This window comes from Copadichromis virginalis, linkage group LG4 (assembly GCF_057382275.1).
Source record: "Copadichromis virginalis isolate Kocher_CV1m ecotype Utaka linkage group LG4, C_Virginalis_male_GT1.1, whole genome shotgun sequence".
NCBI lineage: Eukaryota > Metazoa > Chordata > Actinopteri > Cichliformes > Cichlidae > Copadichromis > Copadichromis virginalis.
In genome coordinates, this window is record NC_140621.1 from 17,585,163 (window position 1) to 17,657,251 (window position 72,089).

The following is a 72,089-nucleotide window of genomic DNA, read 5'->3' on the forward strand; positions in this document are numbered from 1 at the left end:
AGACTCCAGCAGAAGTCAGTATCTTGAGATTAAGAGCCTGACAGCAGAAGATTCTGCTGTTTACTTCTGTGCTCGAATAAGCACAGTGACACAAAACAGAAGAACAGCTGTACAAAAATATCAACTAGTAAAGTAACCTCGAAGACTTTTGGGTTTCTCTTCACTGGAAAACTAATTTCAATATTCTGAATGCGAAGTGTAAACAGAAAATATTTATTAATCATATAAATGATTTCCATATTAAGATCTTGGAACAAACAACTGGCCCATAATGTACTTTTTCCAATTCAAAAGAGGACTGAGAGCTGAGATGCTTGGGTTGGAAGGAGCCTTCAGTGGATTCACACTCATAAACACAAAAGAAATACTGAGTAGTTGAAGGTCTGTAAAGTCCAGCAGTATGACTCTATTGTATATTACTACGCCAAATACCCTTTCAAAGAAAGTAAATACTAAAAAACCTCCAGGTGGCAGTAAAACATGCAAAATGAGGAGAAAGGAAAGCACGACATGCATGTAAATATGCAGAAATGTTCATGTGTGCAGCTGCTCTTGTGTTTTTTCTTTCACTTCCTCTTCTTAAGGCTATAAATAAGTTGTTGCTTTTCATACAACTTTTTTTTATTACTAAAACTGGCCCTCTATCTTTAGAAGCAGAACTTTGATGTGTTATTTCTATGAAATATACCTTTTTGTTTTCAGGTGTAAAGTGTGAACAGTTGGCACAGTCAGCCTCTGAGACTCCAGAGCTTTGTTAACATCTGACCATCAACTGTCAGGTCACTTATTTTGTTAGCATCTACTGGACAGCTCGGATCAGACAGCTTGCAGGGAAAGAACTGGAGTGGATTGGAAGTGCAGGTGTTGGATGGACCACATACTACAAAGATTCATTAAAGAACAAGTTCAGTATCGGCTTAGACTCTTCCGGCAATACAGTCTTAATGTACAAAATGTGCAACCTGATGACACCTCTGTGTATTACTTTGCCAGAGAAACACAATAACACCAAACAGCTGTAGACCAACCAAAGAATGAGTTGTCAGACCCATAAGGATATTAAAGAGGTTTCTTGATATAATAACAAAGATAAGTACAAAGACAGCAGATTTATTCACTCTGAAAATATTTTTCTAAATTTCATAATTACAATGACAAGAAATGTGTCTTTGTTGGCCAATAATACTCATTTACTGCTACAAGTATTTATCATTTTACAAAAAAGTGCTTCGAGATTTAAGATTAGTGCATACATTTTGGAAACTTGTAAAAGAGAGTAAAATAATTAAGAGATCATATCTTAAAACCATGTGTGAATAAATAAATCAGTTAAAAGCGTCTGTAGAAACTGTCTTTTGTATCTTAAACAAAGTGAATCTCTTCAGTTAAAAAAAAATAGCACAATAATAATAATTCTTGGGAGTTTCTGAAAACCAAATGGTTGATGAAGAAGGAGGTTTAAGGTTTAACTTTTGCTCCTAGATAAACCTAGCATTAATAGTTCTCATTTTATTTGTCAAATAAATCCTGGTCTTGGACCAGACAGGTTACAATATTCGCTGGATACAATAAAGACCTATGGAGCAGACAGAACATAAACTCTCCCATCTATGGCAGTTGTTTTCAAAGTCATTTAATCATGATTAAAGAAAACTCCAGAGGACAGTAACTTAAAATTGATTGCAGGACAGCAGAAGATTCTGCTCTTTACTTCTGTCCCCGGCATGATATAACATTCATGATGTAAAATTACTATAAACTATGACTAGTGTTGTCTTCATTAACATTAAAGAATAAATATTTATACTTGTGTGTCAGTGAGATGATAGAAGACTTCTTAATGGTTTAGCTTTAAAAATGTTGAATTCTGTGAGAAGATTAGCAGCTTCCTTTGAAAAAAAAAAATCAAAAATCTGATGTTGATTATAATGAGAGTGCCACATGTCTGGTTATTCTTTGTCTTGATTTGTGAAATCAGAGGTTTAGAAAAACTATGCTCCAGAGAACATACTCAGCCACAATATACCCCATCAAGCTTGACTGCTATTTAAAGTTAAAGGCTCAGGACAAACCACCGTCACTTGAATGTGTTAATTCTGGTTAAAGTGCAACAGTATTTCTTCATTAGAAAACATTTGTTTGAGAAGAGAAGCTGCAATAAATCCCAGTGAAAACAGTTAAACAATACAAAAAGTGGACTGACTTTTTTTCTATTGATGATTTTGTAAACCATTGCCTTCTCCAAAAATACCAAATGGCTCCTGCAGAGGGAGGTCTATGCAAAGTTCTGCTCAGATATAAACACATCTTCATCAATTCTCATTTAGTTTCTTTACACAACAGCTTGGGACACTTTCTAACCACACATACGTGCTGATTATAAAGTGGTCTAAATTATGGAATGTATAAATTCCTGGAGTTTATTATTCATTATATGTTTCCACGGTAAGAAAACAGTGTATTATTTAAAACATAAAGACAATACTCTGATTTATGTTGGTTACTGTTTTTTTCTTGTGTTTGCAGGAGTTTGGAGTGAGATCAAACTAGAGCAGTCTACCTCTGAGGTGAAGAGACCTGGAGAGAGAGTGAAGATGTCATGCATCATATCTGGCTATACCCTGACAGAGCACTATTTGCACTGGATACGACAGAGGCCGGGGAGAGCTCTGGAGTGGATCGGTAGAATGGATACAGGAGAAAACTCAGCTATCTATGGCAGTACTTTCCAAAGCCGTTTCGTCATGACTGAAGAAGACTCCAGCAGCAGACAGTATCTTGAGATCAAGAGTTTGACAGCAGAAGATTCTGCTGTTTACTTCTGTGCCCGTGAAAGCACAGTGACTGGAAACAGAGGAAGAGCTGTACAAAAACACCAACTACTAAAGGGATCTCACTGACTTATGGTTTTTCTCTTCACCTGAAAAATGACTTTGTTGTCTACATGTCACAGAAATTTTACTGTAAAACCGATGAGAAAATGTCTATTACTCATCATTTCAATATTATGTAATGATGCTAAACTGACACTGTAAAAAGCACACTTGAATTCACACTTGAATTCTGACTGTGTTACTCCTACATATTGTGACAAATCAGGACTGGACTGGAGATCCACTGTGGCTGTTGAATTGTTTGAGTTGGTCTACAAACTCAACTACAAACTGCTACAATAAAATTATACTCTACACTTCTTGTCAGACACTCTACAGTTCTTATTAGACCCCACTAAATAATTGATAGTATCAGTTTCAATGCCAGTTACACCCATTAATATGCAAAATAAAAGTAAAACTGATTTTTTTTAGCTTAGACATGGTGTTGTTATTTCTCCTACCTCACTTATGTTGGGTGGCATGGTTCTGAACCTGCAGTTCAACAGAACAAGGAACAAGGTTACAAATGGATTCAGTTTATTCAATCAATCACATACAGCTCTATCAAACTTAATACTTAAAAGTAATAATTCCAAATTGGCATGCTTAAATTTAGTCTTGAATCTCTGAAAATGCAATGGATCAGGGAAGATCTTGGAAGTTTTAAGAACAAAATATAGTTTCTAAGTTCAGTACAAGACTGAAAACTCACGGTGACCATTGCTGACTTTTAGTTTCTGTACAGGCTCCACACCATAGTGAAACTAAATGATGTCCTTGCTTTGAGTAGTAAAAATGTGACACAATACAATTATACTAAACACCTTGGGAAAAAAACTTTTCCCAATCAAAAAGACAGCTTCCAAGGATTTGAGTGGATTAGTAGTGACTCAAACTTACTTAACTTAACTGAAGAACAAGTTCGGTGTCTCTACCAGCAAGACAGCGTCATTAAATGGGCAGATTGGTTCAATATCTTATCTTACAAGTCAGTTTTCAACAGAGGCTTTGTGTCAGCTGAGCAGAATATCAAAGAATACCAACATAATCTTTGTTCAGCACCTGCACTATTAACCTGATTTGTCCCTCTGTGACTTGAATCAGCTGTTTTTACACAATGGAGGAGATTTGGAAGCATTACAAAGGCTACAGGTACAATAAGACATAATGGAAGTTGTAACAAGACATTTAGAAATAGCACCTGGGCTGAAAATGCCACAGAAGAGCAAGAGAAGATGATCCTGATCAACCAAAGCTAATTTCAAAAGGTTTTGGATTATTAGGGGCTGGTTTCCAGTTTTTGATTATGCTTTGTTCAGACCAGGTTCAGAGTTTATCAGACAGAGAACTCTGTTGATCCTGTTTAAGCAAAAACCTGTTGCAGGTAATGAAGAAGAGGAAGAGATCTCCAGGCAGAACCAAACTCACCAGCTGTTTGCAGTGACAGAGGGCTGGTGAAGTGGAGGGAAAAATAACCACAAAAGGTGAACTGCAGTTTATAGTTCAGTCAGTTTATATTCAAATGGTCCTGGCAAAACATGTCCCAAATAGAGTGCATTAAAAAAGGTTCAGGTTACACAGAAAAATTTTTGGATCATGTTGGATGTTCAATAATCTCTGAACAAACACAACCACATATGCTGAATATTTTAGTCAGGCTCTCAGTAAAATTCATCCGAACAGAAATTGTCCTGCTGCTGTGTCTTATATCCTATTAAAAGTGTATAAAGAAAGAAAACACAATTCTCAAAAAAGAAAAAAAAGCTTTATACTTATTGCATAGAGTGCTGATAAGTATGTTACTATATAAACATTATTTACAAACAATATCAACAAATTATTTCAGCATTTCCACATGTACAGTTTTATTGATGGCATTCACAAATTTCTGTACTTGTACTTGAGATTCCATTTGTCAGTGTGTACAGTATTAAAGGAAAGTTTGCTAAAACTAATTTACCTAATCATCATTAATAACTGTAATACTTTTGAAAGGAAAGTAAAATAGGATTGACTTGAGTACTTTTTTAAAGTTAGTATTCGTGGTAAGAAAAGAAAATCTGCAGCTATAAAGAAAAAAGGAAACAAAACAATAATAATAATTGCGTTACCTTATTAAGATGTGTGGAGTAAGATTAAAATTGACCAGCCTCCCTCAGTGATTTAAAATAAACTGCTGGAAGGTCTACTATACCACATCTAGTTATAATATGACAAGTTACAGCATTCATCATAAGCCAGAGAAAGAACCGGAGTAGAACTGGTAAATATCACTATCACTGTATTGTAGCTCATTACAAAATCATTTCAGGTTTTCTCTTAATGTGTCCTGAAGTCAAATCAACAGGCATAAAATTAAAGATTCTGTTTATTATTATTATCACTGAAGATTCTATTTATTTCTTTGTTTATCTCTTTTGTTTGACGTATGCATTTGCTGAAGCACAGAAACACCTGGCGTCATCATAATTATGTTGGAAAAGTTTTCTAATTAGCATTATGCGATATTTAATTTGTTTGTTTTTGGTTTCAGTTACAGCAATGGCCTGGCCTCCCTAAGACTGAATCTGCTTAGTCATCCCCCCCCCCCCCCCTCCTTGCCTCTGATTCATGAAAAGAAAAAAAAAACATGCAGTGCTACTCTACTCTTTTCCAGCTAATATAAAGCAACATTAGCTGTGCAAATCATTGTCTCTCTCCGAGAAGTCAAGCACACATTTTGGGAAATTAATTAAAGGAATTTTAGAGAAACATAAACAACTTATTTGTTTTTCCTTCTTTCACTTATTGTAAAACCATCAATCGATAGCATGTTAGTCATGATGACGTGTTTGGATTTCAGCGCTCGTCTGCTCACAGTTTCTCCGTGCCCACCTGCCTGCCTCCCTGCCCAGCGTTCAGTTCATCCTCGGATTACCGTCTCCTCTCACCCAGACCACCTCCCCTCTAAGCTTCGCCTCCGCCTGCGCATGATGACTACACCTTTACCTCTCTCCCCCTCCCCGGGAGTTCCTGCACTGGCTGATTACCAAGTGTCGGGTTCTCCATCCCGTCCACAACAGCCCCACGGCTTCCCCATGGACACTTCTAGTGCTCTTAATAGCTTTTTGTTTCATAGAAATGGCAAGTCGGCCATGTGTGTTTCAAAGTAAAGAGTTATGAATCACTGAGTTAAACAAGTGTGTCTTTAAGTGTAGGATTATGAATCATAGTGTGCCTCAAAGTTAATGTTAGTGCCAATCATGTTCTAAGTTCATGTTCCAGAGTAGAGTTTCTAGTGTGCTTTAAGATTATATTAGTTTGCTGGCAGCCTTCAGTTCCACAAGAGTGTTTTGAACTATTCCGTGATTACTTTGAGCTATTCTAAGTTATGGTACGCACTTTAAGCACCTCTCACCTTCATTCGCTTTTGCATCTATTGCACCACTGTAAATAAAGCTTTGTCACCCTTGGTCCCTGCGTCTCCAAGTGCTGTCTGCCTTAGAGTCTGTTTCCCACACTGGCCTCTGGCCGTGGCAGAAAGCACTACTTGATATGCCAAACTAGGCAAATATATGTATGCATATTACGCCTGGCTGGTCACATTTTTAAAAATTATTCCAAGAAACCAGTATTGTCAGTATTAATCAGGTGCATAATTGTACAAATGAATATTTTCTTTCACTATGATTACTAGATTGCTGTATTTGTTGCTTACTTGTGTAACTGAGGAGTGAAAGGATAGTATTCATTGAGTCATTTTCTAATATTTGATGCCATTATAAACACACAGTATGGACATTTTTTTACCGGTTTCACATTAGTTATGTCCTTCCTTCAAGGAGGAGCGAATGCAAAACAAAGGTGCCCTTCACCTTTACTTCTCTGACTGCAATGGGCCACAGAGAGCAGTGGACATTAAGTTTAACATGATGGACTGTAGAATAGGGCTGCTGTTTCTAACTCTATGTTGTGAAGGTGAAGGTCTTTGGGTAATTGTTCTTAGTTTTTACTGATAGTGTAAATTGACTATCCCTTTTTCATCTTCTTTTGTTTTCTTTTCACAGGTGTTGTTGGTCAGACTTTGACTGAGTCTGAACCAGCAGTAAAAAGCCTGGAGAATCTCACAGATTGACCTGTAAAGCCTCTGGATTCACATTCAGCAGCCATTGAATGGCCTGGATCAGACAGGCTCCTGGAAAAGGGCTGGAGTGGGTCTCCACTGTCAGGAATGACAATGGCAACAGTTACTATGCTCAGTCAGTTCAAGGCCGGTTCACCATCTCCAGAGACGACAGCAGGCAGCAGGTGTATCTGCAAATGAACAGTCTGAAGACTGAAGATTCTGCTGTTTATCATTGTGCTCGAGACTCACAGTGATTAAAGTTGGCTTAGCAGCTGTACAAAATCTTACTGAATTCATCCTAACTCATATGCACATATGCATTTACAGACTTTACAGTGATGGTGTCAAGGTGCAGTGCAAACAACATACAATAGACCAATTCAAATTATTTTTTTAATAATGTCAAATCTATTAAGCATTATTACGGTATTAGTAAGTTATTAGCAAGTGTTTAAATTATTATTTATATAGAATTACTCCTCCTATGAAACTTATAAATACAGATATGTTATTATGATTATTATTATTACTAGCAATAATTAAGTAGCAGTGTACAGCAGTGATAGTGATGGTGTAACAGTAATAGATGGATAAACATATATGTATTTATAAATGACAATTTTTAAATACAGATGCTAATAGTGTGACATTATTAGAAAGCGTTACCCAAATTCGTACTTCTATCTGATTTTGTCACAAAAACTGAAGTGGACTCAAGAGTAGGACAGAATAAATGCACAATGTGTTTAAAGTGATCACCAACTATGTGCTACATGCAAAGTGCAGGCGGGGATTGGCTGCAGGGGTCAGCGAGAACAGGCATCCAAAACCACACTCCAGTAAGGGATTCCAGGGAAGGTCTGTACAAAGGGAAACACACAGTGAGCAAAAACACAAGCAAAGGAGCAAACAGCCATTTCTGGTGCTTAGACAGATCTGAAAAATTGAAACTATCCAGTGAGTGACAGTTCTCTAGGAGAAAATGCCTGGTTGATGCTGGATGTTAGAGCCCATCACCAAGTGGAGCTGATAGAAGTGCAACATACCTTGGTTGTAATCACTCATCACCGCATCTCTGAAGGAACAAGATATCAACCTGTAAGCAGATGTGTAATAGTAGAAGGCCACACCAAGTGCCACTCCAGCTAAGAACAGGAAGCTGAGGCTACACACAGGACACAGGCTCACCAAACTGGACAACAGTTCAAATCAATGAAATGTTATTTATATACTTTATATAATCCGTTTATGAATCAGTGGTTACAAGACCTGGAGGGCTGCATGCACTGAACTGTACAGCTTTGAATTCACCATCAGTTGCTTCTTACAGTAAGTCAAACATAAAAAATAAACAAATAAATAAATAATATTACATATTTATTTATCTCTGCTCACATGCATATTCATTAGCTCATAAGGCTACCGTGCTTTCACACACAGTTTCAGTTCCTCAGAAGTTTTTCCCTATAGTATTATGTTAGATCTTCGTTCTCACACATCTGCAGAAACTGAAAACATCAAGGGTACTTTATGCAAACCAGAAACAACAAACCAAAGTTTACATACTACAGAATCTTGTATGTTAGCAGTACAACTGCACAAATACATTTAAAAGTATCCCAAGCAAAAAATAATAATTTTTCCAGTATGTTGTTTTGATTTTTGAATTTTTATCATGACTGCATTAAAGGAGGGCATATAGTGAGTTTATTATCTCCAGTAAAAACATTAAAATAAATGTAGACAATAACCTTAGTCTATATGGAGGCCCATTGAATTGTTTATCTTTTAATAAACATATTTCATTAGGATTTATATTATTTGTTAATGCACAAGAAAATATCAATTGTTTTAAAAATAAATCTTTTAATTTTGACGTTATTAGTTTCGAGCAAGAACAGAGTAAATTCAGTCGTTCAGTTATTGTAAATGCTGCCTTTTCAAAAAGAATACAGTTGGGTGAATGATGACAATAATGAAGGTGATGTGATTTCCAGGTACGTGATCCCTTTTCTAGACAGAATAATAGAATCTATCCAAACTCAATACTCGAGTTACCAATCTTCTCGTGACAACATGTTGTCATCACCTGTCAAGTCTCTTATTTTTTGGCAGATTTCACATAGCCTGGATCAGCCAGCATGCATGGAAAGGACTATTAGTTATATAGGCTGTTGTATATTTGTTAGATTGGTTGAACTTATACCTAATTGCTTGAAAGTAATCCGATGGGAAGCAGGGAATCTGCTTTCAGTTTTATCTGACAGAGATTATGTCTCTCACCAGGCCTTGGAAAAACTGTGACCCTCAGAAAAACTGGAGGAGGTGTCTAGGGAGAGGGAGGTTCGGGTTTCCCTGCTGAGGGTCTTGCCCCTGTGACCCATTTCCAGATAAGTTGAGGCAAATGGATAGATGGAAAGAAGAGAGATTCAACATAAATATCAGAGAAAGCAACAAATAATTTGCATGCAAAAACCTGTAATACATTTGCTGAGGTAAAGTACATTTTTATGAACAAAGAACAAATAATTTGCAAAACATCATTTCAAAGTGTGGCGAAGGACAGTATCATAATGTACTAACGGCACTCCTATTTATCATCTATATTAGCAATATTAACTATCTATAGAAAAAACACCAATATTTGTTATTTGTTTTTCTATTATTATTAAAATGTTTGCACAGGAGTATGTTATCTGAAAAATGTGCATTTCCAAGCAAGTTACTAAAACAATCAAAAAAATGAATAGAAGGCGATTATCAAAGTTTTCAGTGAAACTGATTTGCACCCAAGCCTTAGCTTTTATGTTTTTAAATACCATCTTTCAAAGATCCTAATCAGCTTTACACAGCACAGAACCAGCGACCATTTGGCGGGCGACAGAGAAGGGAGTGTGAGTTTAATTAATTTAGATCCAAATGCAGCATTTCAAAAAGAGAGTCAGTGTGTCATTATCTTCGGTTCATATTTACTATAGTATGTTGCGGTTAGACTGTGATGTTATCTGTTGGATGGCACATACTTTTCTCAAATTAAATACCAAAAAAATAAAGTAAAATTGAACACATTGTCCAGTCATACAAATCTAATAGTTACTATAATCCTTTTCTTTCTGCTATGGATAAACAGTCATTGTCACATCCAACTGCAATCCTCCAGATTAGCGTGTCACTGCATTAATTTCATTTGTTGTGATGTTACCTGAAATAGTGCCTGAGTAAAAGGAATCATTTGCTTGCCTTAATTCTTGTTTGACGACAGCTGTGCCCTGTTGTCTCATCTAAAAAACAAAAAATATTTTCCAAGCATCTTTACAATGAGATGCATCAGCTACTATCCATGTCTTTCCTTTTCTGTTGCACTCATTGTTATCCTTCTTCTTGCAGTTATTTCACAAGGCCAGTGGGGTGATTGCAGGTTTAACCATCATCCTTTCAACAGCAGAACTGCAATACTGAAGCATTATTCAAACCACAAAGATAAACTTACATCACTTTATACCCAACTTCACTTCCAGATGTTTTTAGCTCAGTGTGTTAATGATGGTCGAACAACATAGTGTTGAACAAGCTTATTTGGAGTTTCAGAGATGAGTTTAACCTTTGCCAAAGTAATCATTTGAAAAATTGTGAAAACTCCTCACTTAAGTAAGGCGGAGTCTATGCAAAACATCTTCCACCACTACTTATCCATCTGTTGGAAAAGATAACAGACAACTCACTTTGTAGTACTGCATCATGGATTACAAGACAAGACTGCTCCTTTCAGTTATTTGGTGGGTGGGTGAGGATTTCCCCTGATGTAACATTCTCTTATTTTTGGAGAATAATTCATTATTCATTTATTTATTTATTTGTCTTACCAGGTGTTAATGGTCAGACTCTGACACAATCTGAACCAGTGGTTAAAAGACCTGGAGAATCTCACGGATTGACCTGCACAGCCTCTGGATTCACATTCAGAGACTACTGGATGGTTTGGTTTAGACAGGCTCCTGGAAAAGGACCAGAGTCGATTGCTTTTATCAGCACTTCAACTTATAGTTATGCTACCTCTTATCCCCAGTCAGTCCAGGGTAGATTCACCATCTCCAGAGATGACTCCAGCAGTAAACTCTATCTACAGAGGAACAGCATGAAGACTGAGGACTCAGCAGTTTATATAAGTTTTTTGAAAGTTGTATTTCACAGGAGAGAACCTGTGCTGTAAGATTGAACAAAAACTATTCAAATTCTCTTTGAATTTAAGCATACAGTCTTTGTGTTTATTCTACATTTACCTCATTATATTGCATATAATCAGTTAGAAGCTTAAACATAAAGTTGAAAAAATGTAATTGAAACCAGGCTATTGATCAAGTAATTGTGATTAATCACGATTAATTACAGAAAACTGTGAAAATAATTAGTTAATTTTTTTGATCTATTGACAGCACTATTTTTTTTTCTTAATTAACAGGTGTTAATATGTAGACAGGTTAGACTAGGAAAGACAAGGACTGAAATAGAGTAAATTACTAGCAAATACTATACTTTCTCAGTTCAGAACAGAAGTGAAAACTCACAGTGGACTTTCCCAAAAACAATAAAAATAAAACAAATCAGTTAACACATTAACAGTTTGTATATTTGCAGCGACATAACAATCTGGTTGTGAAGTAGCAGGAGACAAAACAAACAAACAAACAAACAAACACCCAAAAAATAAATAAAGAAAAATCTCTTCATTGTGTCTTTTACTCATTCCAATGCTCAGAAAGACGGCAAACAAAAGAAAAAATGTCTCATAATTCAACTGTTAAAAAAAGAGATGTGGGCATGAACACAGAACTGCACAGCCTCTGGATTCACATTCAGCAGATATGCTATTCTGTGAGGACAAAAAGACCTAGCAGGAGAGTCATGTATCCTATCTGGCAATAGTCCAGCGAGTTCCAATATTGGCTGAATATGACTGAGACCAGGAAGAGCTGTGGAGTGGATTGGGTATATGGGCACAGGCAGTCCTCAAATACTTGATTTTGTAATTTGAATTCAAAGTATTAATATTCATTTTTTAATATTAATTAATATTAATGTTTTGTTGAAAGATTCAAAAGCCCTTTACTGACAAAGCACTGATTGCAAGGACCAATTGACAACATACACACACACTGCAATATAAACAGGTCTGTGAGACACAACATACAGTATGTTCACACTCACGCATGTGTTTGAACCTGAAAACTATACAAAAAATGCAAAAGACCATCATTTTAATACTAAGCTTTTCTTACTGTCTGTATTGTGATTAATATTTCTTTTTTAAATTTTACAGAGGAAAATGGAAATGCAATTTTATCTGAGTGTTATTATAGTAATTAATCTCAATTATAAAGAGCAATAATAGAATACAATAATGAAATGTTTACAGTGAGCACCTGCATTAAAAAATAAACCATTTGTAGCTGGTACCTGTAACCTAGTAAAGCTGTTGTGTTTGTAGAACAAGAGCATGGCTTAAAAACCTGTGAGGAGGAGTCAATGCAAAACCTGGATGTCTTAAACCTACTTTAGCTGCAGAGGGCTTGACAGAGACAACTGCTCACACAGTTTAACATGATGGCCATAAAAACAGGAATGCTTCTTTTTATTGCTTTATGGGCAGGTGAGACCTTTCACTGATGTTGAATCAAATTTGTCTTTCAAGGATAAACAATTTACAACATGTAACTATTGTCTTGTTCTGACAGGTGTTGATGGTCAGACTCTGACAGAATCTGAACCCGTGGTTAAAAGACCAGGAGAATCCCACAGACTGACCTGTACAGGCTCTGGATTCACATTCAGCAGCTACTTAATGGGATGGGTCAGACAGGCTCCTGGAAAAGGACTAGAGTGGGTTGCCACTATCGATGTTACTAGCAAATACTACGCACAGTCAGTTCAAGGCCGGTTCACCATCTCCAGAGACAACAACAGACAGCAGGTGTATCTGGACATGAACACTCTGAAGACTGAAGATTCTGCTGTTTATTACTGTGCTCGACACCCACAGTGTCTGATGCTGGCTGAGCAGCTGTACAAAATCCTGCTCCACATATTTTTATTATTTTGATCAATCCCAAGGAAGAAGTGTGTCTTTATGTTTAGTTCCTCCTGCTTTACTTAAACCTTTAAAAGCAGTGAAACAATTAAACATTGTGCACCAACCCTAAAACACATAAATTACTCACATTACCTTGCTGTTTGCAGTTGAAAGCAACATGTCAGTGTGGTTATCGCAGTGGCATGACCTACCTACAGGAAAAAAAAAAATCAACAGCACATCTCAAAGTTACAAACAATTGATAAACACAGAGACAAAACATACATAAATATCATTTCAAGGAAGTCAAATAAATGTTTTGAGTGTCTTCACTAAATGGTGCTGAATGCCGGTCTCATTTCATGTCAGCTCAGGTTTTTGTTTTTTAAAGGCCAATTACCAGTTTGTGCAGAGCCAGTTCAATGAAGCAGTCATTTTAAGGTGCCCTTTAATTTAAGGTAAATAATGTAAGGAAAGAGTGAGAGACTCTTTTATTCTCTCTGAGTAACCACTTGTTGCAGGTAAGGAGGAAGAACTCCATTTTAAGAAAACGAGACTTACAGACAGAACCAGACTCATCAACCATTTGCTTTGTCCAGCTGAACTAAGCAGCGGGAAAAAAAGAATCATTTTGTACGACTCAAAATATTTTTGTTTACTGTTAAGGCCGTATGATGGCATGATTTTAGCTAACAAAGAAAGGTCCCAACTCCATCTTACCTATGAGAGCAAATTTACTACAAAACAAAGTAAGATGACGTTTGCTTTACTGCACTGCAGAAACAAACAATTTTGTTAAATGCAGTGTAACAATTTTAGGTTCTCACCAAGCGAAAGCAAAGTGAGTTCGTTGTTGTCAGTGTTTCCTGTTAGGAGGAGTCTATGCAAAACTTAGACATTTCTCTCTTTTTAATGAGCACAGAGGATGGTAGAGAACAAAAAACAACATGTTGGACTACAGGACAGGACTGCTGCTTCTAGCTCTCTGCTGGGCAGGTGAAGATTTTCACTGATCTCAGTATTTATATGCATTGTTTCTGTTTGTGACACAATTTAGGTGATTTTTAAAAAAAAATATTTTACCAGGTGTTGATGGGTCAAACAGGCTACTGGAAAAGGACCGGAGTGGATTGCTTTCATACACACTTCAAGTTTTAGGTATTCTACGTATTATTCCCAGTCAGTCCAGGGTAGATTCACCATCTCCAGAAATGATTCCAGCAGTAAACTCTATCTGCAGATGGACAGCTTGAAGACTCAGGACACAGCAGTTTATTACTGTGCCCGAGAGAGACACAGTGAGAGGGAGCAATAGAAATGCCCTCTTTTTACGATCAGCAGGGAATATTTGGTAAACTCAGGCCTTTTTCCTACATTTTAAACATTCATTGTAAAAATTTCATAATAAATTAGTAATACAATGTGTCTTGCCCAGTGTCACCTTGTTTGAATTTAGGGTCCAAATATACAGCAATAATTTTGTTGTATCATTAAGTTAGGAAAAGTCAGTGAACAAATTAAACCAGATATGTTGACCAGTTTAGAGAAGCTCGCATTAAACTCACACTAGTTTCATCACCAAAACAGGGAGAGTTTGGCATGCCCATTAAAAGACAATATAAACACAATTTCCAACACATTAAAAAAGAAAAACATAAATGCTTTTAAAAATAAATAAAACATACACTGTCATTACAACCTACAGTATAGATTACTGATAAACACTTATAAGCAATCAATCAATAAATTATTACAGCATTTCATCAGAAGTGTGCTGTTTAAATATTAAACAATAATCTGCAGGCTGAGGAGAAGCCATCACCTCATGAGTAACAAAATCAAAAACATGAATCTAAATAAAATAAGCTACATTTTTCTTTTCGAAATAAAATATATCACTGTTACTTGGTTTGCAAGAACTGGTTTGAGATTAAAAGGTTAAATAAACAGTAAATCCCACTGAGAACAGTTACACATGAGTAACATGGCGGCACAGTTAGCCAGCAGAAATGTTGTTTCACTATCGCGAAGGTCAGAGCTGCTTCGGATAAGCGGAATTTAACAGCGAGGACACGGCCAAAAGTGTTAAATCAGGAGCAAGACTACTCCACTACTTGGCCCAGGATCCTCCAGCAGCCACCAGGCCCAGGCTCTTCCAGCAGCCACCAGGCCCAGGCTCTTCCAGCAGCCACCAGGCCCAGGATCCTCCTGCTCCACCAGGCCCAGGATCCTGCAGCAGCCACCAGGCCCAGGCTCTTCCAGCAGCCACCAGGCCCAGGCTCTTCCAGCAGCCACTAGGCCCAGGATCCTCCTGCTCCACCAGGCCCAGGATCCTCCAGCAGCCACCAGGCCCAGGCTCTTCCAGCAGCCACCAGGCCCAGGATCCTCCAGCAGCCACCAGGCCCAGGATCCTGCAGCAGCCACCAGGCCCAGGCTCTTCCAGCAGCCACCAGGCCCAGGCTCTTCCAGCAGCCACTAGGCCCAGGATCCTCCTGCTCCACCAGGCCCAGGATCCTCCAGCAGCCACCAGGCCCAGGCTCTTCCAGCAGCCACTAGGCCCAGGATCCTCCTGCTCCACCAGGCCCAGGATCCTCCAGCAGCCACCAGGCCCAGGCTCTTCCAGCAGCCACTAGGCCCAGGATCCTCCTGCTCCACCAGGCCCAGGAGCGTTAAGATGCCGCCTAAGAGGAGCAACGTTAATGAGGAGGAACTGGAGGACATAAAGAAATCCCTAAACTTTATGTCTGAAGAAATAACAACAATTTCAAAACAACAAAAACTGATACTCAATTTAACGGATGATATTAAAGAACTAAGAAGGCAGAGCGAGGAAAAGGACAAGAAGATTGCTATGCTGGAAGGACGGGTGTCAGATCTGGAACAATATTCAAGAGTAAATGATGTGATAGTGACAGGACTGGAAACCAAGCATCAGACATACGCACGGGTAGCAGCAGCAGAGAGAGGGGAGCCACCCGAGCAAGAGCTACGCTCTTTGGAAGAGCAGGTAATGGCCTTCTTTAAAAGCAAAGGTATAGAAATGGACAGTAAAAATATTGAGGGATGCCATCCTCTTCCGAGAAAAAATCAAATACCTGCCATTATCATTCGTTTTGTTAATAGAAAACAGAAAAAAGAACTGCTCAAGCAAGGAAGAAAGCTAAAAGGTACAAATGTTTATTTAAATGAATACCTAATCAAGAAAAATGCAGACATTGCAAGACAAGCAAGAATATTAAGAAAACAGAAGAAAATACAGTCAACTTGGACGTCAGACTGTAAAATATTCATTAAGTTAAATGGAACACCAGAGCAGGCTAAGGTTCTAGTCATCAAAGAGATGACTGAACTAGAAAAATATAACTGATAAATGCAAAGCAGTGCTAAATATGATGTGACCGTCCAAGTGCACAACCAACGCAGATGTCTGACAATTTTCAACTAACAACTCATATAGATATTGAAAATAAGACATTGATGTATGACAGCAACATAGATCCTGATTGTAATTTCTTTAACAATAAGACAAATGAATGCAATTATTATACAAATGAGCAACTTAAAAAGGAATTCAAGGTAGAACAGGGTATAACAATGGTTCACTTTAATAGTCGAAGCTTATATGCAAACTTTCAATCCATCAAAGACTACATAACACAGTTTGAACAGCCATTCAATGTGATAGCCATATCGGAGACCTGGATAACTCCTGGAAAAGAAGAAGACTTTAAAATAAATGGATATGAATTCCTTCATGTAGACAGGATCAACAAGAAAGGAGGTGGGGTGGCACTTTACATTGATAAAAACCTAAAGTACAAAAGAATGGGAAGAATGACAACTGTTATTGATGGAGTGATGGAATGTTTATCAGTGGAAATAAGTATAGAAAAAAGGAAAAACCTAATTGTCAGTTGTATATATAGAACACCAGGATCTAAGATTGAGATATTTAAGGATAATATGGAGGACTTATTTACAAATATAAATCAGAAAAGAATGTTTATTTGTGGGGACTTTAATATTGACTTATTGAATCCAAATCATAATAAGAGTACAGAAGAATTTATTGATTCCATGTACAGCATAGGTTTATTTCCACTGATAACAAGACTGACCAGAATAACATCTCATTGTGCAACTCTATTAGATAATATATTTACAAATATAATAGAAGGAAAGATAAAAAGTGGGCTGTTAATCAATGATATAAGTGACCATTTACCAGTCTTTGCATCGTATAATTGCCATTATAAAGTGAACAACGATGGACATAAGATTATTTACAAAAGAATAAGAACAGAGAAGACCTTAAATTGTCTTAGAAATGAACTTTTAAAGCAAGATTGGAATATTGTATATGAACAAACAGAAGTTAATAAAGCTTACGAAGGATTTTTAAGAACATTTAACACATTACTTGATAAAAACTGCCCAGTAATTGAAATCAATAGGAAACACAACTATGCAGGAAGACCATGGATGACAAAAGGACTACAAAATGCCAGCAAAAAAAAGAATACCCTATATCGAGAATTCATAAAAAAGAGAACAATAGAAACTGAAATGAAGTATAAAACTTACAAAAATAAATTAACTAATATAATGAGATCCTGTAAAAGAGAGTATTACATTAAAAGGTTAGAACACAATAAAGATAACACAAGAGATATATGGAATGTATTAAACAGAATAATCAAAAATGAATCAAGGAATAATGATTACCCTGGGTACTTTATAGAAGGGACAAGAAGTATTAATAACATGGAGGAGATAGTAAATGGCTTTAATGAATTCTTCGTAAACATAGGGCCAAAACTGGCAGAAGAAATAAAGGTTGATGGAATAGAAAGGGACACTGGTGAAAATACTGAAAGGAATAGTAGCTCAATGTTTTTAAGAGCAGTGGAAGAGAAAGAGATTTATGACATGGTTAGAGGACTTAAGAACAAAACCAGTACAGACTGGAATGATATTGATATGGTAACGGTAAAGACAGTTATTGATGGTATCGTAAAACCATTAAAATATATATTCAACTTGTCGTTTCAAAAAGGAGTTTTTCCACAAAAAATGAAAGTTGCTAAAGTTATTCCCATTTACAAAACCGGTGAAAGACATCATTTTACAAACTATAGACCAGTGTCAATACTCTCCCAGTTCTCTAAGATACTGGAAAAACTCTTCATAAAAAGATTTGACAGTTTTGTGGAAAAATATGAATTAATGACAGATAGTCAGTATGGGTTCAGAAACAACAGATCAACAGCTTTGGCACTGATAGATTTAATGGAAAAGATAACGGAATGTATGGATAATAAGAGGTATGCGCTCGGAGTTTTCTTAGATCTAAAGAAGGCGTTTGATACTGTTAATCATGAAATTCTATTAAAAAAACTGGAAAAGTACGGGTTTAGGGGAGTGGTTTTGGAATGGTTAAAAAGCTATGTAGGGAATAGGCAACAATATGTACAAATAAATGAATATAAATCTAATTTGATGGATATAGCTTGTGGAGTACCTCAAGGTTCAGTACTGGGTCCAAAAATGTTTATTATGTACTTAAATGATATCTGCAGAGTATCGGAGATTTTAAAGTTTGTAATATTTGCAGATGACACAAATATACTGTGTTCAGGTGGGGAATTGCCACAGGTTTTGGAAATGATCACACAGGAATTAACGATATTAAAGAAGTGGTTTGATATAAATAAATTATCATTGAATCTCGATAAAACCAAATTTATGTTGTTTGGAAACCAAAAGAAAAACATCGAAGTAGAAATATGTGTTGACAATGTATATTTAGAAAGAGTAAATTAAATAAAATTTATTGGGGTGATCATTGACCACAAGCTCTGTTGGAAGCCACACATTACTTATGTTCGGGGGAAATTGGCACGGGGCATTGCCATCCTGGGAAAAGCAAAGCATATGTTGGATCAGAAAGCACTGCACATTTTATACTGTACTTTACTACTGCCATATATGAGCTACTGTGTAGAGGTCTGGGGAAACACATACAAAAGTAACACACAAACAATAACTATAATACAGAAAAGGGCCATTAGATTAATAAATAATGTAGGGTACAGGGACCATACAAATGCACTCTTTGTCAAAATGCAAGCTATTAAATTCCAAGACTTGGTGAAGCTTAAAACAGCGCAAATAATGTATAAAGTCAGAAATAAATTGCTTCCCAAAGAAATCTGTAAATTGTTCATAGAAAGAGAAGGTGGGTATAACTTAAGAGGGAAATGGAATTTAAAAATACAAAGTGCTAGAACAACTTTAAGAACTATGTCAATCTCAATTGCAGGAGTTAAATTATGGAACAGTCTAACAGAAGAAATAAAAGACAGTCAAAACATAAAACAGTTTAAAGTAAAATATAAAAACCTAATTTTAAATAAGTATAAGAATGAAGAAAACGGGGTTAACCCAGGATGGTAATGTTGCTGGTAATGGTGTTGCGGTTCTTTTTTGTTTTTTTTGTTTTGTTTTGGTTTGTTGTTTTTCCATAACTTGTGTATCTGCAAATATACACATTCTGTATTTTTCATATGAAAGAAACTATACTGTGGTGGGGCTTGCTAATTTCTTGTTTTTGATTTATGTATGTTATGTTTTGTTTTACTTCATATGTTTATATGTTTCATATGTTGTTTGTTTAATTTAAGACAAAAAAAAAATTTAAATGAATGAGAGGTAAAACTTGAGGGGGTAGGGACAAATAAGTAAATACTTCAGCCTACTCCTTTTCAAACAAATAATGGAATGATATTTTGTAATGATTGTGAAGGCACATGTTTGAAATGTTTGAAATAAAAATGAACTGAACTGAACTGAAAAACTGAACAATACAAAAATATTGAGGAAAATAAATCAACAACTCCACAAACATTTTTTTAGAAATACTGCACATAAGAGACACAGCAAGAGAGAGCAATAAAAACATACGTCCTCTATTCATCCTCACCAGGGAATATTTCGTAAATTGAAGGATTCTTTCCCATAATAAGACATTTTATTTTTAAATGTTCTCTTCCAACACATCATCAAAGAAGAAATAGTATTTGTTAAACAATGGATAAAACATACAGATCCCGAGATTCGTGGTGAAGAGCTCTTGAACAATTATTTTTAATAATTAAACATGAAACAACTATAAAAACTAAAAAAAACCTTTACGTACCAATCGATTTGGGACAGTTCCCACTTAGGAAAAGTGAACGGTCAAAACCTGCTCTGTAAAAATGCAGACATAATGTAGGGGAAAAAGTCAGACATGTGACAATGTGAAAATTATTTTTAAACTTTAGTAAGTGTATGAAACTATATGTACCAGTGTGAGAACATAGAACCAACTACTGCAGCTTAAACTGAGTATTATAATAGGGACGATAGATGATGATTGAACATGCATGGTTGTTGATGTTAGATTGTTTGTGTGAGTGTTTCAGATACTTTTGATGTGCTATGTTTTTCCACAAAGCCATCTTTAGGGCTTAAAGGACATGGTCTGAAAAAGAAAAAAAAATCAAGTAGGCGGATTTTTTACAACAGTATTACTTCTTTTAAAAGGATTGTTTCAGAAGATAATGTGAAGTAAATCCCAGAGAGAACACAAAAAAGTGGGAATGAGACTAGAAATACTGTTTATGTCTTATGTGAAGATTATTAAACAAAGCTAAAAGAGAGTGTTCACAACATTGTATGCCATTGGGTAACTGAGTTTCTTTGAATAACAAATGGCTCCTGTAGAGGGAGGTCTATGCAAAGTCTAGCTTCTTTATCAACATGTTGCAACCAACTCTCATTTAGTTTGTTACAGAACATCTGCAGGACATTTTTTAACCATACAAATAATCAAGTGTTCTAAATTATGGGATATATGATTCTTTGGAGTTTATTATTCATTTATTTTCTCCAAGGTAGGAAAAATATTTATTCTTTATAATATGAAGACAAGTCTGATTCACAACAAGCAAACTTTCTCTTTTTGTTTGTTTTTTGTTTTTTTGTTTGTTTTTTGATATTTACAGGAGTTTGGAGTGAGATCAAACTGGAGCAGTCTGCCTCTGAGGTGAAGAGACCTGGAGAGAGAGTGAAGATGTTATGTACCCTTTCTGGTTATAGACTGACAAGCTACAATATATTTTGGATACGGCAGAGGCCGGGCAGAGCTCTGGAGTGGATTGGGTATATGAGCACTGGCAATAATTCTCCTGGCTATGCCAGTTCTTTTCAAAGTCGTTTCATCATCACTGAAGAAGACTCCAGCAGCAGACAGTATCTTGAGATCACAAGTCTGACAGCTGAAGATTCTGCTGTTTACTTCTGTGCCCGAGAAAGCACAGTGACAGAAAACAGAAGAACAGCTGTACAAAAACACTTAAATAGCCATGTGACTTAGATGACTTTGAAGTTTCCCTTCATATGCAGTAAATAAATAAATAAAATAACAAATTAACAAATTGAAAAAAAACCCCTCTCTACATATATCCTTTTACTGTAAGAAAATGAGATTGTATTAATTATCCAATTAATGCTAAATTGACAGGGTAAAAGGGACAGTTAAATTTAAGCAATAGCCTGAAAAAAGACAGGATAATTTTGAGAAGTAAAATGATTAACTGATGTATTATTGGAAGGTGTGTGGATGACCCTCTTTGTTCAATTAAGATGTATTCCTTATTTTATTTGCCTATATTTTCTATTTTTGCATCTGTTAACGGGACCCAAATACTTTTGTAGACTGACATAAATCATTAATTAACTAACAGTAACCTGTTAAATGTGTAACTTATATAAAGCAGAAAATGCCAGCCCAGTTATCCCAGAGAAACGTGAACACTAACCTGTTCAGTTTCTGGATTGTTGTTTAATTGTTGTTTCATTGATTTCATTGATGTGTTGTATATGAATGAGTTATAAAATCAAAATATCATATGTACATGTTCCACTCAGCCTCAATGATTGGTGCCAATTAAAAACAATGATTTTTCATATGTTTGACTTTGTGCAAACACACTGGCCTCTGTTATTATACAGCTTATAAAATCTGTGGAGTTCACAGCACGTACGAAAACCATGTTTTTGGATCTCTTACTGCTGTTGGCAGTTGGAAATATGTGATTAAGTGTGAACAGCTGACACATCCAGCCTCTGTGACTGTGCAGCCACATGATCGCCTGACTATCATCTATCAGGCCTCTTATTCTGTTAGTGACTACTACACAGCTTGGACCAGAAAGGCAAGATGAGATAGTCTAGAGACAAGGTTTCATCTTAAACTGTAATTAACAACAAAAAATCACAGAGTCCTCCATCATTGTTCATTGTTTTGCTGTGATGATGTTGCATTTTTATTTTTTGCAAACAATAATTACTGGGTAATGTTAATGCTAAATATTCTGACAATGATGATAAAATTATAAATATCAATGAAAAAACTGTATTTTAAAGAACATTTGCTTTGCGCAGAATCCAAGGACACCAAAACAATCAAATGAAATTAGCCAGTTTGAATGACAAAATACCACATAAACTGAGCTACAGCTGTCAGCGAAGTTTGTTTGCATTTTTGTCATTTTGGCTCTTGTCCCAGCAGCTGTTTTATCCTGCTGTATTTTATCCAAACTTGCCAATCAGTGCAGGCAGACTTGACATTTTATAAAAATTAAATGATCCTCTTTAAGCCACAATTTTAGGTTGCAATAAATAAGTAGAGAAGTATGATAATATCTAGATGAATTAATTAATACTCTTAACAATGGTAAAATAAATTTAAAAAAAATTTAAAAATCATTTTGAAGCCTTGTCTAAAGAATGTGTTATTGGAAGTAGAAAGTGGGTTTTAATATGCCAAAATATGTTGAAAATGTTCTTTAAAGGTAAGCAGTAATCCTGGAAGAAGGTCTCCATTTGTTCTTTTTATTGTTATTGCAATGTCATTTTTTTTTAATTTTTTTTTCTTATTTCTGATGAATTCTTTATAAGCGAACACAACAAATGAATGCTGAGGATATCCTCTGATACCTTTTCTTTAAACTTTGTTAATGCTAAAATTAAATCGTTCGTGTTAAAATCAGTAACTTGTTTTACTGCTATTACAATTGTATGATCAATCAAGTTAAAGTATTTTTCATGCTTGGTTCGCTGTAGTTAGAGTTAAAGTTTCCAGTTATGAGTTATGTATTTGATTCCATGCGAACTTGTTGTCTTCTTGTATCATTCAGCTATAAAAACTTGACAGACTGCAGAGGAGAGTTTATGTGAAAGAACATGTATCAAAAAATGTTTTCATTAGCTCTGTTATTGCTCTTAGCAGCTGGAAATAAGAATATTTTTTGTTTCTTTGTTTCTTTGTTTGTCTTTTGTTTGTTATATAATTATATAAATGTTCACACCAGCCCAGGACCTCCACATCCAGCAGGTTCACCTCCAAGATCGTCTGAGACCAGCCACCCAGACAGCTGCTGGAACAATTGGTTTGCACAACCAAACAATTTCTGCACAAACTGTCAGAAACCGTCTCAGGGATGCTCAACTGCATGCCCGTCGTCCTCATCGGGGTCTTGACCTGACTCCAGCTCGTCGCCGTAACAGACTTGTGTGGGCAAATGCTCACATTCGATGGCGTCTGGCACGTTGGAGAGGTGTGCGCTTCACGGATGAATCATGGTTCACATTGTTCAGGGCAGATGGCAGCTGAGAATGTCCCAGTTCTTGCATGGCCAGCATACTCACCGGACATGTCACCCATTGAGCATGTTCGGGATGTGCTTGACCGGCGTATACGACAGCGTGTACCAGTTCCCACGAATATCCAACAACCTCGCACAGCCATTGAAGTGGAGTGGACCAACATTCCACAGGCCACAATTGACAATCTGATAGACTCCATGCGACGATGTGTTGCACTGCATGAGGCAAATGGTGGTCACACCAGATACTGACCGGTTCTGGGTCCCCAGACCCCCAATAGCGCAAAAAACTGCACATTCCAGGGTGGCCTTTTGTTGTGGGCAGTCTGAGGTACACCTGTGCACTACTCATGATGTCAGATCAGCATCCTGATGTGGCACACCTGTGAGGTGGGATGGATTATCTCAATATGGCAGATGTAGGGATGGGTATCGTTTAGGTTTTATCCGATACCGGTGCCAAATCGGTACTTTTGAAACGGTGCCGGTGCTCAAACGGTGCTCGAACCGGTGCTTAAAGAATGGAGAACACAAAATTGGTCCAAAAACCTCTCATATTCAGCTGGTTTTTTGTAAAAAGATAAGAATGTTAGCCTTTTCTGCAGCTATGGGGCATATATGGTATCACTCTTAGCTGGAAGCAGTGCTTAAACAATGGAAAAAATACAAACTTTGTCCAAAAACCTCTCATGTTTAGCTGTTTTCCACTTTTTCTTTGGTCATTTTAGCCTTTTTGGCCAGGGTGAAGGGAGCATCTGCCATCAAACAAGAAGACAGCCACATGTAGCTATGATGATGTTTGTCATAGCTACATGCTTGATGTTTGCTAGTTCACCTTACATGCATTAATGTAATAACGTGGTTAGCCTACTCAACGTAAATTACACACGAACAACATTAAGCTACTCACGCAGAGAAGAACGGCTGCTGCTGCCATCCAATACGGCGCATTTCTCGGCTTTTAAAAAAAAAAACGCTATGCGTCGCCAGGTGTTTCATCTGATTCGAGGTGTTACTTCCGTTGACAGTATCACAGTATCAGCTTAAAGCACTTGTTGCAGGCTGCTGAGTTTGCATATTTTGCTGTGAAGTACAGCCAGACTTCTGACCGCTTCGCCTTGGGCATTTTTAATCTGTAGCTCTGCATAAGAGAACGTACGTACCTGGACCCGCCTACTATCCTCGGAAACGTAAAATGATTGGCTAGAAGTGTATCACAGCTCAGGAAAAAAAAGCACCGAAATAAAGCACCGAAATGTGCACTGCTTTTCGGTCTGGTTACTACCGTTTATGTCAGAACCGGTGCCATCATGGCACCGGACACCGGTACCCATCCCTAGGCAGATGTGCCCACTACCACACATTTGGACTGATTTGTGACCACTGTTTGGGAGGGATGGTTATATTGTGTATCTGGAATGAATTTTAGGTCTCTACGTCCATCCCATGGGGAATGGGAGCAGTAACAAAGGTGTTGCGTTTATATTTTTGTTGAGTGTATTATTAAAAATAATAATATTGGCTCCCACTTAATAATTGTTCTCTTTCAGGTGGATGCCTGTGTGGTAACAGCTTTTCACTTTTACTTAATCACTAGACACATAACACTGTTTGTTCTGAAAAATATCAATCTTGTGCCATAATGCAGCCCACCAAAACATTAATTCACATACTAAGAAATGTCTTTATTATAAGGACCTGAACACATAACACTATTTCAGTCATGAGTGATGACTTGGAAAAATTGAACATGATTTATTGAATTAGAGAAGTTAATGTATTTGGCGATTAGACTCAAATGACCCCTCATGGCAGAATGGAATCCCAGCAATGATAGGATTTAGGACAGGACCCCCAGAGTCGAGACACTATTGATGGTGGTGACGATGAAGACTGAGGCTTGAACGGAGCTCTGGCTGAGGTCTCTGAGGTGTAGTTGGTGAGAAGGTGGGTTGCAGGCAAGAGAATCTGAAATGGAGAATGATGAAGAGCACAGATTTGAACCATGCGAAGATTGAGGCTGATTGTCTCTGAGAAGGTGGTTGAGAAGATGATTGGACTAGACAGCATGGGAAAGCAGTAGTCATGTAAGGCTGATAAGTGATTACAGATCTTCCTTATTGAACTTGTGCACAAGCTTCATGCAGAAGAGTATAACCCACAATCCAAATATTTAAGCTAAGACAGGTAACAATCATGAACAGACTATCAGTGCAGCGAATAATCAAAAAAGCAGGGAACAGGTTAAAGACAAAGCTGATGAAACCGTCCAAACTATAATACAAAAGAGGATAATCTGGAAGACTGTACTGCGCTGTACATGATTATACAACAAACAAGAAAACAAGGAATATTAAGAAATGCATAAAAAGCTTGAATGGAAGGAGACAAGTTTGTATGACACATTTGAGGTGAACATCGTTTCTTAGGCGGCATCACTTTATTATTAGATAATGTGACATGAAGCACAGATACTCCATTTAAATTTGAATCCAGCAGCTGGCTGAATCTTTCTGGTGTGAGAGTTTGGATATTCTCTGTGAACTCCCAGTACTTTGGCTTCCCCTCTTAGTCCAAAGACACTCTTATTAGGTTAACAGACAGGGTGTCATATTGTAGAGTATTTAAAGTGAGGACACAAAATGCAGGACGCTAACCCTAAGTCAAAAAAGGTGAGCCTTTTATTTTGGCTGAAAAAAAGTCCAGCCCAAAATATAACAGATTGTAACACAATGCGACAAATCCAGGCAACACAGAGAAACACATATGAAAACAGACAGGGTAGGAAAACAGTACAACTGTCGCGGTGTTTGGTTTTGATCCAGTGTTTTGAGTTAGTGGATTTTCTGGTTTTGTTCATCATGAATTTTACGGTCAGTTAACGTTTATATTGTTTGTTGCTGTCATTATATTTAATCTTGTTCTGTTTTACATTGTGTCAGACTAATTCCTCCCTGTGTGTTCCCCGTCCTCTTGTGTCTAGTTTCCTGTGTTAGTTATTGGTGTCTCCCTGTAAAGTCAGCCTTGTCTCCATGTTTTAGCTCTTTTGCACATAAATCTATTTAATACTTCAATGTTTTGTGTCCATTTATTTATTCATGCTATTTTTATTTAATCTATTTGTACATATTAACCAGCATCTGCGTGTGCAAAGCAGAGAGACATGCTTTTTTCTTTGCACACATGACAATAAACGCTTTGAAACCTTGAATCTTGAATGCTAGTTGGTCTGTTTCCCCAGTCGGGTCTCTGTGAGGTCTATCATGTCTGTTTATGAATGTCAAGCTTGGTCTCGCTCTCTCTGTCTTTCGCCCTCTTGCTCTCTCTCTGCCTCTGTCTCTCTCTTGTCCCTCACTCTCTAGCTATCTCACTTTCATGTCTCTACCTCCCTGGCTCTCTCTGTCGTTCCACTCTGCCATATCTATTTGCTTGTTATGTTTGTTATACTCTTCCCACATCAAGTTGTGTGCCCTAGTCTGTGTATCCGTGTGTCTTATTTTGCCTCTTGTGCTTTGTGTTCAATTTGGCTTCCCCTGTCTCATCAGTCACATTTATGTTAGCTGTGTTTTCACCTGTGGCCTGTTCCCTAATTAACCCTTCAGTGTTTATATTATCTGCATCTCCCTCATCCTTCTGTTCTGTGGATTCTGCCTGCCTAGTGTCTTCCCAGTTTTAGTTTTGTTATCTGTGAATTTGCAATAAAGCTGCTTTAAGTTTAGTTTTGCCTGTGAGTCCTGTACTTTTGGGTCCAATCGTGCCTGCCTCACACAGCAACAAACAAAAATTATAAACAAAAAAGTAAACAAAAAAGACAAAACTTTACAAGGAATAACTTATGTAAAAGAAATACAATTAATAATTTTCATAACTGATCTGGCTTTGATATTTAAATTATACACAAACTACATATTCAGAGTATCTGTGATACTGTACAGTTATCACCTTCCTATGAGGAGGAGTCAATGCAAAATTTAAAAACTCATCAGGTCTACTTAACTGACTGCAGGGAGAACAGAAGCAATCAAGCAATTCAACACGATGGACTACAGGACAGGCCTGCTTCTCTTTACTCTCTACTGGGCAGGTGAAGATTCTCTTTTCAACTTCAATATGCATAAATAATGTTTTTTGACACAAATTAATTCACATAATTTTTGAAAACTCTTCCCAGGTGTCAATGGTCAGACTCTGACAGAATCTGAACCAGTTACTAAAAGGCCTGGAGAGTCCCACAGATTGACCTGCACAGTCTCTGGATTCACACTCGGCAGCTACGCTATGGCCTGGGTTAGACAGGCTCCTGGAAGAGCACTGGAGTGGATTGCTTATATAGGCACTTCTAGTTCTCCTATCAGATACTCCCAGTCAGTCCAGGGTAGATTCATCATCTCCAGAGATGACTCCAGCAGTAAAATATATTTACAGATGAACAGCTTGAAGACTGAAGACACAGCAGTTTATTACTGTGCCCGACGAAGCACAGTGCGAGACAGCAATAGAAATGCCATACAAAAACTACTTCCTCTATTTACTTTCACCACTGGGAACATTTAACGTTTCACTATCCTGCATTTCAGCTTCTTTGAGTAGTGCAGCAGATTACTGCAATTTTAGCCAATGTTTAACGTTTCAATACAGGTAGATTTTTCTACCTTTGTGTTTTCTCATTTAAAGATAACCATTCATCTTGAGCACTGAGATTTAAACCACATTAAGCAGAGGCTGATTTGCTCAAAGGAGGAGGACAAGAAGATGATTGGACTAGAAAAATTACATCTTTGAGATTGACAGCATTTTAAAATAAAGCTAATTTTCTTCATAAAGGACCTAACCTCCAACAGCTTCACCTGAATAGAAGCTATTTAAAAAGACCAATTGTCACTGTAGTGGCAGACTATGTGTTTTTATGAGGACCCAAATGCAGACCACAAGAGTTTCTCATTTGTTAGAAACAGTTTCAAAACCCTAATAAAGTTGTTAAAAAGGACAAAATGACAAAAGGAGTTAAAAGTAGGGCAGCCATGCTGGTTAATAGCATCAATAGCTTAAGATGAATATGACTAGTATTATTTTCACTCTTTAGTATAATAATCAGATATGATTATCTGATGAAGTCAGAAGAAAGAGCAAGAGAGATCAGTTTAGTTCAGCTTTAATCATTTTCTCTGTAGGTGTTATGCTGGACAGTTGGATATTGTAAAGACCTTTAAGTGGATTTATTTTAGTAACGTGTGTGTTTCTGAATAAACACAGAATAATCAGATAAGTGATCCATGGAGATAACAATGATTTTTTTTTTAACATGATGGACTGTAAGACAGGACAACAATGTCTTCAAGTCTCTTTTTGGCAGGTGAAGCTTTCTTTGACATTTATTTAACATCTGGTCTGTCCTGTTACGTTTGCATGTGTTCATTGTCAGACAGAATCTCAACCAACAGTTTCAAAACTCTAACAAAATTGTTAAAATGAATTGACTTGAAAGCAGGACAGCTGTACTGACAGCAGTCTCTAAATCTGTTTGCTTCATCACTGGTTTTCTTTAGGTGGGCACCACTTTTTGCACAATTTTAGTAGTAAAGAATTTGGAGAGATTAAAAAAACAAAAAAGAAAACTAAATAAACACATTTAAAAAAGATTTTTTTAGGTTAATAGTATCAATAGCTCAATATGAATATGACTGTAGTATTATTTTCACTCCTTAGTATAATACTCAAATATGATTGTCTGATAAAGTCAGATAAACAGAGAGATCAATTCAGTTCAACTTTAACCATTTTCCCTGTAGCTGTTATGCTGGATAGTTGCATATTGATAAGACCTTCAGGTGGATATATTTGAGTAATATGTGTGTTTCTGAATAATCAGATCAGTGATCCATGGAGATAACAATGATTTTTGCTTCCACTAGTGTGTTTAGTATCTGTCTCATCAGGCTAGATTAAATATTTGCAGTATGGACACTCAATGGATGTCACCTGTCTGAGCTCAGATTCTTCTGTTATAACAGCAACTGATTAAAAAGAGATTATTTACTTCTTTCTTGTAAGATAAGAATAAATATATACATAAAAAAACATTTCCTAGATCCTATACAAACACTATTCATTAATACAACTCTCAGTATTGTTATGAAAATGAAATTTGGATATTAGAGATTTTAGGACTGGTTGTGTGTTCTTCACCAGAGGTTCTGTATTGACAGTATCTTAGCTTTCCCCAGGACTGCACTCTTCTGGATAAATGGTAAACCGTTACCATACAAATGACCTGTATTTGTATAGCACTTTACACTAAATTAAGTCATCCACCCATTCACACACACATTCACACTGGATAGACACCTCTGATGCTGTGCCTGTAATCTACTGAGGCCCGATCTTCCAGTTTTGGGGTTCATGTTCCTATTACATTCAGATAACTTTATTAATCCAAAAAAAGGCAATTTCTTCTTCTACTTACCCACACAAACTACTCACACAATCAAACTCCAAGGTTCAAAATAAACCATTAACAGTTAACAGTAAATTTCAGAACCCATTCTGAAATATTACTGTAAATATACTGAGAAGGCAGAAAAATCCATGTGTTGTTTAAAATATTGAAGAGTTGCCTGAAGATCCTGTGATGAGATTGTTTTACTGTAGCAAACACAACAGAACTATTAATTCTTATATAATAATAAACAGATAGTATAATGATGAGAAATTTTTCACCACCACTTATCCATATATCCACACATATCCACACAAATCCGGTATTCAGTACAATAAGTTGTGAGAGAAAGCAAATGGCAACACTATTCTTTTAAGATTTACAAATACTGTTTATGTCTTATGCACAGATTACCACACAGCTCATAATCTTATATGATTTTATCTGCTTTCCAAAATAGTTAAGTTGTGTAACTGAGTTTTTCAATAACAAATTCCTCCTGCAGAGGGACGTCTATGCACGTTTTGCCTGCTTATAAACACATCAGAGCCATTTCTCATTTAATTTGTGACAACATATGACTTCTTGGAGTTTATTCTTTATTTTTTGTACAGTTCCACATTCAGCTCGCATCTCCAGGTTCCGGCGTGCTACTCAACGCATGATTAGATGAATGTCGCCAGCCTCCCACTGACCCTGCCCCCTGAAACCACTGCCTCTGCAGCTGACTGACAGCCCACACCCCACCACATATATTTTATCAGTCTGTTATGTTCTGTTGTATGTTTATTTCAGTGAGAGACACTATAAAAAAGTGGAGCTGTTTCTCAGGATATGTGAGAATTTTCAGTCAGCTCAAGGCTGTTTAAACATCTCCAGAGACAACAGCAAAAAAGCATGTGAATCTGGAGATAAGCAGTTTGAAAAATGAAGATTCTATTTGTTACTGTGCTCGAGGGTCACAGTGGCTGGACTGAACACAGTGACTCTGATCATGGACTCTTTTAAAGGGTGATTCAAACATCCGGCACATACTTAGAACATTCTTACTTTGTCTTCCACAAAAATACACTTGTTATAACTGTTCTTACAGGCAATCTTACATATTACTATTTACTATTAACTTAATAATTTACAGTATTTAGATGATACCAATTGAGTCACAATTTTATATTTATTTGAGAAGCACTTAGAGTACAGCAGGTATCTGGGAGTGTGTGTGTAACAGCAGTCTAATATAAGATATAGTCCCTTTTCATCTCATTGCTTGAACTTAAAATACATTGCAAAGTAACAACAGTAAAACGAAGTCACCTTTCATAATGTATGTCTTACATCTGAGTGAGTAATGAAATTAGAATCTAATAGAATAATTTTCCATGCATGTTTTCATGTTGTTTGTATAGGCAGTTTTTTCAGCAGGCTTCAGTTAGACCCTAATGAATGCTTCATGCATTTGTATGCAAATTCATTGACTTCTTCTGTATAAAAGCTTGACATCAGACTGTGTTGTGGAGTTCACATCATGACACGTTCATCAAAAAACATGTTTTCTGTAGCTCTGTTATTGCTCTTAGCCACTTCACGTGAGTGTCTTTAACATTCACAGTATTTGTTTTGTAATATAAACAATTTGTCACAAATCTTTTTTTTTTTTTTAAACAGGTGTGAAGTGTGAACAGCTGACACAGCGAGCCTCAGAGACTGTGCAGCCAGGTCAACGTCTGACCATCACCTGTCAGGTCTCTTATTCTGTGAGCAGCTGGCACACAGCTTGGATCAGACAGCCTGCAGGGAAAGGTCTGGAGTGGATTGGGATGGCACGTACTGGATCTACAACATACTACAAAGATTCACTTAAGAGCAAGTTCAGCATTTCCACATATTCCTCCGACAACAGAGTGACATTAAGTGGACAGAATATGCAGCCTGAAGACACAGCTGTGTATTACTGTGCCAGACTCCCACATTAACACACACAATCAGCAGCTCTGTACACAAACCAGTGAGAGCCTCAATACTTAAACTCACCAGAGGAGGAGCCCCCAGGCCACTTATTATGTTTTGACATAGATGCTTATTAGAGGAAGAGACAGTCGATGAGAAAAAGAAAATCACTTGTAAAAATATACATTAAAAACACAAAAACTAAAAATATCTTTTTAGGTCTTAACTTCAGAATGCAACAAATAAATAAACAAGGTAAGGTTATAAGGAGTTAAATAAATCAGTGGCACAATTCTGGTGGAGGGTCTTTAGTTTCCATTTGTTGTCATTTTGCCTCATAACATTTAGTTGTTGTGAGAAAGACAAAAAAGTTGTTGTGTACAAAGACAAAAATAAAAATTCTTAATAATATGTAAAGTGTGAAGTTACATATTAGAAACAGTGAGATGCTTGACATGCGTTTTGTTTAAATCAATCAATGGAATTTTTTACAGATTTCTATAAAATTATTTTGTTCTTATTTTCTCTTTTTCTTTGTGTGTAATGTGAGCCTTAAAGCTGGTTATGTAATCAATTTTTTACCAGTTGTTACTTGAAAAATGAGAGCTAAGAACTAACTGTAAGTAGTAAAAGTCTGTACATGTCTTAATATTCTACTATACCTCATATGGTCATTTCTCTATACTAAGTTTAGGTTTAGACAAAATATTTCATTGGAAAAAGGCAGGTTTACATTTTGCACTTCTGTTTCCTGCCTATTACTCAGAAACTACCACAGGTAATTGAGTGGTAATGGTTTGAAAATTACTCCATTATTACGTTCTTGTTCCTGCCTTGTTACCCTACTTTCCCCATTATTACGCAGCTATAATACAAAGTGCAACACAAATCTTGTCAGAATCAGTTGATTCCTGTCTGTGAGGAGGAGTCAAAAATTCAAATGCAAAAACTCAACTTCTACTTAACTGAGGGTTGAAGGGAACATTTAACACTCAGATCACACAATGGCCTATAGGGCAGGGCTGCTGAGTCTGCTGGGCAGGTGAAAATTGTATATGTATATGGTGTATATGTATCTCTCTCTCTCTCTCTCTCTCTCTCTTTAATACATTTCTTTTTCATTTGGACAGGTGTTGACAGCCAGACTCTGACACAGTCTGAACCAGTGGTCAAAAACCCTGGTAATTCACACAGACTGACATGTACAGCATCTGGATTCACATTCAGCAACTACTGGATGCACTGGATCAGACAGGCTCCAGGAAAAGGACTGGAATGGATTGCTATTATACGCACTTCAAGTTATAGTTATTCTACGTATTATTCCCAGTCAGTCCAGGGTAGATTCACCATCTCCAGAGATGATTCCAGCAGTAAACTCTACCTACAGATGAACAGCTTGAAGACTGAGGACACAGCAGTTTATTACTGTGCCCGACACAACACAGTGAGAGACAGCAATAGAAATACCATACAAAAACTACTTCCTCTATTTCCCAACACCAGGGAATGTTTGGTTGACTCAGGGCTTTTTTCCTAAAAAACAGAGATAGTTTTGGCATGCCCTTACAACCCATTAAAAGACACACATTAAAAAAGAATAACATATACTCTTTTAAAAATCAATAAAGCATACAGTGTCATTATCACTTACAGTAGAGATTATTGATAAGTATGTCACTATCTAAACATATATAAACGACATCAACAGTCAAAACCAGTCAAAAGTCTGGCTGTACTTCACAGCAAAAGATGCAAACTCAGCAGCCTGCAACAAGTGCTTTAAGCTGATACTTTGCAAAGGAGGTAACACCTCGGATCTGATGAAACACCTGGCGACGCATAGCGTTTTTTTTTTTAAAGCCGAGAAATGCACCGTATTTGATAGCTTGCTGCGAGATCTCACACCGAGCACATCTACTGCGGGTGGGTTGCCTGTTATCGACCCGGAGTTAGCAACATCCCCCAAGAACCCGAAGAGGAGAGTCCTGGCCCCTAGCCCTGCCAGTGTAGCAGAAATGATGACGGATGATGATGGCAGCAGCAGCCGTTCTTCTCTGGGTCAGTAACTTAATGTTGTTCGTGTAATTTACGTTCAGTAGGTTAACCACGTTATTACATTAGTGCAGGTAAGGCGAATTAGCAAACACCATCATAGTTACATGCGGCTGTCTTCTTGTTTGATGGCAGATACTCCCTTCACCCTGGCCTAAAAGGCTAAAATGACCAAAGAAAAAGTGGGAAACAGCTAAACATGAGAGGTTTTTGGATAAAGTTTGTATTTTTTTCCCCCATTGTTTAAGCACTGCTTCCAGCCAAGAGTGATACCATAAATCCCCTATAGCTGTAGAAAAGGCTAACATTGTTATCTTTTTACAAAAAAACAGCTGAACATGAGAGGTTTTTGGACAAAGTTTGTGTTCTTCATTCTTTAAGCACCGGTTTGAGCACCGTTTAATAGGGGTGCAACGATACACAAAATTCACGGTTCGGTTCGGTTCGATACTTTGGTGTCACGGTTCGATATTTTTTCGATACAAAAAAAATGTTCATGCCTTTTTAATTTGTCATTTATTAAAATTATATATTTTAACTCAAAAGTACAGTTTTTAAATTTAACCCTAACCCTTGTGCGTGTTTTTTATTTTGACAGCGAATGCGCACCTGCGGACCACTTATGTGCAGCCCTGGTTATTTAGCTCGTCATATTGCAGCCACAGAAATTCTTTTGTCCATGAAACCATAAAGCTGCACTTTCTTTTTGCTGCGGGAGATTTCACTTGTCATGTTTGCATAGTAAGCTAACGATTGATAAGACGATGTCAGAGGAATTGGTGCACAAATTATCATCACTCACAGATCAGTGCTGTCGCTCTCTATACACAGTTCACGCGATTGCAAAGTGAAAGCAAAAAAACAAGCGCAAATTCAAACGCGATTTCAATATGTCACATATTGACAGTGGCTCACCGATGCCAATGACATAATTACCCAGCTACATTTCTGAAAGAATGCAAAAGCATTGGCATATATTTTTCCTTCCTACAATAGCCCGACGGGCAGGGAAGAGATAGATTTTGGTAGCCCGACTGTTATTGCGAGCCCTGTATCTGATTGAGGAATCACTCATCTTTGGAAAAGAGAGTTTATTACAGAGAAATGTCTCTTTCCAAAATAAAAGCTATACTATACGCTTCTTCTGGGCTATATTCTCAGCAGCATATTAAACATATCAGGTCCCCATAAGCAGAATCATGTGCTAACAGCTGTCTAAATGACTCGGCTAAAGTTAGTAGCATGCTTGCTTGTTTTTGTCTGCTTCCACTTGTCTTTGCACTAGGATGATGTCGGCGTAAATGTGCAGTCATATTCGTTGTGTTCCCACTAGTGCTGTCAGGTTAATCTCGTTGAAATGAACGCCACAACACGGCAAATCTCCGTTAATGAGCTACCGCCGATCGCCCCGTGCATGGGGCTAGACGGCCAACACGTTAACGAGCTAACTGCGCTAACACACTAGTTCCCACCCATGTAATTGAGCATTGCATGGCACATCCAACATACTGTTTTACTTTAGTCCATGACTCGCTTACCTTCAGGGTCATACGTCACATGAAAACCAAAATAATTCCAAACGCCAGATCTGAATGAGGGTGGGGGAGGTTCAATTTGCCATGTTGCAAGGAGAGCTTAACTTCTGTCTCGCTAGCTTGCCCTGCGCTCTTCCTTCTGACGATGCTGTCTGTGTTGAGCGCTCAGTGGATCTGCGCTCGACAGTGCAGCCTAGGCGGAGTAGTCGAACGCAGATTCACTGAGCGCTCAACACAGACAGCATCGTCAGAAGGAAAGTTGATAAAATAAATTACAAATTTTGTATTGTTCGATACATATGCGTACCGAACCGAAAGCACTGTATCAAACGGTTCAATATCGATACGAATATCGTTGCACCCCTACCGTTTAAGCACCAGCACCGTTTCAAAAGTACCGGTTTGGTACTGGTATCGGATAAAACCTAAACGATACCCATCCGGTACTTAAGAGTTTTTAAAAATTAAAAGAACTTTAGGAGGCAACAAATAAATCGGTGAAATATGATAATAATTATAAGAAAATGGATCAATTATTGCACAGTTCTGTGCAGGGGGTCTTTATTTTTCGATCTTTTCTTTCTAAGGTATGAAAACGTATCTATGTTTGTTTTCCACTTATACTTTAATTAAAAGCAGTGTAACAATCAGTAACTTGTTTTTATTGCTATTACAATTCAACGATCAATCAAAAAAATATGCTTTGTGCATTTTCCAAGCATGTTGACAGTGATGCTTCACGTGACTGACTCTATGCAAACTCTTTGACTTCATCTGAATCAGAATCAGAATGGGTTTATTGCCAGATGTTGAGGTTTACAACATTAGGAAATTGCTGCGGTGCTTCAGTGCAGACAATAAGAATTAAAGTGCTATGTAGAAAGAAAGATATGTGCATGAGATATACATGTGATATATACATGAGAATAAGAATTATGAGTGCTACGTAGAAAGATATATACATGAGTGCAGGTGGTGATCAGTGCCAGACATGAAATGATGCAGTGACACAGCGTAGGGTCATGTGTTAGTGGCGGGGACAGTCATGTGGTTATTGTTCATGTGTCCAACAGCAGAGGGGAAGAAACTGTTCTTGTGGCGAGAGGTTCTGGTGCGAATGGACCGGAGCCTCCTGCCTGAGGGGAGCAGGTCAAACAGACTGTGTCCAGGGTGAGAAGGGTCAGCTGAGATCCGGGCTGCACGCCGCAGAGTCCTGGAGGTGTACAGGTCCTGCAGAGATGGGAGTCTGCAGCCAATCACCTTCTCAGCAGAGCGCACAACACGCTGCAGTCTCTGTTTGTCCCTGATAGTGGCTCCAGCATACCACACGGTGATGGAGGAGGTGAGGATGGACTCGATGATTGCAGTGTAGAATTGCATCATCGTCCGTGTTGGCAGGTTGAATTTCTTCAGCTGCCTCAGGAAGTACATCCTCTGCTGGGCTTTCTTGATGACGGAGGTGATGGTGGGCTCCCACTTCAGGTCCTGGGTGATGGTGGTACCCAGGAAGCGGAATGAGTCCACAGAGGTGATGGGGGTGTCAGTCAGGATGATGGGGGGGAGTGGGGCTGTGTGCTTCCTGAAGTCCACAATAATCTCCACTGTCTTCTGGGCATTCAGCACCAGGTTGTTGTGGCTGCACCAAGACACCAGACGTTCAACCTCCCTCCTGTAGGCAGACTCATCCCCGTCAGAGATGAGCCCAATGACGGTGGTGTCATCTGCGAACTTGATTAGCTTGACAGACTGGTGGGTGGAGGTGCAGCAGTTGGTGTACAGGGAGAAGAGCAGAGGAGAAAGAACACAGCCCTGAGGGGAGCCGGTGCTGATGGTCTGGGAGTCCGAGACATTCTTTCCCAGCCTCACGTGCTGCTTCCTGTCCGTCAGGAAGTCAGTGATCCACCGGCAGATGGGATCAGGCACATTCATCTGGGAAAGCTTGCCTCGGAGATGGTCTGGAAGGATGGTGTTGAAGGCAGAGCTGAAGTCCACAAACAGGATCCTGGCGTAGGTTCCTGGGGAGTCCAGATGCTGCAGGATGAAGTGTAGGGCCATGTTGATGGCGTCGTCTACAGACCTGTTGGCTCTATATGCAAACTGCAGGGGGTCCAGGAGGGGGGCCGTGAGGGTCTTGAGATGGGAGAGAACTAGGCGCTCAAATGACTTCATGACCACAGATGTCAGAGCCACGGGTCTGTAGTCATTTAGTCCAGTGATCCTAGGTTTCTTGGGGACAGGGATTATGGTAGAGGACTTGAAGCAGGCAGGCACATGACATGCCTGCAGTGAGGAGTTGAAGATGCCAGAAAACACTGGGGCCAGCTCGTTTGCACAGTGTCTGAGGGTGGCAGGAGACACACCGTCTGGGCCGGGAGCTTTCCGAGCATTCAGACTCCTAAACTGCTTCCTCACATCTGCTTCATGAATATGAAGAGTTGTGGTCGGAGGAGGTGGTGTGAAATCCTCTTTTGTGTGGGGTGAGGGGGCGGGTGTTGCAGGTAAACAGTTTGAAGGTGGTGATGGCTCTATGGAGGGGGGAGAGGTGGGGGAATGAGTGTCCAAAGTGCCTCTATTGTTGGGGTCGTTGGAGGTGTGAAGGCTGCCTGATGGCTCGTCAAAACGACAGTAGAAGTCGTTGAGGGTGTTGGCTAAGAGCAAGTCATCAGTGGAGTGGGGGGTTTTAGGCTTGTAGTTTGTAATATTCCTAAAACCTTTCCACACAGAGGCCGAGTCATTCTCTGAGATCTGCTGCTGCATCTTCTCAGAGTGCTGATGTTTGGCAATGTCCACTTCCTTAGTGAACCTGTACTTGGCCTCTCTGTAGCAGTCCCTGTCTCCGCTTCTGAACGCCTTACTCTTTTCCAGCCACAGCTTTTTGAGTTTAGGAGTAAACCAGGGTTTGTCATTGTTATAACTCACCCTGGTGCGTGATGGCACAATGCTGTCCTCACAGAAGTGGATATAGGAGGTGACAGTGTCCGTAAACTCGTCCAAGCTGTTAGAAGCAGCCTTCATTGTGTCCCAGTCTGTGGTCTCCAAACACGTGCGAAGCTCCTCCACAGCCTCGTTGCTCCACAGTTTTTTGGTCCTCACGACAGGTTTGGAGAGCTTCAGCCTCTGTCTGTACGCGGGGATTAGGTGGATCATGACGTGGTCAGAAAGTCAGAGTGAAGCGCGCGGCACCGCGCGATAGGCCCCGCTGATCGTGCTGTAGCAGTGATCCAATGTCCTCTCCTCTCTGGTCGGGCATTTAATATACTGTTTGTATTTCGGAAGCTCATGGCTCAGATTGGCTTTGTTAAAGTCCCCAAGAGCAATGATGAGAGAGTCCGGGTATGTCCGCTCCGTGTGGAGAATCTGCTCTGCGAGTGCGCACTGAGCTGCTTGCGCATCCGCGTCTGGCGGGATGTAAACAGCGGCCAGGATGAATGAAGCAAACTCCCGCGGAGAATAAAACGGTTTGCAGTGAATAAAAAGATATTCCAGAGAGGGAGAGCAGTGCTGGGCAATCACTGTTACATCTGTGCACCAGCCACTATTGATGTAGAAGCAGACACCTCCACCTTTGGTTTTACCGGAGAGAGCGGCCTGCCGGTCCGCGCGCAGCAGATGAAAGCCCTCCAGCTTGAGCGCGCAGTCCGGGATGTCCTCACTGAGCCACGACTCCGTAAAACATAAGACACAGGAGGAGGCAAAGTCTCTGTTCATGCTTCTCATCAGGGCCAGTTCGTCTATCTTATTCCAGAGTGAGCGTACATTAGAAAGGAAGATCCCAGGAAGGGCCGTTCTCAGTCCGCGTTTACTCATCTGTTACTCATCTATAAAAACTTGACTGCACACCACACAGTAGAGTGCATGAATGCCACTTTAATCAAAAATAATGTTTTCTTTAGCTTTGTTAATTGTCTTAGCAGCTGAATGTGAGTGTAAATCTGTCAGAATCAGCTGTTTTATTGTTGTATTTTATTTTATGTTTTTTATCTTGTAATTTGCTAAATGTTCGCAAAATATTTTATTTTCCAACAGGTGTGAAGTGTGAGCAGCTGACACAGCCAGCCTCTTTGACTGTGCGGCCAGGTCAATCTCTGATCATCACCTGTCAGGTCTCTTATTCTATGAGCAGCTATTGGACTCACTGGATCAGACAGCCTGCAGGAAAACGGCTGGAGTGGATTGGAAGAGCATGTGATGGATGCACATCAGAATACAAAGATTCACTCAAAACCAAGTTCAGCATTTCCACAGAATCTTCCAGAGTAGTAATACGATGGCACCTGTCCAATATGGCGGCCGGTTTCGTGCGTGTGCGCATGCGCGTTCAGTAATTCGATGGCACTAGTCCAAGATGGCGGCCAACCAAACCGGTTTGAGAACCGGTTTGACCGGTTTCGTGCGTGTGCGCATGCGCGTTCAGTAATTCGATGGCACTAGTCCAAGATGGCGGCCAGCCAAACCGATTTGACCAGTTTCGTGTGTGTGTGCGCATGCGTGTTCAGGTGTTCTTACCCTCTGGGCGGGAACGACTCCTCCTAGTGGGATGTGCTAGGTTGTATGGGTATAAAAGCGATCCTTTCACATTCTAAGAGCATCACCGCCACGGTCTGAGGAGCACCGACACATCGCGCTAAGGATCCCCGACGCATCGACCTAGAGCACCGACACATTGCGCTAAGGATCCCCGACGCATCGACCTAGAGCACCGACACATTGCGCTAAGGATCCCCGACGCATCGACCTAGAGCACCGACACATTGCGCTAAGGATACCCGACGCATCGACCTAGAGCACCGACACATCGCGCTCGCTAAGGATCCCCGACGCATCGACCTATGGAGCTCGGAATGACACCCAGCCAGGACATCACCCATGCCATAGGCACTCTAGGTATGTCTTCAGGAGTATGCAGTCGGGGTCCTCAACGTAAAAAGCAACGCTGTGGAAATGACGCAGATGGAACTGTATTCAAGTTAGAATATCGAGGCGTCGAAGGGTATGTGTATGCCATTAAATATACCGAAGGGACAGTTGTGCTTAGTGTAGATTGTGGTGAGGGATTGTTTTGGGGGGAAGCCCAAGTCATGTCTACTAAAAACTGGAAGCTCTTCCGCACCGTAGTGTGTGCGGACCTGGACAATGTGGGTTTCCCAGAGCTGCTGTATGTTTCCCAGTGGAACAGTGCATCAGGCCCTGAGCTTTACAGGGTTGAGGCTGATCGTTTCAATCGCAACCCCGACGACTTTATTTTTCTCAGTGTATGTGATGACAGGGATAGTCTTATTGCTTCCAGAGGGCTTGAAAACTGGAGGTTAAATCCATACCCTCTAAACCTCGAAGAGCGCACAAGATGGTTTAAGGACTTGTTTTTTATACAGTGGTGCGACTGGAGAGGTTTGTCGCGTCTGTTTAGCCAGATTGATGACGCGATCAAGAAGGACAGACTCAACACTGCGTACGAGAGTATTAGAAAGCGCCTTGTTTTTGACGATCTGGCGAGTTGTCCGAAGACTGGTTTGCCTGGTACCCTGTGTAAACCTAAAATCATAAGACCTTCCGACAGCTAAACAATAAACTGGTAGGTTTAATGTGCGGGTGTGTGGGGTTGAGTGTGTATCTATGTGACAAATTAAGAGCTTGTGGTTTTCATTTTACAGAGAATGACACGCCCTCGTGGGACCTGTTGGAGTCACCATCAACAGAGCTGCTAATCCCGACCCCCCAGACTCCACCACCCTCACCACAATGCTCGCAGGACCCCCTCATATCAGACCTGTGGGATGAAACTGTAATCGACATCAAACTCGCAACTCTCCACCTGTTAATGTTGGCTTTGAATGAGTTTATACAAGAGACATGTTACGGATGCCAAACAGGCCACCCCAGTCAGGTGCAACACAGCTGCTTGCAGGAATTGTCTGAGTATTTCTTCGACACCTACTATGATGATGTGATGATAAGGCTCCAGACTGAGCGATTCATCCCTGCCATCCGGCTGTTTGTACGCTCATCCACTGCAGATGGGTCTGGAACACAAATCCGCAGAGTTGCAGAACACATCATGTGTGAACTGAGATCAGAGCGATATATAGTATGCGCCATTAATGACAACATTGGGCACCTGCTAGATGCAAGTACTTGCGCCCGCCGTGTTAAACCAGCCATGCTCCGCATGATTGGAAACTACTGGGCTGGGTTACATCTGGTTTAATGTGGGGTGTCCAAGTATCCATTGTCTGTGATTGTGTCTTTGTGAAAATTAAATAAAAAGACTTGTTAACATCAACATCATAGTCATTTGTGGTTTGTAAATCATGGAAAGCACATTGCATAAAATATATCATGATCCAGCCCATCCTGCGGGGTTAGCCAGTTTAAATAAGCTACGTATAGCAGCAGGGGAGGCATCAGGTGTAACACCTCCACTATCTCAGGTCAAACATTATTTAGAACAAGACGACACCTACACACTCCATAAACCTGCGAGGATCCATTTCCCCAGAAATAGAGTATTGGTGACAGGGGTCGACAAACAGTTTCAAGCCGATCTGGTTGACATGTGTGAATATGTGACAGATAATGATAATGTGAGATATCTGCTAACATGTATAGATGTATTCTCAAAATACGCATGGGTTAGATGCCTAACAAACAAGACAGGGTCTGTTGTATCAGCTGCTTTTGAGGATATACTTAGTGAGGGTAGGATCCCTGTGAAACTACAAACAGATGAAGGCAAAGAGTTTTATAATGCAACCTTTAAACAGCTAATGAAGCGATATAATATCAAGCATTTCTCAACAGCTAGCGAGGTTAAATGCAGTATTGTCGAGAGATTCAATCGTAGCTTCAAGGGTAGAATGTGGAAGTACTTAACATCAGCCAACTCCCGGAGATATGTAGATATCATACCAGATCTCACACAAGCATATAACAATGCTTATCACAGATCTATCCAAATGGCTCCGGCAGAGGTGAATAAGGATAATGAGAAGTCGGTCTTCAACGCGCTGTACAAAACGAGGCCTCAGAGGGAACTGCGCTTTAAATTTAATATCGGTGACACTGTACGAATATCAAAACTGAGAGGAAAGTTTCGAAAAGGATACGAGCAGACCTACACCGATGAGATTTTCACAGTCAAGGAACGTATAGGGAGACAGCCCCCAGTGTACAGACTAGTGGATCTAGCAGGAGAGGTATTGAAAGGGTCATTTTATGAGCCTGAGATACAACGTGTGGTTGTTGATGAAAACAAAACATTTAAAATTGAAAACATATTGGCTAGAAAAAAAGTGGGTCGGAAAAAGCAGGTGCTAGTGAAATGGCTAGGATGGCCCAACAGCTTTAATTCGTGGATTCCAGAAAAAGACATCGTTGAGGCGTAATTAACTCAGATGACGCAGCTCTACACACATTCATTCAACACTGAGCATAGACTGAGAAAGCATGAATAAAAAGAACAACAATGCAGGCTTCTATGTAAGCCTCTTCTCGAATGCTTCATCACATGTTTACCCGGGTAATAAGATATCTAATTTTAGAACAAAGCTAGCAAAACCTATTGTTTTGGATCAGCCATATGAGGTCGCTGTTATAGAGATACAGTACCCACGCATATGGCGGACTTTTCCACAATCAGATTCGGAAGTGGAAATTCATGACCCCGTCAAAGACGGAACCATAGCCATAACCATGATCGAACTGTCTGTGGGCCATTATGCATCTGTGGAACAGATAATAAAAGAATTTAATTTTAAATGTCAACAGCACCAAGCCACTGGAGACATTAAAATGCAGTACAACGCCGTTAGTAACCATGCCTGTGTTATGGGGCCTAGGGGGACTATTCTCACATTTAGAGGGAGACTGGCGGAAATCCTAGGATTCAAAACAGGAGAACCGTTTGCACTTCATTATAAAAACACATATGCCCCGCACCCCGCAGACATATACGGGGGAAAATATAACATCTTTATTTATGCAGATATCGTTGATTACCAGCTTGTGGGTGACGCCCACGCGAGGCTATTAAGAGCTATAAATATTACAGACGATGACCGCCGGTTGCCTATTCTACAATTTGACAGCCCACACTACACACCTGTGTCAAAGACATTAATCGACGACATAGAAATTGATTTGAAAGACGATCGAAATCAACACATACCCTTTTTATACGGCAAAGTGTTTGTCAAGTTACACTTCCGACCGATAACACAGCATTTTTGAAAAAAAAGGATGGCCGTCTACAACTCTGATGACTCAAAATATGTAAAATACTACTTATCACAGGCTGGTGGAGAGCTCGGAGGGTATGTTGGGACCAGTACACAATATGGGACAGGTCTGGGTGGGTTGTTCCGTAGCTTGTTTAGATTTGCAGTACCGCTGTTTAAAAAAGGAGTCAGCATAGTCAAACCACACCTAAAAACAGCCGCATCGGGCATAGTGTCTGATGTCATAACCAACATAACCAGACCCTCAACCACTAAGCAGGACGGTAACGGCTTGTATGTGTATACGCCCAAACCATCTAAGACCCCACCCCCAGGGCAGCCGTTGTCTAAAAAGCGTAAAACCACAAAACCTAGCAGGAGAGCCACCAAACGGACACCGTCACGCAGAGTGAAGAGACCCAGAACCACTCGTTCAAAAACTGCAGCGCTTGACATATTCTAAATGGCACTGTTACACAGTCATTCTGGAGAATGTGTAAAAACAGAGCTCGATCTTTTTACTGTCCCATACACACAGACTAGCATTGAGAAAAGTACATTTATTGAAATCCCACCTGTATCTGCAATCACTGATGGAGGGCCGATCGAGTTTTACATCTCATCGTCGGGTGAAGATTACCTGGATCTAAATGACTCATATATCTACACACGGGTGAGAATCACAAACGCTGATGGCTCAAACCTGGCTAGGGACGCTAATGTAGGATTTATTAATTATCCTGGATGCAGCATATTTAGTCAAGTCGATATTAATTTGGGAGACCGGCTCATTAGTCAATCATCCAATACATATCCATACAGAGGTGTGATAGAATGTCTTATCAATTATAATAAGGACACTTTAGACACACAGTTCAGCACCGGGTTATTCTGTAAGGATACAGCATCACACATGAATGACACATCTATAGAAGGAGAGAACCAGGGTCTGATGACCAGAGGTGGCTACACAGCAAATAGTAGTATTGTTGAATTGATTGCACCAGTACATGCAGACCTGTTTTTTCAAGAAAAACTGTTACTTAATGGAATCGACCTGTCGCTGAAATTTGTACGCTCTAAAGACGAATTTGCTCTCATGACAGCGGATGCCAATGCATACAGAGTTAAAATTGTCTCAGCCAGTCTCTTTGTCAAGAAAGTTAGTGTGTCACCTAGCGTCAGACTTGCACACAGCAAGGCATTGCACCATGCAAACGCAAAATACACGGTAGACAGAGTATCTTTAAAGACCTTCTCCATACCTGCAGGGGCTAGAATATCAACAAATGACAATTTATTTATGGGTAGGATACCTAAATTTGTCATCATTGCATTCATAGACAATGAAGCATACACAGGCTCCTACCAGCGTAATCCATTTCATTTTGAAAACTGCGATATAGAATTTATGTCTTTATATGCTGATAGTCAGGCTTATCCTGCTAAACCATTCCAACCAAATTTCCAGAGAAAACACTATATCAGAGAATTTTACCAGCTGATACAAACCACAGGAAGACATTTAAAGGACAGATCGTTGGCCATAACACGTGACGACTTTGGTAACGGCTACACTTTATTCTGTTTCAATCTGGAAGCTGACGAAGGACATTCAGGGAATGTGTCGTTAATTAAAACTGGGAACGTGAGATTGGAAACCCGTTTCAGAAATCCACTACCCCGTACAGTGAACCTCTTGTGTTATTCTGTATTTGATTCAGTCATTGAAATATCTAACATGAGACAGGTGCTCTTGGACTACTATTGAGACAAAAACGGTCATGAACACTATAGAACTATCAGCCGTGGTCGGCGGCATTATCAATAAAAACACACATTTCCTAGGCGTGTTAGCCTATGATCAACTAACCACTGAACGGCTTCAAAGACTCCCTGCTATGTGTATTGTAAACACCCACCCTTCTACGATGCCAGGGGAACATTGGCTTGCTGTTTATATTTCGAGAGACAGACGCGGTTATTTTTTTGATAGTTTTGGTCACTCGTTAGACAGTTTTCCCCCAGCAATAAAGATGTTTCTTCTAAAAAACGGCTCCACTGTTTTATATTCAGGAAAACAAGTGCAGAACGACTTCTCCATCACATGCGGTCAACATTGTGTATTTTTTTTATATCATATGCAAAATGGTGTATCTTATGCCCGCCTGCTTAACATGTATGGGTCTGATTTAATTTGTAATGATGCTATGGTGTGTCGATTTGTCAACAACATACAACCTGTTGCTGTATGCAGTGATTATGTGTGTGTGCAATGTGGATACTGATATGTACTAATGAGAATAATAATAAAAACAACATGAGAGCATGATTTAATCGAGTCAATGGTATTTATTATCAAATCTCGTATATATATATATATATATATAGATTCATAACATACTTTGTTTAAACATAAAAGAAATCAAACATTAACCAGTAATAAAAGACATAAAATATTTAACAGTAATAAAAGAAAATAAAACAAAACAATTTAGCAGCAATAAGTGAAAAAAAAACACAACAGTAGAAAAACACCAAACAGCAAATATTTTTAGCAGAAAAACAATTTCTGCAATAAGAAAAAAAACCTGAATTCAAAAATCCAACCACTCTACAGGACCCCCCTTTATTTTGTTTTTTTTATTCTTTATTTTTTTTAGTGTACTATGTCGCAGCGGTCCACCGGGGGTGTTCTTTTTTGGTGTGTGTTTTAAAAAACCACGGTCTTCAGACAGTGTGTGATCGGTTTTATACAAGGCGACGGTCTTACGTATGCCTGTGTTAGATATGGCTGATAACGGTATGTTTAAATCTGAGAAAGCTTTTAAAAACTCTGTCCAACCGATAGGTCTCAAACCCTCAGAAGGTGTGTGTGTGGTTGTGACGGCTTTAATTAGATCATAAATGTGTGAACCAGGGATGGTTTGTTTATCAACAACAATTTCGCCTTTGTCATTGTAAGAGATCAAGTGTGGCGAACGGTTCACCGCTGATAGAATAAGTTCTGCATTCCTCCTACTCCTTTTAGGTATGTGTGTTAAAACATTCTCCGCAACAAGATCCCTCACCCCGGCATCACCATGAACAGGCAATGTGTCCGCCGACTGGGGTTGCACATCCCTGTTAAATTGTTCAGGTAATGATAAAGACAGTACATTCTTTTCACGGGCACCTTGTCTCACAAGGGTGAGGTATCTTTGGAGAATATCGCTGTATTTTTTAGCCTTCTCATACACATCTATGTCAGAATCTTGTAACACTTGTAACATCTCCTTGTCCAACTCGTTCTGAGACTGTTGTCTGATGGTGCCTGTTTGCTGCTGCTGCTGCTGTTGCTTTATTAAGTCCAACTGGTGTTGGGGTACCAAAAACATCTTTTGCACATGTTCCATTTTCACCTGTTTGCTATCAGACTGGTTATGAAAGGGATTGCAGCCCCTAATAACGGCAGTAAAAACCCTCCAGATTGGTTGATTGTCTTTCTCTTTTTCAAAGATTTTATTTTTTTGTCTGCAATCAGTCTGATTATTGTTTTTTTCTTTTTTAGCTGTTTGTACTGCTGATTGGTCAGTGGAATGTTACCATGCAATACATTAAAGGCTATCTCACACAATGCATTGATAAAATCTAAGTTTGAATTACTAATAATAACTCTGCGTAGAGTAGGAGGAGCCCTGTATATCATCTCCAACAGAGACAGATTCCTCCGCATGCGTGATGACATCCTCTCACCTCTTTGCTGATTTTTGTTTTGGAATGTAAACAACCGGACGGTCTGACAGTAAATTTGTTCTGAGTCTTAAATAGTCCGGGGTCTTGGCTTTATAGTCTATTAAAAGATACCCGTATGTTGTCGATGTGGCATCATTAAACGCTTCTATAAAATATTTAGTATTACCCGGAAACATTTGCCTGGCTAAAAGCATAACCTGATATTTATCTCTCGGATTTTTAAACAATATTAGGTAATTAGTGTTCAAGGAAATGGTTCTACTGGATTTTCCCTGAATAAACAAATTCTGAACTAGATATATACAACTCAAATTCCTATGATGCACATACTTTGTGAACACATTTTGTACTTCTAAATTGTTAGCTGCATCGTTCATCACATCGTCTATAATTAACAAATTGTTCTTTTCTGCAGGCAGAAGGGTGTCATCAGCAAGAGATTCGGGTATACCGTTAACAAAGTTTATGTTTCTTATCTTAAGAAGCTGGTCATATAGTGTCTGCCAGCATGAGTATATATACACAATGTTATCAATGCTGCATGATATAATCCTGGAAGAGTTTTCAATTATGTTTTTAACAAAAAAAGTCTTGCCACAGTTACTGGGACCGCTGACCACCATGCTGAACGGATGCTGCAACCGGGCGTCAAACCCCTGTTCTAATTTAAAATCCATAAGGAAGGGTTGTGAAGTCTGGGAGCACACGGCGCTTATTGTAAACAACTTTAACTTTTTTCACAATGGTTTCATTCTTCAAATGAAGCTTCTTTTTATCGCGTCTGATGCTATCAGACACGGCAACTAGGTGTGCGTCTGATGTCTGATTGGCTACAAACTTGCGGACTAAACCTTTCAAGGAGTCGTGGGTGACAACTTTCGAGTTTAATGCATTCAGTGTGACGCCTTTACATTTGACCTGGGTCTTGCCCAGCGATGTGTGATACGCATAACATTTTGGCCCACCGGAAACAAATTCCGCTATGTAATCCTCCACACCATCCTCTCCACAATCTAATTCACTTGTGAGATCCCCCAGAAACGGACCTAGAGGAGGCATCCACTCGCCAGGGCGTGCCGTGAAAATGACACTGTCCGTGTCACAATACAGCACGCGCTGCTGCAAGTTGTCTAGCAAATCATACAGCATGAGTCTGGCGTGTGCAGTGGTCATGGCCCCGACAAAGACATTAACGTCCTTCACACGGGAAGCTCTACCATCAGCGTGGCGCCACTGCACCATTGCGACGTCGTCAGAGATGAAACAAAACTGACGCACGTCGTACTGGTCGCTAAACATTAGCTGGCTAAATCTGGAAGGGTCTGTAATGAGCTCAGATGATGCCATGTTTGACCTCATGCTGAAACGACCCCATAACGAGTTTAACAACAGCTTGTTACAGTTACGAACAGCTTTATTTACACAAATCTTGGATGGGTCTAGCATTATTCCCTCCTTCTCATAATACTCGTCTATGTACTTCTGCTGTTCGTCAGGTGTGTTCACATGTTCAGGATACCCCGAGGCCTCCTGTTTGAGTTTTAGGAAGGCTTTCACATAGTCTTTAAACAATGTGTCGGTCTTATTGGGGAAATGCCACACCTCATCAACAGCAAGAACCCTGTATCCCTTCTCAACAGCTTTTTCAAGCTCAAATGAGACCCATGTGCCTTTCAACACCCGCTCACTGTCACTGTGCCCGCATGCAGTATGCTGGTTCTGGTCTTCAGCACACATGCTGCAGAGTGGAAACATCAGTTTTCCATGGCATCTGTAGGGTAGGACGGGGTGAAAAAGACCCTTAGGTGGGAGCACTGTGCATTTAACAAAGCCGAAATAATTTTCTAGCTTGTCAAAGTTGGTGTAAATGACTTGAGGGTGTCCTACAGGATAGTCTTTTTTAGACTGCACTGTGGGATAGAGACTGGTGAAGTCGTAGTAAAATATTTTTTCATCACAAGCAGTCTTGTGGTACAGCTTTAGAGCATTTGTGCGACCGCCAAAAAGGGCGTCTCGGGGATTCAGGCGTTCTGGCTTTCTGTACGTATGCATGAAAGCCACAACTGCAGGGTCTGTCTGCTTCAAGGCAGCCCATTCACACTCCCACATCACTATTACGCTCACACTGTGTTGTGATCTCAGTGCATCAACTTTGTCACAAAACATGCGATGCAGCAGTCCATAGGATGCTTTGCTGACAGGATTAACTTCACTCTCGGGGTAGCATTTAACACAACCGTGGTGAAAACATCCTGCAAATTCATAAGCTGTATTACTTGTGGGGTCAAAACCGTCCACAAAATACGGTCCAACCCTCTGTTCGCCTCCTCTGAGAGCATGTTTTACCACTTTGTTGGTGGTGTGGGACACATATTGAAGCCATTCAATAGAGACGTTAGAAAACGTCTTGTTCTGCTCAACGTATGCCCCTTCATACGTGAGAGCGAGCGCGTCTCTAGGCAGAAACAGCGTTTTATACACACCCATACTAAATGCAGCCAGGGTGGTATACATGAATGGATCAACTTGAGTACAACCCAGTAGCGTGTCACGATAAATGATGCATGCTTTACGCAGGACATCAACATCGTTAACACAGTAACGCCTGAGTTCAGCCTGAAAATCAAAGGGATTCTGTGAGGCAACCTGGTACCATTCCATGAATCGCACCTTATCGCTTTCAGACATGTGCTCATAGCCGTAGAAGGAGGGGTCTGGGTACGGGCCCACATAACGCTCATTATCCCTCGTATTAAACCTGTGTGGGAAATGGCCCTTCTGCAGGTCTTGAAAACCTAAAGCAGAGGGTATTTTGGCAAGGCCCATGGGCAAAAAGCTGAACGAATCAATCCACCGCTGGTCATAGTCCCTGTCATGCATTAAAATCACACGGCTGCCGCTCATTATGACACTAGGTGTTATGCTCTGTCTGACAAAGTACTCGAGGAGTATGTAGTTATCAAAGCCAGATGCATTATGTGCTATGAAAGTGTACCCACGAAACCTTGGGCGTCTGTAATGCTGCACAAACGCCTCCACACACTTTAATGTATTAAATGTGAACTTATTGCCCTTCAGATCAGACGCACACACAAAGTTAGCCTCGTGTTTACCGTTGTGGTACCGCGTCTCAAAATCATATAAAATGTATTTATCGTTAGGCTTCTGTTTTTCAACAGGCTGTATGAAACACTGATGGTCGGAGTCTCCTGCTAATTTAGGTTCGCGGCAGTGCTCGCATCTAGGCTGCGCACATTTGTGTGGCAATTTCTTGGATTCTCTATATGTGGTGCCACAGTGCATGCAATGTTTCATATTATCACAGGGGATCATGTTGTGTTTTAATTCAGGTAATTTGTGTTGTTGGTAACAGTGTTGTGATTTGCAGATGCGGTTACAGTCGCTGCATTTCACTGTGGGTCCCCTGTGATGTTGACAGAGTGTGTAACATGTGTTACATCTATGTTTACAGCTGTGCTGTAATGGTGTATTATATATACTGTAACAGAAATTACACACATAGGATCCCCCCAAAAAAGCGGTCGGGTTTAAAATCAGGTGGTAATGTTGATTATGGAGATACATCATCAACGTGTTAGGGTTTGGCTCTTCATGTGTGTAAAAACATTCCAGGCGTTTACGCCCTTCTGTGTGGTAATAGATTACAATCTTAATGTTGAAGTGCTTCTCAAATTTACCGACATCAGAGAATGATACTTGCTGTGTGTCGCATAGACCTACTTCAGCATGCATCTGTTTAGCTGTAGCAAGTTTTTCATGCTCAGAGGATGATGAGTTTAATGAATGTGCTATGCATAGGGAGAAGCACAAATTGTTGTTTGTGTTGTTTGGTGTGTATAAATGTCTGCCTTTCTTTGAGAGAATCTCATCATAAGGTATGTGCGCCAGTCTTAAGCGAGACCCGCCACTACTGTTCTGAGCTACCGTGACAATAAACTCTAATTCATCATCACCGATAGATTCATCATTACTCTGCATAACTTGTGCAATTTGATCGAGAAACAGCTCCGGATCATACCGATCATCAGCGTTTAAAACAGCCTGAACATCTGAAGCCAGCGAGGGGCCACGCAGGACCACGTTTAGAACACTGCCCTGTTGGGATCCCGCCACAGCTCTGTCTATCACATTGGCTAAGCACTCGCGCACTCGCGCCGGCACTTGTTCTGGATGATCGAGACTTATACCCCTAAAATCAAGGCGTTCACGCAATTCGCGAGCATTAAAATTAGGTATCTCTCTAATGTGTGACTGAGAGCGGCTGCCGGACCCAGACTGCACAACGGGCTCAATAACAACTGCAGTAGCTGCAGCAGAGGTGACCCGGCTAGATTGTGCATCAGACGCAAAATCACCAGCAGCACAAGCTATATGGTTAGCATCAGTAACAGCAACGGCCCGAGCAACACCAGCTGTACTATCACTATTATTAGCAACAATAGCCCCATCAGCAATAGCAGACGTAGGAACAGTCTGACAAGGATGTGTATCGGATGAGGCTGATGCAGGCACCCTATTAAGTCTAGCTATAATATCGTCTAATTTTTTATCTGTTTCTTCAGCCCACTGCATAAAAGTCTCTAAGTCAAAACATCTAACAGGAGTGGAGGTTCCGTTATTATGTTTAAATAATTTATTTGGAGGGTCCATGGTCTGGATTTTAAAAGTCAGGGACTTGAAATTTTGCTGCAGATGTTGTCTAATGTACTACACACTTTGTTTATGAGTTTGGTAAACTGTTGCCTTTGTACCTGTGCTTCTTGGTGGTATTGATTGAGTCTAGCTTCAATCAAACATAATTTATCAGCTATTGAAGCTATATGACTTTGTTCAGCAGGCTGAGCGTCTGGAAGCTTTATGTAAGCATCATACGCCGCTGATATTTGAGAGTCTGTTATGCCGTCTTCTTCGAAATCTATGTGTGAATCAACGCTATTTCTGACACATTCTGGGGTGGTGGGTATATGAACTAGATCAAAATCTGACATGCTGTACTCAAAAACATCAGAGAAATCGCGAGGTAGCCACTCACTCGGGGGTGTTGCAGGTTCGCTGATGAAGATCGGTTCTGACTCTCCACTGTTGCACAAAGCTCCAGGTTTTTGTTGTTCTGGGAGGTCGATACTGCTTAAACATTCCAAAAACGTCTGGAATCGTATGGTGTCCTGATCATTATGAGGAGGGGTGCTGTTCTGCAGTCTGTGAAGATAGATAGACATGTGTTAAAACATATTATACATGTACCCATTTCAAACTGAATAAGCGTGTCTCCCTCTCTATCTCTTTTTATCTAATTTATATATGCCTATGCTTACCTTGTAGTGTGCGTTATTCGGGATGGTCCTGCTTCTCCACACACCCGGTTCTCTGGCGTGGCTCTGTAGGTGTAAAACGGTCAGTTTAGAACATTTGTAATTGTTTAAACCCCTTTAAAAAAAAATACACAACTATACATCCCGTTGTATACACACCTGATGTAAGGTAGGGCTCTGTGGTAGCGGTGTCTGAATGTTTTCCTGCTCAGTTTGTTAACCCTGGAACAAACAAAAACGTTATTACATAATTTAAAACAATCGCTAGTTTAAAACATACATACGTTTAAAAATCCAGTAATGCTGTACACACCTTGTGCCTGTTAGAGAACTAGTTCCAGCTGTAAAAGCGCCCGTTTCTAAAGAAAAGGGTCCTGGGCCGTTCTCCCGAACTCCTAAAAATTAAGCTTTTGTTTTAGGAAAAAAAGATAGTTTGAATATCCTATAATATGTTAACATAACACTTTTTAAAAATCCAATAATAGGTTTTGTTTTACTTACCGTTTACGATGTCCATGTTATAAAGAACGATGTTAGTGTTGATGATCGCAAAGAAAATGGTGTGCTCTGCAGCGAATCTTGAGGCGTAAATGGCTCAGGGTATCGGGCTCTGAGCGTGTTTTTTATATAGGGTGGGGGTTTCCAAAAAGAAAGGTATGTCTCCAATCAATTTAAATGAGACCCTACAGGGCTTTTGTCTTCTCAAGGAATTACAAAGGAGCCGATACTTCAGACAATAGGCGGGGTCGCCACCCGACTGGTACCAACTGCCCCATTTACCTTGTCGAGGAATTACAAAAAGAGCCAATACTGGCCACTTTAAACAATAGGTTGGGCCCTTGTTCGCATGGTACTCTCAACAACTAAGTGATACCCGCGGTGGGCTTTTACAATCCTGAACAAATTCAAACAATTAGCCAGCTGTTGAAAAGTTGGAGCGGGTCTGGGCGACTGGTTTTAGAAGTATCACTGTAGCGTTTATTTTCTAAAGGGCTGAATGTTATTTGCGACTATCTGTTGTGTTAAAAACTACTCTGAAACCATGAAACCACTTACAGAAGAAATGGCCCGTTTGATCCGTTTTTAAATAAATAAAATGCTTGCATCGGTGCATGGTGTGACACCAGAATCACAAAATGAGTGTATTTAAAAGACGATTAGTTTGAAAAGAGCGATACTGGCTGCTTTGGGGGAAAAGGTGACATTGTGTGCAGCGTGTTTTAGAAGTATCACTGTAGCGTTTATTTTCTAAAGGGCTGAATGTTATTTGCGACTATCTGTTGTGTTAAAAACTACTCTGAAACCATGAAACCCCTTACAGAAGAAATGGCCCGTTTGATCCGTTTTTAAATAAAATAATCGCATCAACCCTGGAAAGAAACCCCAGTAGATGTGTAAAAACTAGTTAAATTAAAACTAGGGGTTTGATTAAATGAAACGCTTGTGAACATGCTGACATCACCCATTCAGAAGAAATTCCCATTTGTGCCGTTTATAAAATAAAATGCATGCCTCACCGCAAGCTGAGACATTGTCAGATTTAGAAAATTAGTGTGATTAAAACACTATTACCAACACTTTTGACTAGAGCACACCCTCTTTGTTAAGGCGCACTGTGAACCAAAACAGCTTCCACTCCGCCAAGAATGAAACAAGATGTCTCCAATCAATTTAAATGAGACCCTACAGGGCTTTTGTCTTCTCAAGGAATTACAAAGGAGCCGATACTTCAGACAATAGGCGGGGTCGCCACCCGACTGGTACCAACTGCCCCATTTACCTTGTCGAGGAATTACAAAAAGAGCCAATACTGGCCACTTTAAACAATAGGTTGGGCCCTTGTTCGCATGGTACTCTCAACAACTAAGTGATACCCGCGGTGGGCTTTTACAATCCTGAACAAATTCAAACAATTAGCCAGCTGTTGAAAAGTTGGAGCGGGTCTGGGCGACTGGTTTTAGAAGTATCACTGTAGCGTTTATTTTCTAAAGGGGTGATGAAAAGAGCGATACTGGCTGCTTATAGCATTTATTTTCTAAAGGACTGAATGCTATTTGTAACATTTACTGTGTTAAAAACTAGCTGGCTGGCTTTGTCTCACTCTTAGTTCAACATTCCGAAATCCCGATTTTTAAATAAAATGATCGCATCAACCCTGGAAAGAAACCCCAGTAGATGTGTAAAAACTAGTTAAATTAAAACTACGGGTTTGATTAAATGAAACGCTTGTGAACATGCTGACATCACCCATTCAGAAGAAATTCCCATTTGTGCCATTTATAAAATAAAATGCATGCCTCACTGCAAGCTGAGACATTGTCAGATTTAGAAAATTAGTGTGATTAAAACACTATTACCAACACTTTTGACTAGAGCACACCCTCTTTGTTAAGGCGCACTGTGAACCAAAACAGCTTCCACTCCACCAAGAATGAAACAAGAAACAAAGAATTGCTTTTAAGAACACATGCATAACTGAATGTTGCGATACACCTAAGTGAAAAAATAGTTTAATTAAAAACCCTATGGTTTGATTAAATTAAAACCCCGTTAAAAACACATAAACTCATATAACCCCTCTGATACCCTGTGGTATTTCCACACCTGAACACGCATGCGCACACACACACGAAACTGGTCAAATCGGTTTGGCTGGCCGCCATCTTGGACTAGTGCCATCGAATTACTGAACGCGCATGCGCACACGCACGAAACCGGTCAAACCGGTTCTCAAACCGGTTTGGTTGGCCGCCATCTTGGACTAGTGCCATCGAATTACTGAACGCGCATGCGCACACGCACGAAACCGGCCGCCATATTGGACAGGTGCCATCGTATTACTACTTTCCAGCAACACAGTTACTTTAACTGGACAGAATGTGCAGGTTGAAGACACAGCTGTGTATTACTGTGCCAGAGAGTCACAATAACACAAAACATCAGCAGACCTGAACAAAACACTCTTCAGTGCTTCAGTAATCCAACAAAGGAGGAGCCTTCAAACTACTATAATATAAAGACTTGATTTTTAAACATTTTCTTTTATGTGAGTGGAAGGGCAGCAGGAGATTAGGTTTTGGCTTTCAGTGATCATGTTAAGACACATAAAACTATTACATTTTTGTGGAAAAGATCATGATTTGAGCTAAAATACAGCCCTCAATGACATTTTTTGAAACCAAGGTGGTGGAACCAGTAAAATCAATAATCCTGTTTATTTTTGCGCTCGACACTCAATACATTGATTGATATGGTTACAAACTCCTACTTAACTCACTGTTAGGACACAAATAATATTAGTTATCTCAATTCTTTTCAATATATAAGTTAATGGAAATTTGATTATAGATTATAGAGCTAAAAAATGATGACAGTAAAGAGACAACATTATCATCTCTGTACTGAATGAATTAAAGAACTACTTCTTCCACAAGCAGCAGTGGTGCCAAAAATGAGGCTTCAGCCAAAAATAAATAACAGAATAAGTGTGTCAGATAGCTCAATGTCATCATGAGCATTTTTCTCCAACTCTGAAACACTGGTAGCTGAAATAAAAAGATTAATTAATTACTGCTAATGTTGTTAAAATAAATACTTTTTCTAAGGAATGTATTAAAAGTAGAAAGATGGTTTCATCATGCCAAAATATACTATAACCATGCTTTAAGGGTAAGGAGTAATTCTGACAGAGAGCCTCTTAGTTTCCATTTGTTGTAATCATGGTTATGCAATGTCAATTTATTGAATATGTTTTTCATTATTTCTAGTGAATTCTCTTCAAACAGTATAATCAGCACTTTGGTTCATTTTGGTTAATTAAATGCTGAAATGAAATGCAGTCTTACCACTGGTGACTTGTTTTACTGCTGTTACAATTACAGTTTGTATAGTCTATGAAGCATATTTTTTTTACTTTGCATAATATGACTGGCTCCAGTTAGATGAACCAGTCATGTTATGCAACATGGCTCCAGTTAGATCAGTTTCCAATGATGATTCATGTAAACGATTCTATGCAAACTCTTTGTCTTCGTGTGATTCAGATATAAAAACTTGACTTGTAGAGCAGACTTCACTTCAAATTGCTTTTAGCAAAAACAATGTTTTCTCTAGCTCTGTTACTGCTCTTAGCAGCTGGATGTGAGTGTCTCTAGATTTGTCACAGTCAGCAGGTTTTTTTGTTTGTTTGTTTTTTTTGATAAATGTTCACAAACCATTTATTTTTTCAACAGGTGTGAAGTGTGAACAGCTGACACAGCCAGCCTCTTTGACTGTGCGTGTCACGGGGTGGAAAGGGACAAGTTATTTAGAGTTTTTATTGTGCATGTTTTGCAATGTTTTATCTGTTTTAATATTTTAATATTGTATATTGGGTTTGTTTGTGTGAGCTTTATTGCATGTTTTTATCTTATTTAAATTGAACACTTGTCCTGGAAAGACTCCGCCCCTACCTGATAATAAACTGTTCACACCTGCGAGAGATCCCATAGAGGCCAATAAGAGGGCCTGGCAGACCAAAGGAAGGGGTTCGACCGAGAGGCTAGAATGACGGCCAGGAGTAAGTGGTGCCAGGCGGCGGCGGCGCCTGCAAGCCGAAGGGGCTGGTGGAGCTGGGCGTTAAGAGGACGGACAGCACCAGCGCACAGGGCACCAGTGCAGAGAGTGATAGTACCAGCGGGGAGAGCGGAGACAGCACCAGCGGAAGGCACGGGACGGCTGTGTGGCTTTGCAGTTTTTAAGAAGCGGCGGGCGGAGTTGAGAGCTCTGCCCACCCGGGGTAAGTCTTTGACTTATCCCCTTTTATTGAATAAAAAACTGCCGGAAGAATAGTGACTGCCGCTCCTCCCTTTCTCTAGCATATCAAGACGCGAATGCGGAAAGGAAGGAGAGGACTCCGCTGGGTTTCCCTTTTACTTCGCTGGATTTCTTAACTCCCTGGGACTTTTTTGCTGTGGTGGATTCCACTGGACTTTTAATGTTGTGTTTTATTGATTTTTATTGTGTTATCCCTTGGCCAAGGTTGTTTTAATTTATCTTACATTTTTAACTATTTAAATATAATAAATTATATTTTAATTCTACAGTTTTTTAATCGTGTGCTTTCCCTTGGCGGCTCCACTGCTCTGTCCGTTTGGAGGAAGGTTTCCTTCCTTTAAAAAAAACGATACTGTGGAAATAAAATCAGCCTTTCCGCTCCGTTACACGCGGCCAGGTCAACGTCTGACCATCACCTGTCAGGTCTCTTATTCTGTTTCTAGCTATTGGACTCACTGGATCAGACAGCCTGCAGGAAAAGGACTGGAATGGATTGGAGAAGAGCGTGTTGGATACACAACATACTACAAAGATTCACTTAAAAACAAGTTCAGTATTTCCACAGACTCTTTCAGCAACACAGTTACTTTAACAGGACAGAATGTGCAGCCTGAAGACACAGCTGTGTATTACTGTGCCAGAGAGCCACACACCGTAACACAAAACATCAATAGACCTGAACAAGAACTCTGCAGTGCGTCTGTAGTTGTAAACCAGCACATGAGGAGCTTCTGGACCATTGTTGTTTTTAAATGCCACTTTTAAACAGATCAAGTATCGTATGATAATAATAATAAATGATACAAAAAAGATCACTTTTTTATAATTATTTGTTTTAATACCTTTAAATGTTAATTGTGCCACATATATGTACAGTAAATGTCTTAAGCTTCATCATTTTCAAAAAGAAAACACTTTGCATTGGGATAAAAATACTACATCTTTCTCCAGGATTGCACAGTTTACACTAAATATAACTAAATATATATCCCGATGATATAACACTAATTGTGTTCACTTTCAGGACAGCAAATGCTTTTCTTCTAACAGATGCTGCATGTCATTCCAGTCTCAAGAATTCTGCAATATTGCTTCCGGCTTAATAAATTTTCCCTTTTAGGTGGATGTCTGTGTGGTGACAGTTTTTCACTTTTACTTGCTGGTTTTACGCAGCTAACCCCTTTTGGTTTGAAACATATCAAACTTGTGCTCAAATGGAGTCCTTTAAAACATTAACTCACACACTGAAAAATGACATCTGTCATAAGGACCCAAACACATAACACCATGTAGTAGCGTATAATCCACATTCCAAAGTTTTAGGCTAAAGACAGGTCACAGCCATAAACAGACTATTGGAAAACCCAGAAGACACAACTGCCAAGACCAGTTAACTGACCAAGTCTCTGCTACTGAGCTGTTAACAAGACTGTTTGAATACACCAGCTGACTGGAGCATTTCTGTGTCGAGTTTTCATGTTGTTGCTGTGCTTGTCTGAGCTCTCTCCAGGTACTTTGGCTTCCTGCCACAATCCAAATTAGGTACTCTATGGTGACTGTATCTTTGTTTGCCATGTAATAGAGTCGGTGTCTTAATTTGTGCGTAGTGTCCAAATAGCTAGCAGTAAGAAGTTGTGTAACTGAGTTTTTGAATACCAAATTCCTCCTGTAGAGGGGGGTCTATGCAAAGTTTTGCTTCCTTATAAACATGTTGTTGCCAATTCTCATTTAATTCATGAGAGAAAATCTTAAGAACTTTTTTTTACCAATTTACACATTTTGATTATAAAGTTTTCAAGATTATGGGATATATGATTTACTTTAAATTATTCTTTATTGTTTTTCTCAAAGGTAAGAAAGGGATTCATTCTTTAAAATGGTGAAAAAGTCTGATTCATGATGATCATGTTGTTTTTTTCTGTTTTTGATTATTTTGCTCACAGAAGTTTGGAGTGAGATCAAACTGGAACAGTCTCCCTCTGAGGTGAAAGGATTTGGAGAGAGAGTGAAAATGTCATGTGCCCTTTCTGGTTATACCCTGACAGAAAATGATATTCACTGGATACGACAGAGACCAGGAAGAGCTCTGGAATGGATTGGGTATATGAGCACAGGCTATAATTCTCCTAGCTATGGCAGTTCTTTTCAACATCGTTTCATCATGACTGAAGAAGACTCCAGCAGAAGACAGTACCTTGACATCAACAGCTTGACAGCAGAAGATTCTGCTGTTTACTTCTGTACTTGACAAAGCACAATGATGTAAGACACTGGAGCAGCTGCACCAAAAACCTCACCATATACTAATATCATGTAGCAATATAATCCTGATGATTTCTGGATTCTCCTGCTGAAAGAGAACTTTCATACATATTTTAAAAAAGGAAAATAAAGATACTGAAGCCTGAGTTGTTCCTGGTGTGTTCATTGGAGTATAAATATTAGGTACAAAGGTCTTAGACATTTCAAAAAGGAGAGTGCATGAGACAGGGTGCCTACAGTGCTTTGAGTGTTCAAGTAGAGTAGAAAAGTGCTAAATAAGTACCAGTCCATTTACCACTGCTTGTAGACATAAACAGGTATGCACGCTATTTAAAACAACCATGCATTCAAAAACAAATAATGTTTGAATTCCAACCTGAATACATAATAAATTAATCAATTAAAAGTCTCAAAATAAATCAATTTCTATTCTTTCACTTCTGTGAGAGGTCTTTGCAAAATTTGACACATCACACTATCTCACACATCATCTAACTATATCATCATCTTAGTAATACAATTAAAGACATCACAAGAGTCTATTTCTAAATTGTTCCTCTATAGGTATGAAGTAGCAGAAACAAACATACTTAAAGGGCAGTTACAGCATTACCTATGTAAAATGTCAAATATGTCACACAGACTGTTTCATCCTTGTTTCTATTAAGTCACTATAATGTCAAACAAAGTAATAAACACTGATCTTGATTAAATGGCACTGACCCTGGACTCATTTAAAAGTTGATTTAAACATGCAATATTTACTTTTTACATCCTTACTTATACTTCCCACAAAGAATTGAGTTTTTATTTTAAAAAAAAATGATGCAGAGTATAAACTGAGTCAAAATTGTATATTTATTTGTTGAGTGATTAGATACAGTACACAAGTATATATTAATAATAATTTAATAATCTGGCCATATGCTGAATACCATGTCTCTTTAATGCAATATAAAATACCATTAACAGAAGTGACAGTAGCAGTCCTTTTTACCTCATTGTTTGACTTATAATTTAAATGTAACTCAATGTAACCAACAGTGAACAGAAGTCAGCTTTTTTTATTTATGTCTTACATTTGAGGTTTGTTTTTTTATATATATATTGTCTTTAAGCAGCAGATTCTTCAACGGGCAACAGTTAGACCCTAATGAACGCTTTATGCATTCATATGCAAACTTACTGACTTCCTCTGTTACTCAGCTATAAAAGCTGTGGCAGACTGTGGCGTGAGGTTCTATGTCACGTTCATCAAAAAACATGTTTTCTGTTGCTCTCTTACTGTTCTTAGCCACTTCATGTGAGTCTCTTAAGTTGGGTAACATTCAGCAGATTTTGCTTTTTCATATAACCTGCAGTTTATCACAAAACATTTTCTTCTTTAACAGGTGTGAAGTGTGAACAGTTGAATCAGCCAGCCTCTTTGACTGTGCGGCCAGGTCAATCTCTGATCATCACCTGTCAGGTCTCTTATTCTATGAGCAGCTATTGGACTCACTGGATCAGACAGCCTGCAGGAAAACGGCTGGAGTGGATTGGAAGAGCATGTGATGGATGCACATCAGAATACAAAGATTCACTCAAAACCAAGTTCAGCATTTCCACAGAATCTTCCAGCAAAACAGTTACTTTAACTGGACAGAATGTGCAGCCTGACGACACAGCTGTGTATTACTGTGCCAGAGACTCACAGTAACACAAACAGTCAGCAGACCTGTACATAAACCCCTCAGAGCCCCACCAGAGGAGGAGCCCCTAGACCACTTATGAAGGGAGAGGCAGTCTGTGCCAAACATTTTGCAAAGAAAGTGCATTTATTGAACTTCAGTCAAACTTAAATTAGAAAGTTCTTCTGGTCTGCAACTCTGAGTGTTTAAGCTGCTTATCTATTTCACTTGAGGTTTCCCAGTCAGTCAAACTCAATTCAATTGTCAACACTCTGGTCTATGTCAGTCTGCCTTCATTCACTTTAAATCTCAGTATATTCTGTCATTCTCTCTTCCTGGAGTCTAGTTTCTGTGACCCTTTCCCTCCCCATTTTAAACTCATCCTGGTCATTCAAAGAGCCTTATTCAAGTCTTCATCTGCTTTACCTTCACTGTCACTAGCATATAGACTCTGCAGGTTCTGGTTTACTTCCTTTGACTGTTGGGCCTCAGCTCTGCTACATTAGCTCTTTGCTTCATTCCTTTCAAATAATCTCTCCTTACTTAATACAGTAATGCCAATGAGATACCACGACTTATCTACTTCACACTTTGTTATTTCTAAAAAGAAGACATCAATATTAATACTGAAAAGATACATACAATATGTTTTTATGGTGTTTTTATGGTTTTCACCCCTACATCAAAGTTCCACAGACATCAATACTGTATTCAAGAGGCGTTATATGTAAAGCAACAGTAGATATGGAATACTGGCTGCACAGTGAAGAAAAATAAAATGAAAATAAAAGGCAAATTAAAATCAAATATAAACAAAGCACCAGAACATCAGAAAACAATCCATAATGCAAAAATAAACCAAAACATAAACTCAAAATACTGGGTCCAACGGACCCAGAACCGTGACACAGGGTTCCTGGGTCGTTGACCCAGTGCTTTCAGTTTTCTTCATGTTCAGTTTATTTTGCCACTTCCATGTTCTCACTTCCTGCTTTTCCTATGTCAGCTCGTCTCGTGTCATTAGCCAGATTATGTTCAGCTGTGTACTCACCGGTCTCTCATTATCATCCTCATCAGTCTGTGTATTTTAGCCCTCTGTTTCTACTCATTCACTGTCATGTCATTGATGTTATGTTCTCGTTTCCGCCTGCGTTCAGTCAGCTAGCCATTCAGTCAGCTAGCCATTCAGTCGGTCATTCATTCAGTCGTCCAGCCAGCCAGCCAGCCAGCCCTTTCCTACTCCTGTTCTGTTTGTTCACTCCATTGACAATAAAGACCAACCTTCACCTACCTACCTGTGAGTCCAGCATTTGGGTCCTCCTTCTCTCATCCACGACACTACTCCTGACATGTTGTTAATTATTTGAAGGAGATTTACCTTTTAGGATGGATCATGAATTCTGTAATAATCAATAAACAAAACTCTTTTTATTTATTCTATTTATTTTTTATTACTGCTGTTTTTTTGTATGTTCCGACATCCTATACATGTTTTATGTCTATATTAAAAGGCAGGAAAATGACATGCAAAAGTAGACTATTTATAATATCGGAAGTTCTTATCTGCTGCCCAAAAGCCTGAAAAGCTTCATAATTTAGATTTTGAATACCAAACTTTTCCCAAGTTAAATTTGCAGGTCTATGCAAAGTACCCTTGCTTATAAACATACCATCATCAACCTTCCTTTATCGTGTTACATCTTAAACACTGCGATTGTGAAGTGCTGAAAAATATGGACTATATATTATCCTGGACTTTTGTCCTTGTAGTTAGTCTTCAAGGTAAAAATAAATATTTATTCTTTAAAACCACAGAATGGACAATTGTGATAATCACTTTCTTTTTATTCTTACAGGAGTTTGGAGTGAGATCAAACTGGAGCAGTCTCCTTCTGAGGTGAAGAGACCTGGAGAGAGAGTGAAGATGTCATGTATCATTTCTGGTTATAGCTTGACAAGCTACAATATTCACTGGATACAACAGAGGCCAGGAAGAGCTCTGGAGTGGATCGGTAGAATGGATACAGGAAAAAACTCAGCTATCTATGGCAGTACTTTCCAAAGCCGTTTCGTCATGACTGAAGAAGACTCCAGCAGCAGACAGTACCTCGAGATCAAGAGTCTGACAGCAGAAGATTCTGCTGTTTACTTCTGTGCCCGATCACACAGTGACTGAGGACAGAGTAACACCTGCACAAAAACCTCAATGACTGCTCAGTTTTCTCTTCACTTGTAAACAAACTTTATGTATCCATATTTGCCTTTATCCATTAATCACACATCAACTGTTTATGTTTGTAGCAGATTAATGGTAATGACCAAATATTTTTCTTTTTCTTTTTCAATGTATCTAAATTTTTTAGATTCATTAATTAATATTTTTCTTGCACAAGATAGCAGCTATGAATTTGGAGTTGTAATGTCAAAAACATTAGTTGAACTTTATCATCACCTGTTTCCAACATCACTCTAACCCTGTTGTGAAATCCCAGTGGGAAATCGCCTCCTTCTGATGATTATTATTTTTCTTCTTTAAAGGTTATTAAGATTTTTGTAAAATAGTTTGAGCAATGGTTGTTTGAGCAACGACTGCCTCTGATGTTATTGGTCTACCAGTGGTGCCAGTGGAAACAGTGCTGTTGGCCGAAGAGAAGAGAGAAGATGGGTGAAGCATTTTAGGAGGCAGCAAGATAAAAAGAAAGGCAGGAGAGGAGGTATTTTAAATGTAGGGACTATGACTGGTAAAGTAGAAAGCTGTCTGATATGACGGAGAGAATAGAATGGATGAAATGGAAAATAGTGTTCCTAGTGGAGAAAGAGAGAGGGGATTGGACCAGACTTCTATGTATGCCTATGTAAAAGAAACAGAGGCAATGAGGTGGTGTTGGATAGGTATAATACTAAAGAGAGAAATGCAGACGGACTCATGATAGTGTTAGATGCAAAAAAAACCAAACAAACAAACAAAAAAAGAAGTGGCATATGGCACAGGAAGAGGGAAAAGGCTGACAGCGAGTTGTGTGTGAAGCTGGGCACAGGAAGGACAAAATGCAGTGATTTGTATTAGTTAGCTAAGCAGAGAGATTGAGCAGGAAATGATGTGAAGCAAATTTGAGTCATTAAAAATAAAGATGAAAATATAAAAATAAAGTGAAGATGAGTGTATTGAGAAGGCTGAAGGACCACTTGAATAAAAAACATTGAAAGACTAGCTGATGAATAACAAAATTGGGAGCAAGAGGATAGAAATTAGTGTATCATGAAGTGCAGAGGATTGCACAATGGACTGTCATTTCTCTTTACAGACCTGTTTGATTGTGCCATAATATGAATTCTACCAGTTGTCAAATAGAGCTGTCAGCTGACTTCTGCACAACACAACTGATGGTCCCAACTCCATTAAGAAGAAATTCCACAAATGAACCCTGATAAGGCACACCTGTGAAGTGAAAACCATTTCAGGTGACTACATCATGAAGCTCACTGAGAGAAAGTCAAGGGTTTGCAGAGCTGTCAAGGGTGGCTATTTTGAGGATTCTAAAACATAAAACATTTTTAGTTATTTATCTTTTTTTTTTGCTACATAATTTCATACATTTGATGTCTTCAGTATGTATCTAAAATGTAGAAAGCAGTAAAAATATTAAATGAGAAGGTGAGTGCAAAATTTTCACTGTTAGTGTATATACACCCCATTTATTCTTAGCATTTTGTAATATCAAAATTTAATTAAAAAAAAAATAATTTTTTTAAATTAAAATAATGTGCAATGTAATTATCAGTAACTACTTTCGTTGTAGTTACAACTGAACAATCAATGGGCATTATCATACCTTGTATAACAGACTTCTTCACTGCTGTTAGACCAGTAATAATCCTCCATTTATTTGAGACTATGCAAACTGTCTGGCTTCCTGTGTTACTGAGCTATAAAAGTGCAAATCAGACTGCAGAGTGGTTTTACCATTATGTCATTTTTACCAGAAAACATGTTTTCTGTAGCACTGTTACTGTTCTTATCAGTTAGATGTGAGTGAAATTATATTAGCTATCAGTAGGAGCATTTTTGCAATAGAGTTTGATACAATTTTACAAGAGATATTGTTTTTCCAATAGGTGTAAAGTCTGAAGAGTTGACACAGTCAGCCCCTTTGACTCTGCAGGAAAAGAGCTGTAATGGATTGGAAGAGGATGTGCTTTGTACACACAAGCTACAAAGATTCAATCAAAAACAGGTTCAGCATTTCCACTTCCAGATATTTTATATCCACAGAATATGCAGCCTTAAGACAAAGTTGTGTTTTACTGTGCCAGACAGTCACAGTAACACAAACCCTTAGGACACCTGAAGAACTCTTCAGTGTCTGAATAGTTGTAACGTGAAGTCACCAGCGGAGGAGCCCTAATGCTTTGAAGAGCAGTTCACTGTAAAGATGCAACGCCATTTGGTCACAGTCAGCCATTGTGCTTTAAATAAAATAACATCAATTTTGATGGTTGATATTTAAATTTTATGCAAACTTTATTTTGACCAAACATCAAATAAGTTCAATTATCTCCTGTTGAGGAAGAGTTAATGAAACATTTATATATCCATTTAGTCTTCTTAAATACTCTTTCAGAATTAAAATCATCATGCTTAGGTTTTTATTTAAAACATAACTGTTTGCACTCATCTCTTTGCTTTCCATGTTTTATGAGCAGAGATGGGCAGTAACGCGTTACTTGTAACACGTTACTGTAATCCGATTACTTTTTTCAAGTAACAAGTAAAGTAAGGGATTACTATTGCAAAAACGGTAATTAGATCACTGTTACTTTCCCGTAGGAACGCTGGGTTACTAGGTTACTAAAACCGTGATTTTTTGCGAAAATGTCTCATGACAGTGACGTAAGCGAGTGCGAGATTCGTGACAACAGCTGTGTGCAGATCAACAATGGATAATATATCAAGTGCAGGAGAGAGTTTGAGCGTGCAGCGTTTAAAGCGTGGAAGTACTGACCTTACTTTAACTTTGATTCCATAAAAAGTGAAAAAAACATTAGTGTCCATTGTGCGTGGGAAGAAAACTTCTTTTTACAGCGAAAAAAACCCTAAACTTCCAAGCAAGCACCGAGTGTGCTACCACGTAATGGGAAACTCACAGAGAAACTCGCGGATTCTTCAACTGACCGCTGCGGCACACCTGCACCAGGGTAAACCTCCGCCTACCGAACTCCTGCTTTACAGGTGAAAATAGAGCCAAAGGACCGCTAGTCTTTGACTTTATTTATTTTCTGCTGTGTTTTACTTGCATCTATTTGAAAGAGTGAGTGTAAACACACAAAAAAAATATTTTATGTGCTGGAATGTGCAGAAAATAAGTTTAAATATTAAACAAATTTCTTCCAGTCAGAGAATGTTGCATATAATTAATTTTTTGCTTGATGCATAAAGTTAAAAGATTAAAACTAATAAAACAAGTTTTAAAAATAGACTTTTCAATTTGATTACATTTTGTATGATGGATTATGCAGAAAAAGTAGAATTGGGCTGAAAGATCTATCGCTTTATCACCTATTCAGGTTGTAAATCGTGTTTTTAAAAAGTAACTAAGTATCTAAGTAATTAATTACTTTTGAAAATAAGTAATCAGTAAAGTAACGGGATTACTTTTTGGGGGAAGTAATCAGTAATTAGTTACTGATTACTTTTTTCAAGTAACTTGACCAACACTGTTTATGAGCCACACTTTGATTAACCGTCTTAAATAACCTGATAAGAAAACAGACTAATCACGTGTTTTATTGGCATGAAATCTAATGAGATCAAAATAGAGTATGTTCATTTTCCATAATAGTATTTGCACTCCACACATAACTGTCAGCTTCTTATTGTACGGATGGTTTATATGTTTTCCTCTATGCAAATTTCATTTTCCACTCAGCTATAAAAACATCACTTCAGTAGGGTTGTAGGGATATTACATAATCAACAACCATGTTTCCTGTAGCTCTCTTACTCCTCTTGGCAGCTGGATGTGAGTCTCTTTACATTTGTCATTGTCAGCAGTTCTTCTTTTGTAGCATGATTTAAGAATTGGTCACAAAACCTTTTTTTTCTTTTTTTAAACAGGTGTGAAGTGTGAACAGCTGACACAGTCGACTGCTGTGACTGTGCAGCCAGGTCAACCTCTGACCATCACCTGCCAGGTCTCTTATTCGCTTAGCGGCGCCTGGACACATTGGATCCGGCAACCTGCAGGGAAACCACTGGAGTGGATTAGTAGAGACACTGCTGTGAAAGATTCACTAAATAATAAGTTCAGTGTTGAATTAGACCCTTCCAGCAACACAGTGACGTTAAATGGACAGAATCTGCAGCCTGAGGATACAGCTGTGTATTACTGTGCCAGAGAGCCGGCCACAGTAACACAAACCATCAGCAAACCTAAACAAAAACTCTTCAGTACCTCAGCTGTTGTAACATGAAACCACCACAGGCAGAGCCCCCGGACCACTGTTGCTTCTAAATGCCCGTTCACTTTTAAGCTGATCAAGTATAGTATATGATGACATGATAGTAATAATAAATGATACTAAAAAAAAGATCATGTCCATTTAACTCACAATGTTTTTTTAATTGTTCTAAAACCCTCAAATGTAAATTGTGACCACATATATGTACTGCAGCTGTCTTCACCTGTTAATCCCCCCAGGGGCTTTCTGAGGTTCCTGCTCAAAAATTACATCCCCAAAATGAATGGAGTATTTCTCTGCAATTACAAACTCTGGGTAAACAATCTTGGTATCAAAATAAAGCTAACACTTATAACATTTCACTGGAGGTGTAATTATTGCAGCAGATGTTACTGTGTCAAAGTTACCAAGGCTAATACACAGAAAAAGGAAGTAGATTTTTCATTTTGTAGCCTTCAACCAGTTTGAAAATATGTTTTGGCTCACATTTAAATCCAGAAAATTAGTAATCAATATGTAAACATAATCTGTGCAAAGATTTATGCTTCTGAAATGAAGTTGCTCTGATGCCTTGTGTTAGTGTCGCCATTATCAGTAGCTTCAGCGGCTATCAGCTACCGGCGGAGAACAACGGAGGAAACTGGTCCAGTAAGTGAAGCTTTGTTGCTATTTGGAAAGCCTGCATTTTTGTGGTCTTCTTTTGCAGCAGGGAATTTTGGTTGAAGCATGGTAAAACTTGGTGTTTGAGAATCTGTGAGATCTCTGCTAGATATACCTTTTGTGGTTACATGAAGTCGGCTGAGTTCTTGGCTCCATTGTTTATGTTAAGTGGACCTTAGCACAATTAAGTAACTGATCCTTTAATCCTCGTTTGTTTGGTGGTTGTATATGGTTTATATGAACTTTTAGCAGAGATTCTGATTATGATATTTGCATAAAAGACTTGACTCATGGAGGGTTAAACTGCAGTTCAACCCCTTTGCCCCCAGCACCGGGGGCTTGGGGCTCATCAAGCTTTGTCATTTTTAAAAGAAAACATTTTACATTTGGATAAAAATATTAAATCCATCCATCCATTCGCTTCCGCTTATCCTTTTCAGGGTCACGGGGGACGCCGGAGCCTATCCCAGTTGTCATAGGGTGAGAGGCAGGGTACACCCTGGACAGGTCGCCAGTCTGTTGCAGGGCTAAGACACAGAAACAGACAACCATTCGCACTCACATTCACACCTATATGTTCAGTGTGTTCGCAAAGACTACAGGGAGGAGACAGGGCTCTGGGCAGTCTTTGACCATCATCTGTCAGGTCTCCAGTTATCCTGTAACTAGCGCAACAGCTTGGATCAAACAGCATGAAACAAAGCAAATGGAGTGGATTCTCATGATACGGGCTGATGGGAGCACTGACAAAAATGATGCTTTAAAAAACAAGTTCAGTGTCAGCAGAGACACTTCTGCTCAAACAGTGACAATAACAGGACAGAATGTGCAGCCTGAGGACACAGCTGTTTATTTATTTGATTGATTGATAGATGAGAGATAAGTTGCTTAAAAAAATCCTCTCAAAATGGTCAGGTACAAGTGTGGAGTGAAAAAAGCAGCCAGTGTCCAAATGAAAAATATAAACAGAAACCCTTAAGAAGTATTGCTCAACACCACTTTAAAAAACTGACAAGAAAGACTCATTACTTTGAAGCAAGATATGAAGAAGTGGTGACATAAGACCTTTGTAAAAATAAATAAAATAAAAATAAATAAATAATAAATTTAAGGTTGTTTTGTGTTTTAATTGATTGATAACTGAGTTGATTGAGAATTTTCTCGGCCTTTCTTTCCTGGTAAAACAGTTCTAATGCTTGTTTTTATGTCAGGTAAACACTGTCTGTCCATCAATAGTTGTTTGTGATCACTTTAACTGATCACCGTGGATACCTCTGACAATGAAATGTTTGAAATGCTGTTTGCTGTTGTCACTGAAGATAAACCAGCATTGAACTGACTGAGAATAGTACCTGTAAGCGCTCTCTTTTTTTCAGGTATCTGAACTTTACTTAAGTTGCCATTTTTCTGACAACCTTTTAGTTTTACTTCCTACATTTGTAAACAAATATCTGTACTTTTGACTCAAAACAGGCTTGTTACTTTTGGTTTAACATGTTTGAGGCGAGATATTTGTTTCATGTCACTGCAAACCTTCAAACACAAACTGATTTGAGCCCAAACAGAAACACATGAAAGCAATCATGTTCATGTATTAATCACTTGGGGATGTGGCATAAAAAGAGATAAAACAGGCACAATTGCATGCATGCAATTGTCAGGGGTTAAAGTGATATGTTGTTTTTTGTTGTTGTTGTTGTTGTTTTCGAGGCAACACTAAAACGAGTGCAGATGTATGCTACAAACAAGAAGCAAAAGGAGCATAAAGGGAGTAATGTGTTTTTAGCAGACAATTTCAAATTCAAGGTTTCTATCAGCTAAACAAACATCAGCAAACACACAAACTGTGTCTACAGTTTGTTGCACAGTGTGTTGCTAGTTAAAGGTGTGAAGGTGTGTGTGTGTGTGTGTGTGTGTGTGTGTGTGTGTGTGTGTGTGTGTGGGTCTGTGTTTCTGTACATTTATTACTTGTGTGTGGTTGTGTGTTATGTGTTGCTGAGTATTTGTGATGGTCTGTCAGTGGTTTGTATCACTGTGTGGTAAACATGCACAGTAATAAACAGCTGTGTCCTCAGGCTGCAGATTCTGTCCTCTTATTGTCACTGTTTGAGCAGAAGTGTCTCTGCTGATGCTGAACTTGTTCTTTAAAGCATCATTATTGGCAGTGTTCCCATCAGACCATATGCAGTTAATCCAGTCCATTTATTTTTCTTTACCCTGCCTGATCCATCCTGTCACTAGTCATAGCTAGTCAAGAAATACCTAGAGACCTCACAGGTGATGGTCAAAGTCTGCCCAGGCTGCACAACACTTGAATCTAGCTGGATGAGATCAATGTAATACAGAAATCAACATTATTACTCATTTGATTAATCCGTTTTTCTCTTGTGTTTATTAGAGAGAATCCAAGAAGGTTTTTTACAGGATCCTGAAGTTAACAGCAACATCAGCGATATAGAGAACATGGTTGACCTTGAAGCTGAACTGATGTGACCTCTCCTGTCCTCTCACTGATGCAGTATGTCAATCTGCAGGGCCCACACTTTCTGTACAGGAAATCTGTTTTGGCTCTCTGATCAAAAAGTCCCAATCTCTTATCCTGTGACTGTTAGCTAGTAGGTATACAGAGGTCAGCTGGAGCCGATGTAGGTGAGGGGACTTGCCCAGTACTAACTACCTCGAAATCTTCCAGGTGTCTTCCCTGCTAACATTGTTAAGATAAGAAAACCTGAGCAGCCTTGCCAGTCAGATCCTATCAGTCCCATTTGTTAGGTTTGCCCAACAGAAAAATTCAAATGCAACATTTACTTTTTGTTAAACTTTTCTTTTTCTTGTTAGTAAGGGATTCATTTAAAAAAAAATAACTTAACCCATCCCTCCATCCATGAATTCAGCTATTAATTGTCTTCTGCCTGTCAAAGGTCTTGTCTCATTAAGTAGAGAAGTCCAGACCTCCCTCTCCCCAGCCTCCTCTAGCTTATGTGGGAGAACATCGAGGTGTTCCTAGGCCAGCTGAGAGATGTAATGATCCTATGTGTCAATGGTCTGTCCCAGGGGGCTCCTTCTAATGGGACATGCCTGGAACACTTCACCCAGGAGGCTGCCCAATCAGATGCCCAAACCACCTCAATTGGTTCCTTTCAATATGGAGGAGCAGAAGCTCTACTCTGAGCCCATTTCGAACGACTGAAGTCCAGCCATTCTTCAAA

At 39.2% G+C, this 72,089-nt stretch overlaps 2 protein-coding genes, 2 pseudogenes and 1 gene segment (V, D, J or C); 4 read left to right on the forward strand and 1 right to left on the reverse strand.

The window, feature by feature from the left end:
* The first annotated feature begins 2,254 nt into the window (after positions 1-2,254).
* LOC146711176 (Ig heavy chain V region 186-1-like) lies at positions 2,255-2,900 on the forward strand. The segment is given in 2 exon segments: positions 2,255-2,273; positions 2,527-2,900. Coding segments are annotated over 2 exon segments (393 nt in total).
* Positions 2,901-12,582: 9,682 nt separating this feature from the next.
* LOC146711177 (immunoglobulin heavy variable 3-30-3 pseudogene) lies at positions 12,583-13,078 on the forward strand (annotated as a pseudogene).
* A 26,535-nt stretch (positions 13,079-39,613) lies between these two features.
* Positions 39,614-55,944, forward strand: LOC146711178 (immunoglobulin heavy variable 3-74 pseudogene; annotated as a pseudogene).
* On the forward strand, positions 39,992-44,967 carry LOC146711179 (uncharacterized). Its single transcript, XM_085453922.1, has 2 exons — positions 39,992-41,305; positions 41,385-44,967. Exon 1 carries the CDS (start codon positions 40,563-40,565, stop codon positions 41,292-41,294), a length of 732 nt encoding a protein of 243 aa, XP_085310048.1. The 5' UTR covers positions 39,992-40,562; the 3' UTR covers positions 41,295-41,305; positions 41,385-44,967.
* LOC146711180 (uncharacterized) lies at positions 52,104-53,531 on the reverse strand. The gene is made up of 5 exons (XM_085455308.1): positions 53,516-53,531; positions 53,328-53,409; positions 53,174-53,236; positions 53,018-53,080; positions 52,104-52,901 (listed from the first exon to the last, which is right to left on the reverse strand). The coding sequence occupies exons 1-5, from the start codon at positions 53,529-53,531 to the stop codon at positions 52,370-52,372; spliced, it is 756 nt and encodes a 251-aa protein (XP_085311434.1). The 3' UTR covers positions 52,104-52,369.
* Positions 55,945-72,089: the final 16,145 nt, after the last annotated feature.

Bases quoted from the DNA above. Each gene is read 5' to 3' on its own strand.
- LOC146711179 (XM_085453922.1), top strand. From the start codon at position 40,563: ATGGAGCTCGGAATGACACCCAGCCAGGACATCACCCATGCCATAGGC.
- LOC146711180 (XM_085455308.1), bottom strand. The intron at 53,081-53,173 runs GTGTGTATACAA...TTACACCTACAG, and splicing joins AGAGCCCTACCTTACATCAG to AGCCACGCCAGAGAACCGGG. The intron at 52,902-53,017 runs GTAAGCATAGGC...CTATCTTCACAG, and splicing joins CGAATAACGCACACTACAAG to ACTGCAGAACAGCACCCCTC.